General features: G+C 43.0%; 3 protein-coding genes across 6 annotated transcripts in view; 1 reads left to right on the plus strand and 2 right to left on the minus strand.

Annotated features, from left to right (window-relative positions):
- The first annotated feature begins 8,275 nt into the window (after positions 1-8,275).
- Positions 8,276-17,068, plus strand: Gmnn (geminin DNA replication inhibitor). The gene is made up of 7 exons (XM_028776334.1): positions 8,276-8,398; positions 9,756-9,813; positions 12,542-12,619; positions 13,336-13,471; positions 15,322-15,404; positions 15,607-15,717; positions 16,677-17,068. The coding sequence occupies exons 2-7, from the start codon at positions 9,763-9,765 to the stop codon at positions 16,836-16,838; spliced, it is 621 nt and encodes a 206-aa protein (XP_028632167.1). The 5' UTR covers positions 8,276-8,398; positions 9,756-9,762; the 3' UTR covers positions 16,839-17,068.
- Positions 17,069-25,575: 8,507 nt separating this feature from the next.
- On the minus strand, positions 25,576-31,323 carry Armh2 (armadillo like helical domain containing 2). The gene is made up of 2 exons (XM_028776337.1): positions 31,038-31,323; positions 25,576-26,123 (listed from the first exon to the last, which is right to left on the minus strand). Exons 1-2 carry the CDS (start codon positions 31,321-31,323, stop codon positions 25,693-25,695), a joined length of 717 nt encoding a protein of 238 aa, XP_028632170.1. The 3' UTR covers positions 25,576-25,692.
- Positions 31,324-42,180: 10,857 nt separating this feature from the next.
- Positions 42,181-71,400, minus strand: part of Ripor2 (RHO family interacting cell polarization regulator 2) — a 111,905-nt gene continuing 82,685 nt past the window's right edge. For 3 of the 4 annotated variants that reach the window (XM_028776295.1, XM_028776298.1, XM_028776296.1), the window contains 10 exons: positions 68,202-68,870; positions 64,055-64,239; positions 60,415-60,583; positions 58,356-58,491; positions 56,686-56,847; positions 54,434-54,592; positions 51,152-51,354; positions 49,411-49,494; positions 47,791-47,881; positions 42,181-43,685 (listed from right to left, as the gene is read on the minus strand). In XM_028776295.1, the coding sequence (XP_028632128.1) occupies positions 43,585-43,685; positions 47,791-47,881; positions 49,411-49,494; positions 51,152-51,354; positions 54,434-54,592; positions 56,686-56,847; positions 58,356-58,491; positions 60,415-60,583; positions 64,055-64,239; positions 68,202-68,870 (1,959 nt within the window). In that variant the 3' untranslated portion in view covers positions 42,181-43,584. Of the gene's footprint in view, positions 43,686-47,790; positions 47,882-49,410; positions 49,495-51,151; positions 51,355-54,433; positions 54,593-56,685; positions 56,848-58,355; positions 58,492-60,414; positions 60,584-64,054; positions 64,240-64,327; positions 65,531-68,201; positions 68,871-71,400 lie in introns of those variants that run through there. The other variant, XM_028776297.1, reaches the window with a different exon arrangement.

Genomic DNA, 71,400 nt, shown 5'->3' on the forward strand with positions numbered 1-71,400 from the left:
ACAGAGTGTTGGATACTGTGGTAGTTGATAGTGATTGTTAACCTGAAGGGATTTATAAGCACTCTGGAAACTGGTCTGTGAGGGATATCCAGAGGCATAGGATTTCCTGGAGCTGGAGTTGGAAGTGGCTGTATGTATCTGATGGAGTGTGGGAGTTGAACTGGATCCTCTGCAAGATCAGTGCACACTCTAAACTGCTCTTCATCCTCTGTGCACCTGGATTGTTCTCTATACATCAATCCTTCTCTGTTTTTCAGTGTTGATGCTCAAACTCAGCCCTCCTCTTTCCTTTGCTCTTCTCTTTTCTCTCCTCTCTCTTCTCCTCATCACCCCTGTTGTCTTTGTCCTATGGAGTTTCTGCTGCCTCATATTTTGGATCTCCTTTCATCACAGTCTCTGTGGTGGGCATTATGCCTGCTTCTCTTGCCTTTTGACTCCTACCTGGTCATTTATTTGTTGGAGGACCAAGTTATTTGTCCTATACAATCCTTACATTTTGATTTTTGACATAATTCCCATAGCTCTACAGTTTGTCACTAACATTTCCTTAGATTGGCAGTAAACATCCAAGTCAGATATAGATTTGAGAGGTGGGGTCAGAATTCTCCATAGTTGCACTTTTCTTTAAGAGACCTCTAGATGATACCCGAAGTTTTCCTCTGTCCTCTATGCATGCACACACATGTGAACTTGGAACGTGGGCGCAAGCGCGTACAGACACACACACACACACACACACACACACACAATTTCCAGGTAGAAGTCAGTGAATCTTTGTTTCTATGTATAACCTTGGTGGTCCTGAGAACCAGCCCTGAAGTCTGACATTCTCTCTCTCTCTCTTTTTTTTTTTTTGGTTTTTCGAGACAGGGTTTCTCTGTGTAGTCCTGGCTATCCTGGAACTCACTCTGTAGACCAGGCTGGCCTCGAACTCAGAAATCCAAAGTCTGACATTCTCACGTAGGAAGAGTAAAGAGAGCCAGACTCTCCAGAGCTCTCACTCATGAAGCAGCTCCACAGATGGCAGCCCTGTGGGAATGGTGGGCCTTCTTGGCACTTACCTTGCCTAAACAGTCCCTTCTCATTTCCACACTTATGGCTTAAACACAATTTGAAAATGAGTGATTTGTAATTTCAGCACAAATTGGATCATCTCTTGAATATAAAATAATGAATTTTATCATAAGAGGACAAAAAAGAATGTAAAGAAAGGTGTTACTTGGCATATGGTCTAGGACTCAGGAGGCTGAGGTAGAAGGACTGCCTTAAGTTCAAGGTTACCCTGAGCTACATAGTGAGTAGAAGGCCAGCTAGACAATAAGGCACATTCATATAATACCACAATTTGGGTGGTAGAGACAGGAGAGTCAGGAGTTCAAGGTCATCTTAAGCTACATGGGACTCCATCACAAACACAAAACAACAAAAGAAATGTGTCTTTCTGTGAGATAGAGACCTGTACATCCAGTCATTTTCTGGTTTCTGCTGATGGAGATTTAACCTAAGTCGTGACATTTTCTTTTTTAAAAAATTTTATTTATTTAATGTGCTCTGCTGTATGTACATCCGCCTGCCTGAAGAGGGCATCAGATCCCCCTACAGATGGTTTCGAGCCACCATGTGGTTGCTAGGAATTAACTCATGCCAGTGCTCTTAACTGCTGGGCCATCTCACCAGCCCAAGTTGTGACATTTTCCATACCAAGATCTTCTCACAAAGTTTATATTTAACATAGGCATAATTTTAGCCAAGAGAGACAAAGCTTTGGTCCTCTTATTATTTAATTCATGTGCCTGTGTGTGTCTGTGTGTGTCTATGTGTGCGGGCACCTGAGGAGTCCAGAAGATGGAATTGGATCTCTTGGAGCTGGAGTCATATGTGCCTGTGAGCTGTGCAATGTGGGTGCTGGAAATTAAACACCTGTCCCCCAGAAGTAAACACTCTTAAATGCTGACCCACCTCTCTAGTTGGCTGGACTTCTTTTGTGATAAAATTCAAACCATAGATCTGTGCTTCAAAGCAGGTATTTATGACAAAGGCAGAAATGAGAAGATCTGACATTTAAACACTCAGCCCCTAAGTCAACAGCAGTTGAAGGGCATCCGGGGAGTCAGGCATTTCTCACAGGAAAACCAGAACCAGCAAGAAACCACTGGAAACAGAGTAGGCCCAGACTCTTCTTCTCACTTTACAAATATGTAAAAGTAATTTATTTGCCTGATACAATTGCAGTCTTCGAGGCTTACTGCCTCTGCAAAGGCCTAGTCCTGGAAGCCTCTAGCCTCCATACAATGTAATCTAGGCCTAGAATGTTTTCAGCCTCTCAGACTTGGTGATGAATAACTTCATAGTTCGCAGTTTGTTCTGAGCTCTAGCTGGTTGATTCAACTCAGCTGTACTGGCTCAAACTCCTCTCCCAGCTGGCAGATTCAATATGGTTTCTCTGGGCCTCTCACTGAATTGTCCTGCTTGGCCTCTAACTAACTCTAGCAATTTGTTCTAATCCTGTGGCTCCTTCTTCTTCTCTGGCTCTTTCTATTTTTACCTGTGTCTAGCTTGTTCTTTCTTCAACCTGACTGTGTAAATCTCTCCTGGCAAAATTTCCTCCTTCCTTCTGTGCACTGTCCCTCAAGTAGCTTCCATTTCGTCTCTGTTTTCCTGAGAGGTGGGCATATCCTACTCTGTCAAATCTTTCTCTGATTCATCTCTTTGTCTGCCACTCAATTAGACATCACTTTCAAACATGAATGTTTTCCTCTGCACACTAAGGTTACCTTCATTGTTTTGAATTAAAGGTGTGTGCTAAGAGTGTGTCTGTATTCCAGTCAGATGGATTAAAGGTGTATGGTGTGCTCTGGGCTGAGCCACGCCACAACTAGAAACAGATTTTTCAGTAAATAACACAATCTTCAGGTTTGCAGTGTGACCAAATAACCTGCAACACAGATCTGTTAACTTAGGGCTGTGGCACCACAACTAAAATAGTTCAACACTGGGAGGGTGGGTAAGAAGGGAGGTCAAGGGCCAGCCTGGGCTTTGCAGTGAGACCTCTTCTCAAAAACCCCACAAAAACGGGTCAGGCTTGTTATCCCAGCATTCAGAAGGCCAAAGCAGGAGGAGTTGGAGGCCAGCCTGAGCTATTACAATCCTCCTGACTCAGCTTTCTGAGTGTTGGGATTACAGGTGGGGGCCATCACAGATGGATGATGTAATGTTTTATTATTTTTAAGATTTATTTCTAATTATGCATATTGCATGTGTGTATATAATTTATGTGCACATAAATTCAGGTGCCCTCGGAGGCTAGAGGTGTCAGATCCACTTGGAACTGGAGCTACATGCAGTTGTGAGCTACCCAGTGTGGTTTCTGGGAATTAAAGCCAGGTTATCTGCTAGAGTAGTGTACGCTCTTAACCCCTGAGCCATCTCTAGATCTTCATTTGCTTGTTTCTTTCTCTGATTTTTGAGACAGGGTCTTTCTATGTAGTCCTGGCTGTTCTGTATTTCACTATGCAGAACAGGCTGACCTTTAACTCACCTCCCTCTGCCTCCCAGACCCTCAGATCAAAGGTGTGTGACACCATGCCCAAGTCCTAATTTTCTTAAGTGAAGTTAGATACTATTTCCTAGGCTTAAAGGAATTTGCACTTTTAGTTTAATTTTTTGAGATTTTATTCATTTCCATTTTATGTGTATGGGTGATTTGCCTTCATGCATGCCTCTGGCCCGTGGAAGGCCAGAAGAGGGTGTCATTTCCTCTGGGGATAGAGTGACAGTTGTGAGCAGGATATAGAACCTAAGTCATCTGAAAGTCTTAAACCCTGAGTCATCTCTCTGGTCCCCATTTACATCTTTAAAAACTATATATTTTGTTCATTTTAATTTTGAAGAGAAAATGGAAATGAAGTGATTGACAAACTTGTGCAAGAAAACTTAAATAATTCCAACCTGAACTTGGCCAGACATGCAGGAGAGTGAGGAGAGCTCTGTAACTCCAGTGACACACACTGTCGAATTGAGAGTTTGAGGTCAACATGGGGCCCTATCTCAAAAAAAGAAATTAAAAAGGAAAGGGGGAAAAATCTGAACCTTGGGTCTCTCACCACTTGAGGCTGATTTGTGATATCACCATGTAGAAGGGAAAGGACAGGCTCCTATGGGTTGTCCTCTGACCCTCCTCCTTGCACACAGAAGCTAATAAATTTACACAGACACATACACACACAGACAGACACAGACACAGACACACACAGACACACACACAGACACACACACACACACGGACACACACACGCAGCATGCAAATACATTTTTAAAAAGGGACATGGCTTAGTACTCTTTATTTTTCCCTTTGCTGCTAGTGCTGTATTTTACCAGTAGAGGGCGCAGGTGAGCCACTACAGGTGCACATGGCTTCCTTCTGCTCAACTTCTGAAATGCACCAGGCTTCCACAGTTGAGACAGATGACAGAGACTTGCCTCTTCCTCGGCTTGGGGTAGGTGGTGATGCCTACTTGTAATGGTAGCACTCAGGGAGCTAAGTAGGAAGATCTTAAGGAACACACAAACACCAGTGGGCTGGCTATGCAGCTCACTGATAGAACACTTGCCTGGAGTTCTAGTAACTCACCCATCACCAAATTTGTTAAAATCACCGATAGTGGTCATGATGGTTCCTTAAGTTCTTACTATACACATTCCTCATGTTCATGTATTTGTAAATAATCAAAAATGTTGGGGGGCAAAACAACTCAATTCCCTAACTAACAGCTACTAATGTCTCCCTTGCGCCCTGGCCAGCTGTAGCTGTCACTTAAACAGCCGGTGCTCTTATTCCAGGACAAGCTGTCCCAAACACTCCACTGAAGCCTGGAGACAGCAGCATGACAATCTTCACAGTCTACAACAGCCTTGGCACCTCAACCAGTTTTGGTTTGTGTTTTTGAGACAGGGTCTTTCTACACAGCCCTCTCTGTACTAGAAGGATGTAGCCCCAACTGTCCTGGAAGTATGTAGACCAGGCTGGCCAGGAACTCACAGTGATCCATTTGTCTTTGCCTCCTGCATGCTGAGATTAAAGGTGTGCATGAACACACTTGGGTATGGAGGTCATTTCTGCTGTTTTGTTTTTTTGAGGCAGGTTTTTCCCTGTAGCTTAGGCTCATTTGTAATTCACCATGTAGCCAGTGCTGGCCTTAAATTTGTAATGATCCTCCTGTCTCTGTCTTTCTTGAGTTCTGGGATTACAGGCATGAGCTACCCTGTCTGACTTGTTTGCTTGTTTCTGAGATCAGGTCTGGCCCAAAACTTTTTATATGCACAAACAGGACTTGAAATTGCAGTGATTCTCCTGCTTCAGATCCTGGCCTAACAGCTGTTAACGCTGGCCAGTGGTGAGGACTAAACACTCCCTAGACATGAGGCTAACTGGAAGCTGTTAATGCCAGCCACTGCTGAGAGCTTCCTAGGTCCACAGTGCTGTACTGTTAAGGCTGTGGATACTGAGGTCTGTGCAGGAACTCCCGCTTTACAGGACATCACTTGCTGCTGTCCGCACCTGCTTACTGCGGCAACACAACTGTTGCTAAGCTCTAAGGGAAGCAAGCTGCTAGAGATTGGAACTCAGAGCTTCTTGTCCACCCAAGATTTCTGTCCTGGTAGAGCACAAGGATTATAACTAATATATACAGCAATATAACACTATAATATATCAGTTATACAGCTGGCAGCAGTCAGCAGCTCCCCACCATTCCACCCTTGGGCAAGTCTTTAGGAGAATGTGTCTTGTGAGATCCTCCCCATGAAGAGCTTTCTCTGGCACTCTGAAAGCTTATTGTCAAGTTCTAGAGAGAGTATATACTTACAGAAAGTCTCACAGGTCGAGTCCCATAGGGTATGCCGTTTCTCCAAGGTCTGCATCTCATCTTTAGGTGGAAAGGGTAGCTGTCCTTCCTTATGTCACTTTTTCTTTTCTTTACATTTACCTATTGTTTAGTGTGTGCATGCGCATGCATGTAGGTCAGAGGACAACTTTCTTTTTTGTTTGTTTGTTTGTTTTTCGAGACAGGGTTTCTCTGTATAGCCCTGGCTGTCCTGGGACACATTTTGTAGACCAGACTGCCCTTGAACTCAGAAATCTGCCTGCCTCTGCCTCCCAAGTGCTGGGATCAAAGGCATGTGCCACCACTGCCTGGCAGAAGACAACTTTCAAGAGCCAGTGCTCTCCTACCATGTGGTTCCTGGGAATGGAACTCACATGGTCGGTATCTGCTGAAAGCACTCTATCTGCTTAGCCATTTCCTTAGTCCACTTCACCTTTCTGTCTCTGTCTCTATCTCTCTGGCATTTTGCAAGAGGTTCTCCCTACATAGCTCAGGATGACTGCAAACTCAAGATCTTCCTGCCTCAGCCTCTCCCAGTGTTTGGATTAAAGGTATAAGCTATCACACCCAGCTTCACATTGTATTCTTTAGGAAAAGAAAATTCTTTTAAAACTTTGAGTAACAGCCTCAGTGTGGTAGTGGTGGTGTATACCTATAATCCCAGCACTCAGGATACAGAAGCAAGCAGATCTCTATGAGTTCTAGGCTAGCCTGTTCTACAGAGTGAGTTCTAGGACAGCCAAGGCTACACAGAGAAGCCCTGTCTGAGAAGCAAGCAAACAAACAGAATAAACCACAAAAGTATGAGTAGGGAGACCGATTAATCTCAATTTTCCCACCAAGAACTTTTCTCCTCACCCAGACATGAAGTCCAGGTCTCACTAGAGAGCATGAGAGACTGGAGAAGTCACCAGTACTCTGAGGGCAAAACATGTGCAGTTCCTCTGGAACTTGCCAGGGGACTTGAGGCTGAGAGGTGATAGCATGGTAACTGGCCAGACCATAGAACCCAGGTTCTTTGCCTGTGGAAACGAATAGAACATTTTCCCATTGAGCAGGATTTAGTGCTGGCTAAGGTGGAACATTTTGTATGTGTATGAATGCTTGTCCCACATATGGGACCTGCTGCCTCCCACACATTCTCTCTGCCACACCTTCCCCACTCAGGACTGTGCCCTTAAACTGTGAGCCCTGACAAACCCTTCCTTAAGTCACTCTGGTCAGGTATTTGTCACAGCAACAAGGTAACAAATACATTGACTTTTCCTAGCCTCTGCCATTGAGGTGCCCTCGGCCCCAAGTTCTGTTTCCTTCTGAGTTGTTATTGACTGATAAGGCAGGCCCTGTTGTTACCAACCCTACCACATTCTGTCTATGTAACCTGGCTGGCTTTAAACTTAGGAAAAAAAAAAAAAATATATATATATATATATATCAATCAATCTAGGAAGTCCTTTCTAGAGATTTCCTGTATTGCAGTCTTCCTTTGTTGTCTAGATTTATTGAGATTTTTCAAAGTTTATGCTTATGTGTTGTCTGTGTGATACATGTTAACCTTGGTGTTCATTGGTGTTCATGGAGGGCATCAGATCCCCTGGAACTAGGGCTGTAGATGGTTGTGAGCCACCATGTGGGTGCTTGGAACCCAACCCAGGTCCCATGCAAGAACAAGGGCTCTTAACCAATGAGCCATCTTGCCAGTCAGTTGAGGTCTAGTTCAAATACAGTAAAATTCATCTGTCTTAAGTATAGAGTTAAAATTTCCTCAGCTTCAACTGTTTTTGTTAGCTTGAGGTGGGCCCTTGAGGTTTCTAGTACTGACACAGTGTGACTTTCTAGTCTTCACGTTTTGTCTGTTTATTTACTTCCTTTGGTGTGTGCGCACCTGTACGTGGGTCTAAGTATGCATGCTTGCATGTATGTATATTAAAAACTAAACATGCCGGGCAGTGGTGGCGCACTCCTTTAATCCCAGCACTTGGGTGGCAGTGGCAGGTGGATTTCTGAGTTCGAGGCCAGCCTGGTCTACAGAGTGAGTTCCAGGACAGCCAGGGCTACACAGAGAAACCCTGTCTCAAAAAAACAAAGGGGGGAAAAACTAAACATACAAAAATATAAAATACCTTGGGAAGGATATATGTATATTCTCGAGTTTGCCGCTAGTGGGGGTAAGTCTCTTTAGTCCTTGCCGGCCGACTACAGAAACTTTGAGCCGGAAGCAGAGGGTCAAAGGCAAGGTCAGAGGGCACCCACCTGTAAGACAAGAAGAACCCTAGTGACCTCTGCCAGAGACTACACGCACCGTTGCCAACTGCGCAGGCGCACGGAAGCCAAGGGCGCGGTGGGCGGTGGCGAAAGGCAATTGGCTGAATGCCGAGGCTCCGCCTCCCAGTGCGTCAGCGACCGGGTCGGCGGGTTAGTCTGCAGGTTCGGGTCGTTCTGGCGCCGTTGGGTCCGGTGTGGTGCCAGCGGCTTGTCCGGCTCTCACGCTCGCTGGGAACGGAGGATTGTTGTCTGTGAGTCCGAGGGCGTGGGGGGCCTGGAGGCGAGTGCAACTCTGGCAGCGGTATCGTCAGGCTGGCCAGAAGCCAGGCCTGTTTCGCAGCCACGGGAGCCGGCCCGTGGAGGCGACGATTTGAAGGGACCCGAGTCTCCGCTCAACAGCAGGGCAAAGCTGGGCGAGCTGAGAGGAGAGGCTGCGCCATTGGCGGGGTCGGTTTTGGCGCGCTCTGGTGTTTGCTCTTACTATTGGCTGGAGCACGCCGCCTTGGGCGGGGCTGGCGCGCCAGCGTTAGTTTGCAGTCGGTGAGTCCGGGAAGGCGTGTGTAGGGATTGCACTGGGTATAGAACCTCCGGCCGGCTCCCCAACAGCAGCAAACGCTGCTCCTGAGAAAAGGGCATTGAGTCCTGCGTCTGCCATCTCAATGGTGCCGCTGTAGGTGGTACTAGGTTCTCCGACACTGTCTTTATGTTCATGACTCACTAATGATACCAGGACCTTGGACCCACTGCATTATCCAAGTCTGGGCCTGGTGGTAGTGCTCAATCTCCTGCACTCAGGAGGTCGAAGCAAGAGGTACAGGAGTTCAAGGTTAGCTTCTTTCAAAAGAAAGGAAGAAACACATCTAGGTTCCTGCGAATAGGTTTGCGATCAGGTTTTATCAACGTGAAATAGAATAGGAAATAGCAGAACACCACTCTGGCCGGGCTATAAGTTGTTTTTATTTGCATACATGTGTGAATGGTAGGGCACAATGTAAAATACTAATTACATGCTAGTAAGAGGCAGGGAGTACAGTTTAAGCACCGTTTCCCTGTAGCCTCCTTTTAAATACAGCTTGGTCTTAAGTTTGCTGCGTAGCTGACTATAACCTTGAATTCTGTTTCTGCTGCTTCCCAGCTGGTGGTATTACAGACTTGTGCCACTAGGTCTGGTTATACAGTATCAGGAACTGAGCTGAGCCTTTGTGCATTCGAGTTATGCATTGTACTCAGGAGGCTACATCTTGGTCGGAGCCAAAAGATCTTTTTTTTTTTTTTGAGACAGGATCTTGGCTATGCAGCCTAGGCTGATAGGCTCCTCTCTCCACCACATTCTAGGATTGCAGTCACATGCATGACAAGCAGGATGCTATTCTTTAGGGTCGAACTAAATGTGCCTAAGTGTCTGTTTTGCTTTTCCTAGTGCCTCTTTCTCAGATCTTTTTGAGATCTCTGTAGTTACAGGACACCATGCCATTGTAATAGTGGTTCTACCATAAAATAGTAAGATTTTGTTGGTATAAATAATTTTTTTTAAAAAAAATCTAGATTTCACTTTCAGATATAAATCAAATTTAAATCACCTTGTGCTTTTTTCTTGTGCTTTGCCAGCTGAAAAATGAATCTCAGTATGAAGCAGAAGCAGGAAGGAGCCCAAGAGAATGTGAAGGTATGGAATGGAGCCACTTAAATGTGCTTGAATTTGCTTTGATTAAGATTCGAAGTTCTGTTGTGTTGCTCAGGCTGGCCCTAAATGCCTAGGGCTCAAATGATTTCCTCAAGTGCCAGAGGGGACTGAGTATACCCCTGTATATACTTTTAGGAAGAGGGTTTGAAGAATATCGGATTGTTTTCTGAAAAGGTTAAGATTTAAATATATGGCCGGGCTGTGGTGGCGCACGCCTTTAATCCCAGCACTTGGGAGGCAGGGGCAGGCGGATTTCTGAGTTCAAGGCCAGCCTGGTCTATAGAGTGAGTTCCAGGACAGCCCGGACTATAAAGAGAAACCCTGTCTTGAAAAACCAAAAAAAAAAAAGAAAGAAAGATTTAAATATATGAGTGAAACTTGGAGTCTAGAAGTCGGCTATTCTAAAGCACTACCTGTTTAGAGAAAAGAATATTATAGTATACATTCTGTGGGCTATCTTTTAGAAAGCTGACATCAATAAAGTGGAAATCTTGGAAGTGGTGTGTGCAGATATATGACAGAAACTGAGTTGCCTCCTGTTTGGAGACTTGATTAATCTGTAATCTACATTATATCTGAAATGTTGTTATAATATTTGTTCTCTTGGTAGCTGGCATTTGTCCTTGAGTTACATAGTGAGATAATAATCAACAATAGAAACTTTACCGTGGGAAAGGTGAACTTTGTCATGTGAAGTACAGTAACTTTCTCACGATGGTGTGGTGTCATGTTCTTGTTAACCTTGTTTGAGTATTTACCATTGTTTGCTATCCCATGGTGGTAGCATAACTAATTTTTTTTTCCCCAAATAAAACTTTCAAATCAGGAACTATATAGGGGTATTTACATATTATACAGAAGGCAACTTTTTGTTTTTTAAAATAATAGCTTAGGCATTTTAGAGGATTATTATGGAGGGACTTATTTTGAGGCAAGGTCTTACTAATAGTCTTGGCTCTCCTGAAATTCATAGAAATTAGCCTACCTCTGCCTTCTAAGTGCGAGGATTAAAGGTGTATGCCACCAAGTATGACTTGTTTTTATTATTGTTTATTTTTTCATACAGGTTCTCAGTAAGTGCCCCTGGTTAGTGTGGCACTCGCAAAGTAGACTATACTGCCTGGCCTTGAACTCAAAGAGTGTCCACCTGTCTCTCAGCCTACCAAGTCCTGGGATTACAGGTTTGTGCTACCTGTCTGGACCAGAATATTTTAATTTGCCTAAAGCACAGACATTTTATCAATGTCCTAATGAATGGGCTTGAAGCCAAACTGCTTCTACTGTCAGGGCCTACCACTATCCACACATGCATTTCCTCCCACCTATAATTCCACCTACAGTGTGTTACTAAAAGTCACATTCCTGGTGTCAGGCACGGTGGGTGGTACACAACTTTAGTCCCAGCACTCAGAAGGTAGAAGCAGTGGATCTCTGTGAGTTCAAGGCCACCCTGGTCTACATAGTGAGTTCCTGGACAGGTAGATCTAGGTAGAAAGACCTTGTCTCCAATAAATGAATGAATGTATGAATTTGGGTCACTGGAATATACATGGTGAAAAGGGGGGACTGACTTTTACAAGTTGCTCTCTGATCTCTACATGTATGTATGTGCATACACACAAATTTAATAAAATATCTTGAATTTTATTTCTGTATTAGTGTTTCTATTGCTGTGATAAGGCACCATGACCTGATGGTGATGGTACATGCCTGTAATTGCAGTAGTTGTGAGGCAGATATAGCTGGATCTCTGAGTCGAAGACCAGCCTGGTCTACAGAGTGAGTTCCAGGATAGCCCCAGCTACACAGAGAAACCCTGTCTCAGAAAAACCAAAACAACACCAATAAATACACCATGAGCAAAAACAAACAGGAGGAAAGGATTTATTTCAGTTTTTACATCTCGAGTCACAGTCGAACACTTGAGAGAGGGCCGAACAGGAACTCAAGGCAGGAATCATAGGCCACGCAAGACCTGGCTTCTTCTCTAATTCCTCACCTCTAGTCCCTAACCCCAGAGATAGAATTGGCAACAGCAGAGCCTTCACATCGACAATCAAGAAAATGTCCTCTCTGGCCTACCCTATAGACCACCATGATGAGAGCATTTCATCAGCTGAGATTCCCTCTTCCCAGATCTGTTTTTTTGTTTGTTTGTTTTCACAAACATTAACCAGCAGCCTTTTTCACAAATGTCCGTTACTGTTTGGGAATATTTAGAGTTCTGAGATGAATCTTTTTTTATTAGGGAAAATATTTTGTGGTTTAACTTACCTTTTCTCTCAGTGTTTACCTCTTGTAAGTATAGTCTTTTTTAGTGTGTGAATTTGTCATATAGTGTTTGAACTCTCAATGCCACGATAGAAAGTATGTTCTGTGTGTTTTAACTAAGATGAGTTGACTGTGATTACAGTAAGAATATGTATCAGAATGAGATAAGTTATATGTGTATCTGGTTTGGATCTTAAGGCCCAAAGAAATTAAGGATTTCTTCAAACTTTATTATAATCTTGGGAGATAAGTCTGCTGGTTGATTAAGCCAATATCTTGCTTGGATACAGCATTGTAAGATTATATGTAGCAGGCCAAATCTTGTGTTCTTAGTGATTTTTTTTCCTTTCAAATTCTAGTAAGATTACGTCTAACTATATAATAACTCAGAAAGTAATCGTACAGCAGTAACCAGATAATGAATCATCTTGACTTTTAGAATAGTCCTGTCCCAAGGAGAACGCTGAAGATGATCCAGCCTTCTGCGGATGGATCTCTTGTTGGTAGAGAAAATGAGGTATGTGTACAGGTCTAGGGTGGATGGGTGGGCAGCAGATGGCCAATCAGCCTTCGACATTTCCCAGACGTTCTTAAAACCTAGTCTTTGCTTTATGGTAGCTAAACTGTAGTTCAATTCTAATCAAAATAGTTGTTGTAAATAAAATTTCTACAATAATATTATACATTCTGGTAATGTTTTAAGGAGTTACATTTATGGATTGAAGTGGTAGCTGTGTAGGAGCATCCTATTCTTTCAGAAGACTTGAGTTCAGCTCCCAGTGGGCAACGCACAACTGCCTGTGACTCTTTCTTAAAGGGATGGGACACCCTCTTCTGGCCAGGAACAGTATGCAAATGTATAAACACACTCACAGATATAAAAACGTAATATAAAATCTAAACAAATTACAGCTCTTTTGTATCTGCACATACCCATGTGAGTATGCATGTGTATGCATGGACTTGAAAGCACATAAGTGCCACAGTCCACAACTGGAGTCAGAGGAGCTTTCAGGACTCTGCTTCTATCACTGTGTGGGTCTCCTCGATGGAATGCAGGTTGTTAGTCTTGGTGGCAAGTGCCATCTGTTACCTGATGACTTAACTCAACAGCCCTATGTTGGTAGTTTTGAATTGTATATCTTAAAAAAAAAAATGGTTTCTTAAGTACCTAAATAAATAATATAGCTTTTTTGTTCATCAAATCTAAGTAAATATGTGTTTTTCTCACAGTTGCCAAAAGGTTTGTCCAAAAGGAAGCTTTGGGATGACCAGTTAACACCAAAGACTCCAAGCTGTGGTCCAGAAGCTAATGAAAATAACGATGTTGGAGGCCTTGCCCAGGAAGCACTTGATCTTATGATTAAAGGTATGCAGGAAGAACATAGCTATGTCTTGAGAGGCTAAATGATGATGAAGAGTCTACTATTTGGTGGGGTTATTATTTGATAATTTAAAAATTTGTGTTGTGAATATGAAAATAAGGCAGGCAGTCGTGGCACACGCCTTTAATCCCAGCGCTTGGGAGGCAGAGGCAGGTGGATTTCTGAGTTCGAGGCCAGCCTGGCCTACAGAGTGAGTTCTAGGACAGCAGGGCTACAAAGAGAAACCCTGTCTCAAAACAACAAACAAACAAAAAAGTACATATGAAAATACTCTAAATTTGGATACATGGGACCATTTGTTGGGCAAGATCCCAATGTGGGTGAAGTATTAAAGTGCCTGAGTTGGCATGTCAGAGTAAATTGCATTGGAATCTTCAAGACCCAGAAATTGGCTTTTCAGGAAAGTGTTAACGGAGAATGAATTTGAACATTCCAAGAAAACACTAAGTAATGGGACCAGTGGGTACATCACTGGGAAAAGGGAGTGAAGGAACGTGAGAAATACACCTCTCTCTCTCTCTGTCTTCTCTCTCTCTCTCTCTCTCTCTCTCTCTTGTTCTCTTCTTTCCTTTCTTCCTTCTTTTTGATTTTTTCTTATATTTTTCTTGAGACAGAGTTTCTCTGTGTAGCCCTGGGTGTCCTGGAACTCACTCTGTAGACCAGTCTGGCCTCCAACTCAGAAATCTGCCTGCCTCTGCCTCCCAAGTGCTGGGATTGAAGGTGTGTGCCACCACTGCCTGGCAATCCCTAAGTTTCTAGATCAGAAAATAAGGGAAAATGGTGGACCTGTTTAAGAAACAGACTACTTGAAGAGATTCACATTGATTAAATGTGTGAAAATTTCACCATCCAAATGAGTGGTGGTGTCACTCACTTGTTCTTCCAGAGTGAAGGTAGGGTCACCTCACGGCCATTCTCAGCTGTTTTTGAAGTTCAAGGCCAGCCTGGGATACATGTCTCAAAGTACAGACAGACAGAACTACTCTTAGTACATTGAATGGGAAGGAACATGGAATCTGTAATGATAATAAGAGAAAACTGAATGGGGAGAATTCATTTCAAAGTCAACTTCTGTGCTGGGTTACACGAGATTTAGGCCTATATCTCTTACTAATTGCCAAGGAAAACAATCTTGACGAGGTAGACATTTGGTATTTGGCATCTTAATCAACTTGATGAAATTTTATATTGTTTTGTGACAGTGCTGAATACTTCCTGGTGATTCACTCCTCTGATCTTATGTGCATTATTGCCACAGAGGTTAAGTTTGAACACATTCAAAATTAAGACCTCTATGCACATTAACTGGTCTAGACTTTTCAAACATATTTGGACTGTGTGTAGCCCAGTAGTGGCAGAGTCTCCATGAAGGGTAAATAAAAATGCATAAGCACAAAACAAATCTTGTAAAATATTAAGCAATGTAGGTAATATATCTGTACCTATTTTTTTTTTCTGTTGCAGTTCAAGGATTGGAAGCTTTGATTACATTGTGAGAAAATAAAAATTAGATTGGGATTTTCCAATAGAAATGAAATTACTGCTTTTGTTTTTAATGGCATTAGGTTTTTATTGTTTGGAGACAGTGTTTCTCCATTATGACCTGGCTGTCCTGGACCTCTGTAGACCAAGCTGGCCTCAAACTCACAGAGATCCATCTGCCTCTGCCTCCCAAGTACTGGAATTAAAGGTGTGTGTTACCACACCCACCAAGTTTTTGTTTTGTTTTTGTTGTTGTTGTAAACAAGGCCTTATTTTCAGTCTAGGTATACTCCCCCACAACCAGGCTTATAGCACTGATTTTTACATACAACACTACTTTTTTTTCCCCCAGAAAACCCATCTTCTCAGTATTGGAAAGAAGTGGCAGAACAACGGAGGAGCGCTCTGTATGAAGCACTTAAAGAGAATGAGAAGGTAAGCACTGTTCCCCACTGTTGAAGGCTCTGCTGGTGGTCTTTCTCATCAGCAGAGTGACGCTACCATAGACTAGCTTGAATGGTGGTCTAAGGGAAGTTTGGCTGTGTAGGAAACTGAGTCTTGCTGTGTTACTGTGTGGGAGGGTGCTCCAGATGAGAGCAGTTGTATGGAAGACTGAAATTCTGTTCTTCTTCTGCAGCTTCATAAGGAAATTGAACAAAAGGACAGTGAAATTGCCCGGCTGAAGAAGGAGAATAAAGATTTGGCAGAAGTAGCTGAACATGTACAGTACATGGCAGAGGTAATCGAGGTAGGTCATCCCATATTCACGGGTTCAGTCACTGGCCATGTTGTGATCAGTGAGTGTTCAGCCCTGTGAGGGGATTCCCAGGCACCACTGAGGTTTGCATCGAGCGGTTATTTATCCTGTCAGGGTTTCCTTTTCCTTACCTGTAAACTGGGAGTGAAATGCCCACATGTGGAAAAGATAGAAAAAGTTACTCTACTGCACCATTGACATGTTTCTAGGTTTTATTCTTTTTATAAGCACGATATCAGCTATCACTTATAACATAAACAGGCTTTGTGGCTTTATCTGACTTTTTAAATTTGGGAAGTAGCTAATTCTGGCTAATTCTCAAACTCAGCCAGATTTCTGTGACGTTACCAGGCTTGTCTGATCCACGTTTTCAGTCGTTTTGTATGTGCAGAGCACATTCATGTTACCAATGGGAATAAAGGGTTCCAAGTCAAACCTTCTGACATTCAATTATTTCCTTAATATTTTAGAATCATGACAGTATTTGTTTGTTTATAAACATTTTTAATTATGTGTCGGTGTGTGTGCAGAGTCTATCCTGGAGCTAGAGTTACAGACACCTGCCATGGTTGCTGGGAAAACTAGTCCCTGGATGTTACCCTGCATGCTCTAACCACTGAGTCATCTCTCCAGCCCTCCCATGACAGTCTTTGAAGTACTGAGCTAGCCCTCTGTGGCTTTAAAAGTATGGTTCCCCAGCTAGCATGGAATTAAGAACACACAGTTCAGTGGGTTCCCAGAGAAGTATGATTTTAAGTTGTGCATTGGGAGGAGCTCAGTCAGGGCTTTCAAAGAACCAGCAAATTACTGTGAATTTTGCTGAAATATGATACAGCACTGTATAGACTTCCATGTGCTGTAAGTGAATAACATAGGTATAAGTCTGATGAGCAGTAATAGATTTCAGTTTTGAGGTCTTGACAATAAATTATTGGTTTATTCCTTAAAAGAGGCTGAGTAATGAACCTCTGGGTAACTTTGAATCACCGGATAGTCAAGAATTTGATTCTGAAGAAGAAACTGTTGAGTATTCAGAACTGGAAGACTCAGGAACTGGGACATGTGCTGAAGAGACCGTGTCTTCCTCCACGGATGCCAAGCCATGTACATGAGGCGAGAGGCACACTGCCAGTGTTGCCCTTTGGTATAGCTCTTGGTAAATTAACTACAGGATGGATGGAAGTGCTGGGATCCAGGTTTGCATCCTGGGGCTATTACTACATTAAAATACAGATCATATGTATTTTTAACCTCTTTTATGTAAATAGCATTTTCATTTTTGTCAGTGTCAGACGTGAATTGTGTATATTGAATAAACTTCAATTTCCTATTGAACATTGTATGTCTTGGAGAATTAAAGGCGTCTGTTTCTATAGTAGTTTAGTATTTTTAGTATAGTTTTGCTGTCATAGAGATGAGAAATGAACTTACTGCTCTGGTCTGGGCTGAGATGGCTGAGTATCCGTTGATCTAACCTCAGGATCTCTGAGCACTGTTGATTTTCATGCTAGCAGATTTTTACTCTGTACTATGAAGCACCTACTTTTCTAAAGCTTCTCCCACGTGACTTTGATTAGCGATGTAGAGGCTTGCCTAACCGATATGATCATAATAGTTTTGAATGTTCAAATGATCAGGTAGTGGGTGAGAGGGATAGTTTTCAGAAGCAAGGTGGTGAGCAGTAGAAGCACAGTGAGAAACACCAGGGAGCTGGAAGTTTGGAAATAGACAGTCATGTGACTCAGGGTGTGAGGCGCGCGTGTAGTGTCTCGCGCGTGTAGTGTCTCGCCGGCGGGAACACACACACACACACACACACACACACACACACCAGAATCCTTCCGTAGAAACACGTTTATTCCCATAAACCAAAATGGTGGTAGAAGACGAAAAAGATGGAGAAAGGCACTGTTTTATACCCTAGAGCGGTGTAATCACCTCTCATTGGCTGCTTACTCGTAGCGCGCCAAATGCCGTGGGATGGGCTTAGCTTTGGCGGGCTTTTACCATGGCACATGCGCACTTTATTTGTTTACTAGGAAGAATTAAGGCTGACAGCGCCACCTAGCGATGGCGGACTTTGCCAGCACCTGCCGCGGCTCCCAACATCAGGGGAGTAAGGAAGAGAAGAGGACACTGTTAGTACAGCGTGCAGCAGTGGGGGTGGCATATGCTCTGATGCGAATGGAGGGATGGTTCTGGGAATTGAGGACAGCACTGTCCACCTTTCTTTACCTTTATTATCTCTAGTGTGTGTGTGTGTGTGTAGGTCAGAGGACAACGTGTGGAGTCGGTTGGTCCACCTTCTGGGTCCCAGAGAAGGGTTGTCAGGCTTAGCAGCAAGAGTCTACCTATTGAGCAATGTTGCCAGTCCTAATATTGACTGTTAAAGGATGACTTTTGTTGTGTTTCCTTATAGAAGTTTAATATTCCTACTCCCAATATTGAGGTAAAGCCTGTCTTAGTATTACTGTGAGGAAAAAAGACTACTGCGTGTGAAGTAAGTGCTTAAGAAATGAAGCTCTTCTTGGCCTGGGGATGTAAAGCAGCCAAGTGCCTGTTTGCATGCACAGAGCACAGATTTAACCCCACCTATGGAACCCGCAAGGGAGCATGCTCACCCATTCATGCAGTTTGAATCATTCGTTTGGCTTGTGGCAGTATATCGCCCAGAGAACCTCCAACTCCACCTACTACATGTGACTCATGGGAATGATACCAGCTAAGGATAGAAGCAAGGTTGAATGTGTACTAGCTATAGCATGGGGCAGAGGAGTCAGCAGGTAGCATGGTTGTTATGGTGATGGGATTTGTGCTAGCTGAGACTAGAGAGAAGCCAGGTGAGCTCGGTGCCGCTGCAAGAGTTTGTAGCAGTAGAAACATTGTTGAAAAAAAATTATTTATTTATGTATTTATTTTGATTTTGAGCTGGAGAGAGTATCCTGTGCTTAAGAGTACTTGCTGCTTTTACAGAGGACCTGGATTGAGTTCCCAGGCATCTACCTAGTGGCTCATAAATGCCTGTAACTCTAGTTGCAGGGATCCACTGTCTTCCAAAGCCTCCAGACTGTCATGCACAAACATACATACAAGCAAGAGGAATTTTTTATTTTTGGTCATTTGTGTATGGGTCACACACATGTGCGCTTAGACACGTGTGTAGGTCAGAGGAAAATTCATGGGAGTTGGTTCTCTTCAACTATATGATTCCAGAGATGGAACTCCGCTCAGAGATTTGCGGGCAGGTACCTTTACCTGCTGAGCCATTATTGCACCTGTGCTGAAAGCATTCATTTATTTTTATTGCAACTAGATTCTTCCCTCATACAATACATCCCAACTAATTTCCCCTCCCTCCACTCCTAGCTCTTCTCCCACCTTCCTTCCCCACCAGATCCACTCCCCTCTGTTTTCTTTTCAGGCAAGAGCAAGCCTCCAAAAGAAAATCTCCAAACAGAACAAAGAAGATATAAGACGAGGTGAACGACCTCATTTTGAGGCTGGACAAGGCCCGATAGGAAAACAATGAGAGACATACCCACTCCTGTTATTAGGACTCTCATAAAATACCAACGTGAAGTGGAAATTTCTAGTTTCTTTGGAGACTTGGTGGTGTCATGTGATACTTTTCTGGAAACTGTCTTGTGAAGAAGAGCTGTCACATGGTGTTTTCTGGAAGCAGCCTGGAATCAGGGGCTGTGATGTTCTGCTAGAGCAGATGCTTGAGAGAACACCTGCTGTTTGGAAAGGGTATGCATATAACCCAGCAGACAGTGGCCAGTGTTTGCCTTGCTGCTCTTTGCTGGTCCTCATTTTGTGTGACTTCCTAGAAATGCCACCAAAGAACTTCTGGTGGTGTTCCAGCAGCTTCTTTCTGCTTCTGCAGACTCAGGTTGATCGGCAGAGCCTAGCAGTCCCTTCTTCTGCATCAAATTGCCGCTGCTGATTCATTGCTGGTGTTTTTGGGCGGATCCAGCTGCTGCTGTTGACTTGTGTGGACTCAGTGCTGATATCCTGACAATGCAGATTGGATTTGCTCCAGAGAACTATTTCTAAAGTCCACATCCTCCTTTGCCCTATTAACCTTCCCTTTCCACTACCTCGGGGTGGGTGATGGGTAGAAGGGAGGTTAAAGCATTTAAGAACCCTTATTAACAGTAGGTTTTTAAAATTGTAAGCCTAGAGCAACCTGATAGTTACATGTATATGCAGAAGACCTGGTGCACACCCATGCAGGCCCCATGCTTGCCACTTCAGTCTCTGATTGCACATGAGCCCTGCTTAGTTGATTTGGTGGGCCATGTTTTCCTGGTGGCCCTCATGGCCTCTGACTCCTAGAATCTTTCCTCTGCCTCTTCCACAGTGTTCTCATGATCTCTGAGGGGAGGGATTCAATGGAGACCTCCACATTTAAACTCTTTCCACATAATGAATACTTAGACATGGGTTTCTGTACCTGCTCCTGTTACCAGAGGAAGCCTCTGATGACAACTGGACAAGGCACTGATCTATGAATAGAGTATCATTAGGAATCTTGTTTTTGGTACTTCCCTAGGTCTTTGAGCTATCCAGCCTTCTGATTCTAGCTATTCAAGCAGTGTCAGGCAAGGACACTCTTGTAGAGTGGGCCTCAAGCTAAGTCAGACATTGGCCACTTCAAGTTTTGAACCACCACTGCCCAGCACATGTTTTGAGCCTGATAGATTGTAGGTAGAGAGATGTGTGGCTGTCCTGGTGTACAGGTTCCTATTTCCCTTGCCTGCAGAATATACCAGAGACTAGAATATAGGTGTGAAGGCTCCAAACCTGCACCAGTTAGACCTCTCTACATTCAATAAGCTGAATAGAAGTTGTCCTCAGAGAATGATTTTCTATCATAGCATCAGTCTGAGTTGTTTAGGGATCTCCACAGGACCTCCTCGACCAACAACTCAAATGAATCAAACCCAGAGACAAACACACACACACACACACACACACACACACACACACACACATTTATATATCCAGTTCAGCCTCCATATCCTTTACTACTAGGAATCCTTGCTAGACTCACTAGAATCAACAGATTCCAGGTTTCCACTGCACTAGGTTTCTATACCACAATCCGGAATGCCCCAGTGTCAGCAGTCTCTCCCAGCACACTCTACCTCCACCCCACCTCTACCTGATTGATCCCTCTTGCTCCCATTCCCACCTGTCTCCAGCCCACCTGCAGAATCTATTTCTCCTTCCAAGAGAGATCTCTACCTTTAATTATTTTAAACCACATCTTTAGTAATGGTTCTTCTTTAAACGTTTTTTTTTTTTTAATTCCATCACCCACCAGAGGTTGTGGAAAAGAAAGGATATGGGGCAGTGGGTGTGCTTAAAAGCTTTTTGGAGTAACTCCAGTCTGTGTTGTCTGGAAATTGGCAGTTGAGTTTATAGGTTAACAGTGTCAGCTCAATCTACTTGTAAACACTTTTCAGATACATCTGTACTCTAGTTTGTGAGAGTCAGGATAGCAGCAGCAGTGGTGTGATCTAGCTGAGACAGTGAGGTCTCACCCTTGGCTCTAGTAAAGAGGAGGGAGCAGGTTCAACAGTAATGCCAGGAAAAGTTCTTGGCCGTGCCTGTCAGCAAAGTGAAGATGAAGAAGATGTGAGGCCCATAGATAGGTGTTGAATAGCTAGCTCTACAAGCAAGCCAACTTCAGCCCCAACCACTGTCTGTCACGTCCTATTTATATCCCTCTGTGAAGGTTTGTATATCCTTGGCCCAGGGAGTGGGATTTTTTTTATTATTATTATGTTTGGTTTTTCGAGACAGGGTTTCTCTGTGTAGCCCTGGCTGTCCTGGAACTCACTCTGTAGACCAGGCTGGCCTCAAACTCAGAAATCCACCTGCCTCTGCCTCCCAAGTGCTGGGAGTAAAGGCGTGCACCACCACTGCCCGGCAGGAGTGGCATTTTTAGAAGGTGTGGCCCTGTTGGAGTAGGTGTGTCACTATGGGTGTGGGCTATAAGATTCTCATTCTCATTGCCTGGAAGTCAGTCTTCTACTATCAGCCTGCAGATGAAGATGTAGAACTCTCAGCTCTGCCTTCACCATGCCTACCTAGATGCTGCCATTCTCCCACCTTGATGATAATGGACTGAATCTCTTTGAACCTGTAAGTCAGCTTCAATTAAGTGTTGTTCTCTGTAAGATTTTCCTTGGTCATAGTGTCTGCTTACAGCAGTAAATCCCTAACTTAGACACCCTTTAAACATCATGTGTCCTCTCTGGGTCTTGTCTCAGTACATGTGTCTGTCTTAGGCAACATCACTGTGTCAATCATCCCAAGTCTGCAGAAATGGCAAAGAAGCTTCCACACACCACCAGAAGATTTTGGTGCATTTCTCTCTATGGAGTCTCGACAAATGGCTCACAACTATGCAACGTGAGTCTGACTAATACATGTGTGTCATTAGGGAAGACCCTTTCATCACATTCCTTTCATATGTTTGCTTTAGCACAACCTCTTTTCTCTGTGTCTGCTTTAGTGAAACGTTCCTTCATGAGTCTGCCTAAATCTTTCATCTCTGTTCACTTCAGGAAAGCACTCCTTCATGTGTTTGCCCCAGCAAAACACCATCCAACACAACTGACTCTCCAAAGAGTTTCCACTTCAGAGGTCCATTGAAAGCACATTTTAAAACTCCATATCCCTCCTGTCCATGCAAGTCCCAGGAATTAGCTCCTAAATATGGTCCTAGTGCTCAGATCCATGAGTTGCTTCTGGGAAAACCCAACTTCTGGAGAGATTATTTAAGAAGGAATAACAAGGGAAAACAAGGACTTGAAAACTGGCCCTCCAGTTTGACCTTGAAGACTTAGCATGGCAGTGTGGCAAGATGTCACCTTGTGTTTTAGCTCCTTCAACTTGAGAGGCACCTTTTGGAACTTAAGTTGACCATGGTTCCTTACAGTCCATTTGTAGAGAAAATGTTAGCCAGAGCGTCCCTGAGCACAGCCAGAAGAGGTCTCTGAAGTCTCTGATTAAATATGTGAATTTGAACATGGCTATCTACCGGTTTCATCCCCTAAGTCCCTGAGAAACTTACGTCAATTCTACACCAAGAAAGCTAGATAGAGTCTGTGGGAAGCAGCTCCACTGGTGCCATTACAAGATGGCGCTTGGCAAAAGGCCAGCCAGGATGACTGGGCAGTGCTTGAGAGAAAAACAACTCCATATATGGATAGCTTGCGCTAAGAGGTCTGGTTGCCAGGTCATCCAGCCTCTCGTCATAAGGAGTGACCAATTACCAGTGTTCTTGTGGCAGTTACTGATAGGAGTGAGGCAAAGCTTTAAAGGGCTGAAGGTGGTGGTGTGGTGGATGCTGGCAGCACAAAAGAAGCTTACAATGCAAGGGTTGCTGAATAAACTGCTCGAAGAAGAACACTATTGTCTTTGCCTTATTCCGCTGGTCAGATGCTGGCGAGCAGCAAGTGGTGGTCCATATGGGGAGCCTAATTTGCCTCTCAGGACGTGTTCAGAACTTCTTGCGTATTCAGGGCAGTCGACTGGCTAAGTTCCCAGGTAGGTGGGACAGAGAAAGGTTCTCGGTTTAGAGACTATAAAGCTCCCAAGTAAATGGGACAAGTTAGGTTCTTGGAAGAGACGATAAAGTGCTAAAGTGAAGGTAGCTGATAAATTTCCGAGTTTTTCGGACAGAGTTAGCACTGTTATGGGAAGTACACAGAGTCACCCAATTTTTGTTGCCCTAAAAGAGCTGTTAAAGGCAAAAGGGCTGGAGATTCAATTCTCTATATTAGAAAGATTTTTTACAGGAAATAGACAAAGTAGCCCCATGGTTTGCCGTGTCGGGTCACCTGACACAAGTTGGGATAGACTTAGAAAAGACCTTGATTTTGCATGGGAACAAGGAGAACTGAGAGGAGGCATCCGTCCGTTGTGGAGATTGATGCGTAGTTGCATCCAAAACAAGGAAGGGAAGTGCCAGAGGGAACTTAGAAAAGGAGCAAAGGCGTTAGCACAGCTAAAACAGGAGAGGGTTAATGAGGTCCGAGAAACTAGAGGAGATAGACGAGGAGATACTGAGAAGGAGTTAGATAAGTTGGTAAAAGGACTAGAGAAGGCGGAAATTAATGTGGAACCTTCCGCTCCAGGGCTGCCGAGTGTACCGCAGCCATCAACCTATGTGCCTGAGACGCAAGCGTCTCACGGCCGGAGCTTTTGCCCGGAAGCCTGGAAAGAAGCAAGAGCACAACAGTGCTTTCCCGTGTTTCAGGATGGGGGGGGGGGAACAGGGTATATGAGCCCTTGGAGTTTAAAATAATCCAACGGCTCGAAGGGGTCTGTGCTTACGGTACTAGGGCGGCCTTTGTCGGGGCGCAATTAGAATCTCTTCACAGATATTGCAGGACTCCAAGTGACTGGATGAGTTTGGCCAAAGCCTGCCTGACTCCCGGCCAATATCTTGATTGGAAAGCATTTTTTATAGAATTCTCAGCTGAGCAAGCCACTGCTAATGCAGCTGCAGGGCAACCAGCCTGGAATCAGGATATGTTATTAGGACAAGGGAGATTTGCCAATCAACAAATCAATTATCCAATGCAGGTGTACCCAAAGACAGATTAATTCCCAATTGAACAAGTGGATGTGCTTATGGAAGTGGCACAGCTGGGATGTCAGTGGAAATACACCGGCTTGTGCGTTACCTCAGTGAAATTTGAAAATTCGAGTCATGCAGCTGTGTTGTCTAAAAATTTGTCTCAGTATCTTATAGGAAAGTGGATGGATAACTTTGACTATGGCTTGCCATAGTCCATGTGAACTCCACCCGAGTTGATCTGTCCTTGACTGAAGGGTTGTCATCCTGGATCCGATCTGCAATGAATCATCTGAAGGAGTGGGTGGGAATTGGGGATTTAGCCATTTGCCTTGTTTTTATCAGCTGCCTAGCACTGTGGTGCATTTTGAAGCTAAGCAGTCAACAGCGCAAAGGCAATGCCATGGTTGTTCAAGCAGTTGCCGCCCTTGAAGGGGTCCAGTCTCTGAAAATCTGGCTAAGCTATTTGAAAACCTCAGAATTGTGATTCACAAAGCAGGATGTAGGGCATGGCACTGCAGAGGACGCTATGCATCCTCGGACATATGTCTGACTGCATATAGGTTTTGCCCTAGGTCCTGTCCTCTGGAAAACGGCACCAGGTTGGGTCGCCCGTGGTAACCATACTGTAAACGGCAGGTGGTGAAGTGGGGTTGACAATCTCCCTCTACTACAGAGGGTCAGACCTCTGTGTTCTCCTGCTTGCATATAACAAAAAAGGGGGAGCTGTGGGAAGCAGCTCCACTGGTGCCATTACAAGATGACGCTTGGCAAAAGGCCAGCCAGGATGACTGGGCAGTGCTTGAGAGAAAAACAACTCCATATATGGAAAGCTTGCGCTAAGAGGTGTGGTTGCCCGATCATCCCGCCTCACGTCATACGGAGTGACCAATTACCAGTGTTCTCATGGCAGTTACTGATAGGAGGGAGGCAAAACTTTAAGGGGCTGCAGGTGGTGGTGTGGTGGATTCTGGAGCACAAGAGCTTACAATACAAGGGTTGCTGAATAAACCACTCAAAGAACACTATTGTCGTTGCCTTATTCCGCTGGTTGGACGCTGGGGAGCGACAAGAGTCCACTCATGAAGAGGTGACAGTGAAGGGACAAGACACTGTTTGTTGCTAGTCAATTTTATTTTTGAAATATCTTTGATATACTTGTGTGAAATATATGGTATTCATTACAGTAGCTGACTTTTGCTACTTTGTGTGTGTGTGGGTGCTGTTCTTTTTCCCACAATTTATTTCCCCTGATTTCAGTGTTAACTGCAAAAGACAACACTGTAGAATAATCTATGGACTTTATTTCAGGTTTCTCGGGTAATGCATGGCACCAGGATAGTTGAATCATGTAATTGGACAAAAAAAATTTAATTTCTGTGAAAACCTACTAGGTAATATAAGACCTGGGCAAAATTTTCAGACCACCCAGACCAGTTCTCCATAGCCAAGATCTGTAGGTGGAATTTCAGAGATCTGTAAGATCTCAGCTCCTTTATGATAGGTAAGTTGTTAGTAGTCATGACTGTGAGGGCATAGCAGATCCAAAACAGGAGGAGGCGGTGGGTCTTTATTTCTTGTTTGTTGGTAGATTCAAAAGGAGTCTCCAAGATATTGACAAAAATAGGAATAAAATCCAGTTGTTTGGCCATCCTCTGGCTTTCAGGGTTTAAGTAGCACCAACATGCCACACTCTGGATCAGCAGGATCTTTGTCTTCAATGACATCAACTTTTCTTTCTGCAGCATGAAAGCAACATCTTCCATGTACTCACTGGCAAACTGTGCAGCACCCCTGCCTCCTGTAAGACAAACATTTGTGTTTTCAGAAGTATGTGGTCAATGTAGCTGATAACAGTTCAGAGGCCCTGTGCATTCTTATCCTGTGTGTGTGTATGTGTGTGCATGTGTGTGTGTGTATGTGTGTGTGTGTGTATGTGTGTGCATGTGTGCCTCTGTACATATGGGGATACCTACTATACGTGTGTGCATTCTTGAGGTTAGGACACAGCCTCAGACATCATCCACATTTAAATTATTGTTATTATAATTATTATCATTGTCATCTTGGTTTTCTGAGACATGGTTTCTCTGGCTGTCTTGGAACTCACTTTGTAGACTAAACTAGCTTCCATCTCAAAGATCCAGCTGCTACTGCCTGCTTAGTGCTGGGATTAAAGGTGCGCATCACCACACTGGGTTCTACATATCTTTAAAATTTTTGCAATCAGATGTCTCTCTGGCCAGAACTCCACAAATTGACTAGCCTGACTGGCTGGCAACCCACCTGTCTTCACTTGTCCAGTACAAAGATTACATCCAGCTTTTATGTGGGTTCTAGTGCTCACCTTCCTGTTCTCATGTTTACAAAGTAAGCACTTTACTGAATGAGCTCTCTCTCTAGCCTCCATTTTCTCTGTTGTTTTGGGATTGAATTCAAGGCTTCACCACACCCCCAGACCCAGATTCATATTCTGGCAACCATAGGTGACACTTTGCACAAGTTAAATTTTCCTGTGTGGCTGTGGACATTGGGAACTTGATCAGAGTCATGTGGGAAGCATGGGACTGTCATTGTCTGCAGAGGCTCCTGTCTCCCTTGGCTCTGTTCTGGGGACTGAGGTGGGAATATACCCAGGTGGTATAATCTGGCTGTGTTTGCTCAGCAACATTCTGTCTTTGTACTGGAAGAAACTCTGGACCTGAGACTGTCAGAGCACAGAGGAGATGCAAAGGCTGAGCAAAGATACCTCAGTTGCCCTGTGGTAGAAAAGTGTTTGAGAGTCACTAATGGCTGAGCGCTTCTTGCACATTTCTTACTTTCAACTATTTCAACTACTGGTCAGAACCAAGACCAATAATTCCATATAAGATTTTTCTTCCTTTGACCATTGACCCAGCCTAATCCTAGATTCTCTCTGTCTCTCTGTCTCTGTCTGTCTCTGTCTCTGTCTGTCTCTGTCTCTGTCTCTCTCTCTCTCTCTCTCTGTGCTTGCTTTGGTTTTGTTTTGTTTCTGAGACATGGTTTCTCTGTGTAGCCCTGACTATCCTGGAACTCACTCTGTAGACCAGGCTGGCCTTCAATTCAGAGATCTACCTGCCTTTGCCACCAGAGTGGCAAAGTGTACACTACCACTGCCTGGCAGATTTTGCCCAAGATCTTTCTAGTTCAGTTTCAAATTCCAACAAGATACTAACTGAAACACACATGGGATAGAGTACTTTGGAGTCGAGTCTAGCGATTAGAGCTCTGTCCTCAGATTTTTCTAACTTGTGTTACCCTGATCCCATAATGCTAAGAGTATTCCATTTGATGTTTAAGCTTTAGTGGAAGCTGGGTGTAAGTCCTTGCTTCCCACCAGCATAGCTAAGACTAATATCAAGCTAAAGCATTCTGGTCCTTTTCCCTCAGAACTCGAACATAGCTATCCAGGGAGCTGAGCTTTGTTCATGTGATGCACAGCAGAAGCCACTCCTTTACAAGGCTGGGAATGATTTTTGAGGTTCCTGACTCTCTAGTTTTGACCACTCAATATCTATGGAGGAGGATGAGGATAGGGAGTTCTACATTTCTCCTCATGGATATCATTCTTTGGAGATTTGGCCCCTCAAGCTACATCTAAGTAATTCATTTTCTCACTTAAACAAAACAAAATGAAAACACCTAGACCTTCTAGCTAGAAAGATTTCTTGTAAAGGAAGGGTGTCATGTAGTCTAGGTGGGCCTCTAAATCTATGGTTGTTGGAGATTGGTTGTAAGGCTTTAAATCAATCGGGAGTCTGGGTGTCCAAATGCTAAAGGTCCTTGTCTTCAATTAGTTTTTGACTGATTAATAAAGATACCTTCGGCCAATTGCTGGACAAAGGGAGACTGGATGGGATCCTTAGAGTTTTTAGGGCCAGGACACATGGGGAAGGAGAAAGAATACACCATGACTGGGGAAGAAGGATTAGATGAAGGAGCTACAGGAGAGAAAGCCAACCAGCTGTGTGAGAATTCGGGTGGATTGACACTGGCCACTTCTCCAATTGGGCCTAGGATAGTAAGGGCCCAATTTCTAGTTCAGTTTCAAATTCCAACAAGATACAAACTGAAACACACATGGGATAGAGTACTTTGGAGTCGAGTCTAGCGATTAGAGCTCTGTCCTCAGATTTTTCTAACTTGTGTAGTGCCCAGACTTTGAGGTAGCCAAGGCATTTAAAAATTAGCTGTTCTGGGTGTGTCTGTGTGTATACATGTCAGTCTTTCATTTGCAAATCCAACGAGTTCGTGGGTCTGTGGCTGGAATCACAGGGCCTGGTGGGAGCACAAAGCTGTGTAGCACAACTTCAGTGCTACATATGTTGTCCAGGATATCCTAAAACTTCAGCTCTTTCTGCCTCTATTGAGATTAGAGCTGGTCCTGGGGATTAAATCTAAGCTCTCATGCATGCTAGGCAAGCATTCTGACAACTGAGTGATATTCCCAGGCTCAGATCATATCATTGTTGGCTCTTTATGCCAACTCCAGCAGCAGAGAAGGTTTTGTAAGCAGGAAAGTGGCCAGGCCCTTGACCAAGGAGCTCCAGCAGCCAGGTCCTGCCCCCCAGATGTCCCTAAAGGCCCTACTGGTCATTTTCTTATGGGTGTAAGTATCATTTCCAGTCCCAAGGTGAGAGAGTGCCTAGTTTTCAATACCTTATAAGAAAAAAAAATCCCATTAATCCTTGATTAGGAAATCCCCTCAATCCTTGAGGCCCCCCAAGCTCAGGACTTGAAATCTACCAATCCTCATCCTGGAAATCTCCCCCTGGAAAGCTCTGGCTTCTGGGAAATCCTGTATAAGCCCTGCCTATAGTTTGGTTTCCTGCTATCTTCTCCCAGTAGCAGGTGTTCTCCCAAGAAATCTCTTTCATTTGTTCCCTAATGTGAGCCATCTGAAGAAGCCAAGAAACAAAGAATTGGAGCTGGAATGAGGCTCTTGAGCTCCTGAGCTCAGCTGGGAATACCCTCCCCTGGGGGCTGTAAAGCAGAGCAGTGAAACAGAGTTGTTACACTGCTCTTACACAGTAGCATTCCAGCTTTTTTGGGATAGCCTTAGGGTTGCAAAGCTGGTGCTGAGGGGACTCCAAAGCTGGGGCTGATGAGGCTTCCTTTCAGAGCTGGGTGGTTCCTGGGCTCTCCTGTCTCTGGATACCTTTCCATTGGGATATTGTCCCACCTCAGAGTTATTTGGTTTTTTTTTTCAGGGGTCTGGGTCTCCTGTGTCCCAGGATATCTTTCCATTCTAGCAGTATGCTAATAATTATTTTATTAAAAGATGATCATAAAGATTAAATAAAAGTTTAAATATTAAAATTCATGAGGGACAAGTACATGAGTTGGGCCTGGTAATTATTAAGACTATGTGACCTTGCCTTTTACTGGTATACTTATCAGCTTTCTTAGTAACTGTTTGTTTGTTTTGTTTTGTTTTTTCTTGGGACAAGGTTCCTCTGTTGTGTTTGTCCAGAAACATGAATGTAGACCAGGCTGGCCTTGAACTCATAGAGATTCATCTGTTTCTGCCTCCTGCCTATATGCTGAAATTCTATTTTAGGAGTATGTGGGAAAACTACTAATTAAGGTAGAAGTCCACCATGAAAGGATAACCTCTGGGCTTGGGGTAATATGGTAGACTCCTGTTAGTAGAACTTCTCCTTCTCTGACTTTGTCTGGGAAGCCTACACATATGCTTCTACCTGAAGAATATCACATAACCTCAATTTACGTGAACAATTTGCTTTCTCATGACAAAACCTATTCAGGCAGCCCCTGAGATTCCTGAAATTCTTCCCCATGCTAATGAGACATTTCAGGTACCCTAAAACCCCAGGCTTTGCCCAATCTGGATGTTTCTACCCTTGGGACCCCTCCTACCTCCCCCTAAAAAGAAAAAAACATTATAAGCCTTGAATAACCCTAAGTAAAGTTGATATGCCTATTGACCTCTGGCCCCACTGTGGTCTTTCACCTCAGGTCCTCATGGGGCTTCCAAACACCCATTTGATGTCTCTACTCCCTTTGCCTTAAGGATTGTGTAGAATGGCGGGAGATCAAAGACCCTTTTTCTATGTAATGCTTTGTCTTCTTTGAGGAAAGGATGACAAGAGTCTGTTTTTGTAGCTTTGGCTGGCCTGGAATCATTGTGTAGACTAGGTTATCCTCAGACCTGCAGAAACTTTTCTGCTTCTCCCTCCCAAGCTGGGAATTACAGATATGTCATACCACACCTGGCTTTGTGAATATCTGTGTATAGCACCATGCCTGGCTGTGTGACTACAGATGTGTAACAGCACTCCTGGCTTTGTGATTATTGATGTGTACTACCATGCCTGTCTGTATGTAATATACTTTACAAACTATAAAAATAAAATATTTGGCACTCATATACTTCATCAAAATTCTATCACAAAGTTAGGCATGGTAGCGAATGCCTTTTGTCTCAGCTTGTGGGAAGCAGAGGCAGGCAGATCTCTGAGTTCAAGGCCAGCCTAGTCTAAAGCAGGAGGTACAGGACAACCAGGGTCACACAGAGAAACCCTGACTTGAAAAACAAAGAAAACAGAACAAAACAATTGCAGCTTAATAATACTGATGATAAACAATGCTAATAATCCCACTGAACTGCAGTGCTCTAACAAGCAGAAGGACATGAAGCAGCTATGTTGTTATCTCAGCGGTGAAGCAGCACCTGTGAAAGACAGTAGTCCGATTTTCTGGGCAGCTTGAGCTCTCTTGTCAAGCGACTGTCCTGTATTCTTCAGGAGGTTGCCGAGTTCCACAATTTTTTCTTTGTGGAAAATGCTCTCAGTTGTAGACTTTGGCTTCTCTTCCTCTGGTGTGGTAGGAAAAAAATGGCCCTTCACATTATCATCCCAGAAACTTTGGAGGCACTCACACAGAGTTCTGAAGAACTGACATATCGGTCTGCAAGTATTGCCAATTTGTTGACAAATAGTCGAGTGTTCAGAGTCCATGGCTGCTCCTGTGCGTATGTGGGGCTGGAGTTTAGTCAGTAGAGCTGGAGCTCACTGCCCCACAAAGAGATAGAATGGAATTTAAGGCACTGCCTGGCAACAGGGGAGAACTCAAAAGAACATAGGAACCAGAAGCAATAAACACTGAGGTTCTTAGCCTGGCATTTCAGGCCCTTTAGGACTAGAACAGAAGGAAGTTGAGCTTCTCTTGGGCCACAAACTTTCAAGTTCAGATATTTCCCCCAACACATATTTCAATGCTGTCTTGTCTTGTGCTGGGCTTACTGGGGAAGCTCTTCTACTTGGACACTCACTAGCTTCTGAGTGGCTTTTCCTGGAACTTGCATAGGGTATTGCAAAGCTGTTATGCTTGTTTCTGTTTACATCATTGATTTTTCCTGTTTTGATGACAGAGCTCAAGCCATCAAAGAACCATCTGTCTACCCACCTGTCTCTGCACATGTCTTCTTTCTTCCTGTGCCTGTGGGTGTCCTGTTTGTATATCTTTCAGCTAACTTCTCCCAATCCCCTAAATGACACTACTCCTCAATTCTTCCCTTAGTACATTTCCAACTGGATCCCTAAAGGAGTGTATACAAGTACCTGGGCTCTACTTAAAAATAAGTAAACAAAAGTCTTTCTTCTGAGTGTGGAGACATCCACCTATCAATCCAGCATTTGGGAAACTGAGGCAAGAGGCCTTTTCGTATGAAGATAACCTGGGCTATATAGCAAGATCCTGTCCCAAAAAGCCAACACAACTCTTGATTCTGTATACTCCATATTTTCTCTGTATAGATCAGCTGAGCCCACATCACAGCTTTAAATAACATCTATGTCCTGAACACTCAATTTCTTGTGCTTAGATTGTTTTCAGACTAGAGATTACCATTTTGCCTAGAATGATCTTAAATTCCTGAGCTCAAGTGATTTCCCCAGTAGCAACCTCCCAGTTAGCTGGGACCATAAGTGTACACAGCACTGCATCAGAGTCACACAAGGACATATTCCTTCAGCCCCTGTGAACACACACACACACACATACACACACACACACACACACACACACACACACACACACATTTTGAGACAAGGTCTCTACATGTGTGGCTTTGAGTTGGGGTTACGTGCATGTATATTCAGGTCCCTGCAGTTGGTTTCAGAGGCTCTGGCCAGAGGTAGATTTGGAATTTTTCTGCAGTCAATTTCCATCTATTTTTTTTTAAACTAAAAGATTTGTCTCTTTTTTTTCCCTTTTTATGTGTGTATGAGTTTTGCCAGTCTATATTCCTGTATACCTCATGCGTGGCTTCTGACTTGGAATTTGAAAGAGGACATTGGATTCCCTGGAGTTATGGATTGATTGTGTATTGCCATGTAGGTCTATGAATTTAACCAGGGTCCTCTCCAAGAACATGTTTTCTTAAGCACTGAGTAATTGCTCCAGCCCCTAAAGATTTTTGACCCACAGGTACATTCATATAAACCTCACCCCATACCTACACCACATACTGCAAAAGTAGTGAGTAAGAGGCAGACTGAACTAAATGAAACCTTGCCTCAACACAAACACACACACACACACACACACACACACACACACACACACACCAAACAAAAAAACAAACTCCAAATTCCAAACCCCAATATATACAAATACTTGGAGGCAAGGTATATGTCCTTGTGTAATAGATTCTGATGCAGTGGATGTGTGTGTGTTTGTGTGTATATGTGTGTGTATGTGTGTGTGTATATGTGTGTGTATGTGTGTGTGTATGTGTGTGTCCATACATGAGTACAAGTGCTTTTAAAGGCAAAAGAGGATACTGAATTCTCGTTGTGAGCTGTCTGACTTGGGTACTGGGAACTGAACTGGAGTCCTTTGGAAGGCAGTATGTTCTCTTAACTGTTGAGCTATCTCTCCAGCTTAACCCCTGAGACCTTGATTTCACTGTCTTAGTCAACCAAGCACTGTTATTATGCTCTGATGCTCAGTTGTGTTTGTGTGTGTTGTTTTGTTTGTTTGTTGAGACAGAGTCTCACTCTGTAGCCTTGGGTGGTCTGGGAGTTGCTATGTAGACCACCTTGCAAGCCTTGAATGCATACAGATCTGCTTGTCCACTTGCCTTAGCCTCTATTTTAATCTATCTATCTATCTATCTATCTATCTATCTATCTATCTATCTATCTATCTATCATCTATCTATCTTATCTTCGAAATCACTCTGTAGACCAGGGTTGAACTCACAAAGATTCATCTGCCTCTGTCTTGCAAGTGCTGGGACTAAAGATAAAAGACACCACACTCTGCCCCAATTTTATACTTTTAATATGACTTCTCACCTGAATTCCAGACTCATATTCAATTGTCAACTTTATCTTTTGATATAAACTTTATCATGTTTAAAATAGTTCCTGGGCTTCTTCCCTCTTGCTGCAGGGTTTCTGTAGCTTTTCCATCTTTTCTGTTTCTTGTTCAGGCTAAATCTGAACTCATCCTTAGCCTGTTTTCTATTCTATTTCCAACTTGCTAACAGATTCTTTTGGCTCTATTTTCAAAACTTATCTCATAAATCAGAAAATGCCCTTGACTATGTACTTCTGTTACTTGAACTTGTAAAAGTATAAGGATATAAAGAGTATAGAAAATTTAAAACATCAACCATGGTACTTTTTCAAAGCTTTTGTATTTCTTGCCCCTGGAATATTTTTTTTTAACATTTATTTTTATTTTATGTGTATGGGTGTTTTTCCTGCATGTATGTCTGTATACCGTATGTATTCCTAGTACCCACAAAGGGCAGAAGAGGGCATGAGATAGTTCTGAGCTGCCTTGTGGGTGCTAGAAATTGAATCAGTACTCTGGAAGAACAGCAGTGCTCTTAACTATTGAACCATCTTTCCAGCCCCCCAGGAATATTCTTTCTGGAGATAATCTGCATGCTTTTTCTGTTCAGTTTTCAATGACACTTTTTTTTTGTGGGCCTTTTCTGGTCTTTGAATTTATGATCTTTGACCTTGCCTCTCCCTACCCAACCTCCTTTCCTCCAACCCCACTTTGGAGCAGGAGTTCACACTCAGAGCTCAAGCATGCTAAACATTTATTCTAACACTGGGTTATAGCCTTGTGGTGGTATGCTTGGCCCATCGCAAGTGGCACTATCAGAAGGTGTAGCCTTTTTAGAGGAAGTATGTCACTGTTTAGGAAGGCTTTGTGGTCTCCTAGTGTTCAGACTCTGCCCAGTGTAGAGAGATCTTCCTCCTAGCTGCCTCCAAAAGAGAGTCTCCTCCTGGCTGTCTTCAGGTCAAGATGTAGAAATCTCATTTCCTTTTAGAGCACCATGTGTGTCTGGGTGGTGCCATGCTTCCAGTCATGACAATAATGGACTGAAATGTCATTCTTTATAAGAGTTGCCTTGGTCATGGTGCTTTTTCACAACAATAAAACCCTAAGACAATTTCCCATTTTCAACCTAATGTTTTACAATCATTGTTTTTTTCCTTCTTGGTTTTATTATCTCTTCTTTACCAGACAATGTGGCTTGAAAGGGCAGCTCTTGTTCTGTCTTTTGTCCTCATGGCCGCACATCTGGTGCCAAGTCTTTCGTCCCAGTCATAGCAATGATGTAGCAAGTGCTGTTGAGTAAGTGAGAAGTTAGAGGATCTGGTTGTTAAGCTCTTTGTGTGACAAAATATCTGAGATGAACAATTAACAAGGCAGAAATGCTCATTCACAGTTTGCGAGGCTAAGTCTACAGTCAGCTGAGTCAGCTGGCTTCAGTGCCTGTTTGTTTGACACAGGGTCTCTCTACATAGCCCTGGCTGGCCTGAAAGTCACTATGTAACTTTGTAGATCAGGCTAGCTTCAAACTCATAGAGATATGCTTGGCTCTTTTTCTTGAATACTTGGATTAAAAGTGTGGGCCATCAGGCCTAGCCCCTTGCTTTTGATGCTATAGAAAGGTAGACTATAGAAGGGAGTATAGAATGAAGCTGTTTATTTTTTGGTGGCCAGGAGACAAAGAGACACAGGAAGGCGTCAGGTCCCAGTACCTTCTTCACAGTATGCCCCACTCAATGACCTAACCATGGAGATGTTGAAAACCAATTCTTGTACTAGCTCTCCTCTTTCTCCCTTATGCTCTCTTTAAACATCCCTGGAAAAGCAACATTCTTCTTTAAGGGCTGTACACAGTCTAGAGCTATACACAGTCTTTTCTATTGTAAAATCAAGTCCAATAAAGTCCTTTGTAATTTTTGGAGGACCATTTCAGACAGTGAAAAAAGGGATTTCTTCAGATTAGTGATGTCAATCTCTAGCTGTAGATGTCCTTGTCAATGCCTATCAAAGGTCTGAATAGTGTAAGTCTGGAGGCCAGCATCAGGCTTCGAACCTCCAACAGCAAACACCACGGGTGATTCATTTTTACTTGGAAAAGAAAAAGAAGGGAATTCTCAGGGAGATTTCTCTTCCCTGCATGTCAGTTGTTATTCATCTTATTTATTATTGGGCCTGGCTTTGTGGGGGTATCTATTTATTTCATTAATCTTTTTGGCAGCCATTTAGCTATACCTTCTTTGGTATCAAACAGGCATATCGATCCTTGGCCCCATATGAAAACTGGGTCTGTGCCATTCCATTTAAAAGTAAGAGGGTCCTTCCACATAACTGTGGCATAATTTTTACTGGTCTCAGGATGCCAGAGGCAATCAGCTGCAGATTTGTCATGAGCTTTAAGATTTAAAAAATTAAAAATGAACAAGGCATGATGGAGAGTATTTCTGGAGACTCTTTCTGGGGGTTTATTTCTCCCTTTTGTTTTAAAAGCCAATTTTTTAGTTTTCTTTTAAAACCAGGGCAGAAGCACCAGTAGCTGTTTTTCTTATACTCAGAGAGTTATGAAGATATTATTTTAAAGTTTTATAATATCTGTTTTATAATATCTTGTCCTTGAGGATTATAAGGATTTTTAGTAATATGGGTAATATTAAATTGTCAACAAAACATCTCAAATTTTTGACTGTAACAGTCAGTTTTATCTATCTTAATCTGATACGGAACACCAAGCATAAAAAGATAGTATAGGCAATAATTGTATTTTTTTCTTTTCTTTTTTTCTTCTTTTTTCTGAGACAGGGTTTCTCTGTATAGTCCTGGTTATCCTGGAACTCACTCTGTAGATCAGCTGGCCTTGAGCTCAGAAATCTGCCTGCCTCTGCCTCCCAAGTGCTGGGATTAAAGGCGTGTGCCACCACTGCCTGGCAATAATTGTATTTTTAATTGTTTCTCTTCTTAAAGTAATTGTAACTAGAAAGTCTAAAAAGGTGTCAAATCACATATACATATTTCAATTTTTTAAAATCAGAAATGAGTAACATTCACTTATCATAATTGATTATATATAAGTCTTCAAGTATTAACACTATTATGAAAAAATTGAGGACACTAAAAACATTTTGTAATTTGACTTAACGAAACTGTTACTAGGCCTTTTTCTGATAGTAAAAACTGTAATAAGAATTCTGTCAGTCTCTCAGATAACATTAGAAGAGAGGAAACATGTAATCTAATTATATATATTGTCTTTCCATTAAATGGGCTGTCTATTAATACAGTAAACACACCTTTTATGGGCTATACGTATAAATTCATAAGAAATACAAGAGCATGTATAGAGAAAAACTGTAACAAATTGATCATGTAATAGACCAAATATCAGTATTTTTTAATAACCAATTTTATTATTATTTGGAATAAGAAATATTTCATTAAGTTCTTCCTTAAAATACCTTTGTGATCTTGACTTATAATTTTGTATTAACACAGCAACAGCTTCAAAAATAGGATGTTAAAACTTCTTTTGGAAATAAAGAAATATAAAACTATATTAATAATCTCTTTTATCAAAGGGCTGTTATAAAACAGCCAACAACTAATCAGTCTATATAATATATCTATTAATAATAGCTTCTACTTTTTGTAAAATTACTCCTCTTTTGTCAATTAATTGTTGAGGGAAATTAGGATTTGTATCTCTCTTGAGAATATTAAACAGAGGCTTAAATTCTTTTGTGGAGAGCTTAAAATAAGATCTTAGCCAATTAGCATCTCCTAGAAACTTTTGAAAATAATTTAAAATAAGTAAACTATCTTTTTTATTTAGATTTTTTTGTGTCACAATTTATTTAGAAATATAGCTGATGTCTCAAATATTGAAAAGATATTGTCTTTGAATGTTTTCTGGAGCAACAATCACTCTCTAAAATTTTAAAGCTCATTATATGAGAGCAAAGGCTTGTTTTAAAACTCCTTTAGAAGGAACAACTAATGAGCCAATTATGTAACAAAAGAAAGTGTTCACCTGGGCCTTGTTTGATCCCAGATAAAACTCTTACTGAGGTCTCTTTTATACATCTGGTTTTTGAATGACTCTAACTCCGAATTACCAGTTTTAATCCAGCTTTCTTTTACCAGAATTATAAATTTTTAATCATTCCCAATAACTTATAGGCTAATAATGTATAACCAAAACATATAGAACATATTTATATTTTTAAAACTAGTCAAGAACAAAATAAGTGTACTTCTTATAGATTTTATCCAAACAAATTTTTCTTACCTTTTTTAGTAATTTTAAGAGAAAAGCACCCTTTCACTTTGTCAAAACAGAAAAATCACTATTAATTCCTTTATTGTAGAAGCCAAAAAACTGTTGGCCCCCTTCCAAGAGCCACATTTGAAAACAATTAATTCTTGCCAAGGCTCTTTCTGTGGTATCTTACTTCCAGCCACAGAGCAGGGTAATTTGTCAGCTGCTGTTGTATAAATTGAAACTGTTTCTTCCAAGCAAGTTTTAACTAAATTGAGGGGTGGATAGCAAGCAGTTTTTAACCATTTTTTTGAACATGAAGCATAGAACAACAATTATTCAAACACTGAGACAAAGACAGACAATTGACACACATGGACAGATTGGCACGCCAAGGACACACAATAGACAGGGAAAGCAGAATTGAGAATCTCTCCAGTAGGAACAGTAGGAATTCTATCTTGTTCCCAGGAGGGCTCTGAAACAGCCTTTTTCTTTTCTTTTGCTAACACGGCGGGAGAGCAGACAATTGTTTTAGCCCATTCTCTCTCTCATTTTCAAGGTTTAACTTTTTATCTCCTCCTTAGGAGGAACAGAATTTTTTTTTTTATTTATTTATTTGTTTTATCAATAGTCCCCTTTTGGGAAAACAACACTAATGAAAGCAAAGAATTTTTTTTTGTTTTGTTTTGAAAGCAAAGAATTTTTAAAGATTCTTTTTCTTAACCCTAGTTCCTTGCATCCTGAGTGACTCCACTTCTTGAGTCCATCACTAATAGTGATTGTTTAGAAAATGCCTGTCACAGTGCCTTTTACCTTAAGGCCTCACTGCTCTGATCGTCCACAGGATCATCTCATGGGCGGGTGGACTGTGGTGTCCTTCCAAGTCAAAGTGCTCTCAAGTACTCCAGGAGTCATCTCTCTTGGGTGCCCCTGAAAAATGCAGAGTTGCTCACAGCACCTCTGGGAACCACTCTAAAAAGTGCTCCATGATCAGAGTGCCCTCAGGCACTCTGGGCAGTCACCCTCAATGCTCCTGAAAAACTGGTAGGCCTACCTTCCTCTGAAAAGCTGGTATTCTCTTCTCTGTGATCTCCTGGAGCCCCAGAATGTTGGGCACCAGACTGCCCCATCCAGCAGGGCAGTGAATAGGGTCCAGGGGACCACCTGAAAGAGAGAATGGGGGAACAGGAGAATGCAAAGCACCACTGCTTGTCTATAGTCTGATCAAACCACTATTTTAATTTTTTCACTCAGGGGTTATATACACATAGAGGCAGGATGTGGGGAAGGGGATGATGCAGGAGTGTAGGTGTTCTCAGGGGGAGTACAGATATTTTTCAGAACAGAGTTTTGGCTGGGTGAAGAAGCAGGGAATAGGTCACAATGACTCTGTCTAGATTCATTTGTTTTTATCTAAGCTGGTACCCTCCACCAAGGCTACCTATCCACAAGACCTATGACTACTTGTTCTTATCCAGGCTGGTAGTTTTCCACCAAGCCTGCCTGTCTACAAGATCTATAGCTATCTGTTCTAGGGCCAGTGTTTTCTCACAGAGACCAAGAGTTTGTGTTAGCAGGCATGTATGGCTGACTCAGGCCTATGGCTGATTTAAGCCTTCAGTGTATAAGCAAGGCTGCTCCTGACAATATATCAACATGCTTTCTAAATAACTTGGTTGGAACATCATGGTGGGTGGGTTATGGTCCCTCTGTGTATCCTCAGGCATCTCTGATGACATCCTTAGTTTTGGGGTTGGTGGAAGCTAGGGATTTGTTCATACATCCCCAAAAGACTTATCTACTAGTCACAAAGATGTTAGATCAAACATAGAGCTAACAATAAATGGCTATCAAAGGAGGCTAAAGCTAGCACTTGATAATTGGTAATTAAGTTCTAGACCTATAGTTTTCCAGCCTCCCCACTGTTATGGTCTGACACACATCCCCAGAATAGCTGTAGCCATTTTGTTCCATGCCTGCCAGCTATTTCATATTGTTGCTGTAACATGCCTGCTAGTCACTGACACAGAGAAGTGACTTGGCTCAAGGGCATGCTGACCACATACCCTGTTTTGTTCTGTATGTTCTGAATGTTCTGTATGAGGTTCGCTAATCTTAAAAAATTCCACAAAGCTTTACATAGAACCCATCAAGTCAAATGTCAATATGAACTGTTATGTCTAAAATATTTTGAATCATAGCTGACCACCAGGCAGCCTTTCCTACACCTATGTATGAGCTCACTGTGGTTCATGTGGCTGACACTGAACAATGCTACTAACAAGCCAAAAAGTTATGATTATAATACTCATGCCCTGTTATCTCAATGTTATGAAATTCTTCTGCTCACCATCCATCCACCAAACCCCCTTACCTTACTTAGGACCAATCGGTTTAAAGGTTAGCTGACAATACTTTGCCTAGTAAGCCAACTGCTCCCCTCCTTGCCCTCTAAACCCTTGAACCTGGTTGTTCCTATAAAAAGCCTACCCTGAGAGCAGACTGTACTGCAATTAGGATCCCGAGTCCTTTTTGTGATATTGGATGTCCAGTATTATGGTGAGCATTCAATAAGTTATTCTTGCTTAACTGAGATTTATGAATGCATGGTTAGCAGGGCAATTTCCTGAACCTCAACACCCACGATCATTAAAGTTCTACTTAGTTGGTCAGCCTTTGATGGATGTTTGACGTACAGTGCAGCTTCTTTCTGGGAGCCTCCATTCTCACTCTCCTCATAAAACAGACATCCAGTCATCCCCAAGAGTCCCCAGAGCCTTTAGCAGTTCTTCTACTGCTCAAATGTCCAAGTTAAAAATCTGAGACCCCAGCCAAACTTCATTGCAAATCTAAATTACAATGGTCCAGGATATACATTCCCATTCAGGACTCTGGTACCAAAAAGGGAAGGATCAAAGGTGAAGGTAAAACCCCAGCAGAGAAAACATGAAGTCTTCCAACTTCATGGCCAGCATACAGAGCACAGCGATGTGAGCTCCAATAGCCTTGCCAACCTGGTGGCTACTCCCTCAGCCCTGCTTTGTCCACTGGTTGCATCTTCTTGGGCAGGCATTCCACATTCAGGCTATAACATTTTCCTCTGCAGACTTTGGGTTCACTCAGTGCAACTTCATGAGTTGTCCTCCCGGGGTAGGGTGGGGGTGGGTGGGTGACACTTGCAGGACTCCTACACTTCCACACATGCCTGCTCTAGGTTTTCCTTCTGAAATCTCAATGGAAGCTCCTGCTGAGGTCATTCTCTGCTGCATGATGAGTTCAAGGGCAGCCTCATCTATAAATACCTTGTCTCAAAGCAAGGTGGGGTGGGCAGGGAACAGCCTGGAGAGACGGCTCAGCTATTAAGAGCTCTTGCTTTGGATCCCAGGCGAGGATTGTATATTTGCCTATAACCCTAACTCTAAGGAGGGGTGGGGTGATGGGGATTGCTGGGCCTTGCTGAATCCTAGCTTAGACATACGAACACAAACCCTGGATTCAGAAAGACTCTCAAAGGAATAGGTAGTGAGGGACAGAGGACATTTGACTTCTCCTAGCTTTCATGTTGTGTACAAGCGTAAAGCCCAACATACACATGTGCATATATTTACACACATATACAAATAAATTGAGAAATCTTTTTAAAAATTGGGAGAAGAAACTCCAAGTATATTCAGTGAACCTATATTGGGTATAAATGAGAGGTGCAGAACAATACAAAGTGGGCAAAGGCCAAGCTAGAATGTTCACTAAGTAAAGACCTTGATACTTACTGGAAGGCTGGTTTTAAGAACAGAAACAGTATGGCTTTGGTGGAATAGCATCATTCAGGAAAGGGAGGAAGGTTGTTGGTTCATTCTGAAGATGTTTTAAATGGTTGCTTTCCTCCTGTGTACTCGAGTGTACTACTTACATTGGGATACAAAATGCCCTTAATGACTTTCACTTCAAGAAAATAAGCTCAGGTAGACAATGAGGAGTAGTGTGTTGTATAAATACTAATTCAGAAAGAGACTATAGAAAACAGATAAGGCTCATGAGGTGGCTCAGTGAGTGGAGGCCCTTGCTGTGTAAACCTGAAAAAAAAGTCTGAGCTTGATTCTGGGAACCCGTGTAAAGGTGGAAGGAGAGAATGGACATCACAGGGTAGTCCCCTGACCTCCACAGGTGCAGTGTGGCATGCATACCCCTCCCCCCACCACATAATGCACACACATAATAACAGATAAAAATTAAAAATATATATATATCAGATTCTACACTCGACTAGTAGTTAAAAATAATTTTTATTTTGACTTACATGATTGAAAGAGGGATGAATACAAATACCACAAACCTAAAAGCACTCCCCAACTGAAAGCAAAACACAGAGGTGAATACAAAAGATATGAAATTAATTATCCATGCAATAGTCAAAAATGTTTCAAATCCACAAATAAACCAAACAAAAGCCCTGTGATAGCTGTGATTTCACTTTCTACAAAAGAGATATTTCATCCATTTAACAAAGACTCTGGCCTATACATACTATAACTGTACAACATACCTTTAAAATGAAGACTATATGCATATATATAATATTTACAAATATACAATTATGTACAGTGGAGTGTCACAGTTGAGAGGATGTGTTGCCAGAAGCCTGGCAAGCAATTTTCACTTTAAAATGAAAGGAAACTTTTTAAAAGTCTTGCTAAAATGTTAAGTATTGAAACTAATACCTAATTGGTTACAAATACATCCAGAATACAGTTCAAATTGCACTCACACGTATTGTTGTAATGCCTTGGCGTCCCCATCCCTTGCACACTTTCTAAGAGACTGACTCTCTACCCTGGGACTGAGTTGCTGTGGAAACTACGGGGCAGCATCCTTCTGTTTATCTCTTAAATCACATGGATAAACCATATGGACAGTCTCAGGATGGAAATAGAAACGAATAGTAGGAACTATAAAATACTATGATATAAAACTTAGGTTCTACTCCCCTCCCCCATAGCCTCATGTATCCCAGGTCGCCCTGGGAACTCCCTAGGTTGCTGAAGCTGACCTTGAACTTCTGATCCGACTTCCTTCTGCTTCTGAGCACTGAGTTTATAAGGGCAGTAAACCCAGTTTGTGCAGTGCTGGAGATGAACCCAAGCTTGGTTAGCGTTAGGCAAGCACTCTACCACGGGAGCCATCACATCCTCAGCTCCAAAACCTATTGTCTTACAATTGATCATTTTGCCAGGTTCTGTAAGAAAACTTTTATTTGCAGTTCGTTCTTTTTGTGCTTTGTCTTTAAAATAAAATTTGGTAACTAAGGGGCCACTCAACCCTGAGAACACAGCAGAAAGATGGCAAGGCATACAACACATATCCAAATAGCACATGAAGAGGTCAAGCTTACAGATGAATTTCCAAACAGGCATAAAGTTGGCTATTTTCAAATTCTACAGTAAGATAAGATGGACTTTGAAGTGCTGTCAGTCCCAACTGCAATGGAGTCCAGTGAATTATACACAGCCCTGTTCTGTGGGCTAAGGAAAAGTAGACAGTCCAGTGCAATTGGATTTTCAGATCTCCATATTGGCAGCAGCAGCAGCTCTCTGCTGTCTGGACACATCAGAGCACCCTCTTGAGGACAAGGGCCAGGTATCATCGGGATAGCAGTCAGGTAGCATGAAATTTAAAAGGCTGTGGCAACTTCGGTTCCATGACGACCTCCCACTTTAACGCAATCTCGAGGGAATTTGTCTAATTGTTCGTATGCCAGTCGCCCGTCTTCTCCTGGATAGGGAACATTAAACATGAATACATCTCATATGCATCACACAGAATAATATGGTGGAGCTGTGTTATGGTGACTTTTTTCACAGTTCCTGGGAATTGAACCCAGGCTGTCATATATATTAGACCAAACACTTCCCCACTGAGCTACCCCTTCAGCCTCATCTTAGCTAGTTACTATGTTAAGGAAAAGTGATTTTCTATTATGCTTAATTAGATTATGGGTTTGTAGGCAATGTTTAGAATAACCAAGAACCTTTGAGTTAACATTAGAGACCAGATGTAAGGCAAGGCACAAAATAAAGTGCAAGTCTGCTACCAATTGCACATGGCAGATTAATTTTTATTTAGTGTCTTAAGGACTTCAGTAAGGCTTATCCTTGACCTCAGTGTGTGGAATCTCTATGTAACTTGAATACATTCTATATTGGTTTAGTTACATGATCTCATATACACACATCATCATACATGATACATTATATCATTATGCACATCTATGTGACTAATGGTAAAAGTTAATTTCTACTAATGGTAAAAGTTAGGCTTTCAAGCTTTGGCTAATAGTTAGTCTTTACCCCCTAAACACACAATGATCTTCCAGGCAATGGATTATTCAGTCTTGTTTATAGTCACCTCTTTTGTTTATTTACTTATTGTACATGTGAGTGCATGTGTGCATGTAAGTACATGTGTGTATGTGTGCCATTGCATGCATGTGGAGGTCAGGGACAACATGCTGGCATCAGGTCTCTCCTTCCACACTGAGGCAGGGTTCCTCCAAGCACAGGCTAAGCACCTGTAACCCCCAAATCCCAAGTCCAAAATGCTTGAGCATTCAAATCCGTGAGCACTTTTAAGACTCCACAAGTGAGAGCCTTTACTTCCCTTGTTCTGAAGCTCTTCCCCAATAGCATGGCTGTAGCCATTTTGTCCCCTGTCCACCAACTACTTCAAATTGTTACTGTAATATCGCTGCCAGTCATTGACACAGAAAAGTCACTTGACTCAGAACAGGATCATGTTGACCACATCCCCTGTTATGTTCTGTAGGCCATGAGGTTTGTTAATCTTAAGAAATTCCACAGTGATAATCTTCATATAGGACCCATCAAATTAAAGACCAGTATGAACTGTTATGTCTAAAATAGCTTGAGTCTGGGCCAACCACTTCCAGTGCCTGTGTATGTGCTCACTGTGGTTTTCACATAAGCTGGCCCTGAGACATGTCCAGTGATCATCTTTGAGCTCCAGAGCCTTAGCTGTTGGCCTGATGGATCAGTCCTTAGATGTGTGTTCAATAAGCCATCCCTGTCTAACTGAGACCAGTGTTTGTGTGGTAACTCCTGGACCCCAATAGCTTGGAAATGATAGGCTGTAGTTAAGTGTATATAAATGTAAAATGTTACATGAAAATGCCTTCAAGGTAGGAATAAACACTTATGTGTAACACATAATTTTTATCTTTAAACTTGAGTTTTATGTCTAAGATATCTCATGTATATATGAATATTCCAAACCTTAAAAAAAAAAGCAACACAATCTGAAGTTCTTTTGATGGAACTCATTTGGGATGAGGGATACTCAGCCTTTACTGTAACAGCAACACAACCAGAGCTGTCCCCCAGGACATCTTGCTAGCTCTTCTGCCATAGCCAAGGCTATGGGTGAAGATGTTTGCCACCAAGCTTGATGACTTGAGTTCAATTCCTTGGATTTATATACTTGAAGGACCTTCTCATAGATGTCCTGGCAGGCACACCCCCAACACATACAGACTCTCATATATATATATATATATATATATATATATATATATATATATAAAATTAATATTTAAAAAATGGAAATAGAATTAATAAAGTAAAAATTTGGAGGCAATAGGGTGCTGGGATCAAAGATAGGACCCTGCCTATGGTGACAGGTGCTCCACTACTGAGATATGTCTGCCAGCCAAAAGTTGGCATTTGACTTTCTCACTGAGCTGAGCAAGCGCTAGGTGCTGCTATTAGGTGTTCTATTGGATGGTAGATATTAAGGGCACTCCCACTGCACAGAGGATCTCTCAGACATCAAAGGTTATAAGGTTGAAGCAAACATGCACTAGTTGGTGAGGAGCTGCTGCTTGACTCAGTGCTTGTCACGGACTCCAGCCCTTTGTCATAGGGTGTCCTATCTGTTGCCATTGAGAATACTCGAGTGCATGAATTCAGGCTTCTGTGGAAAAAGTGTATCAGTATTCCTGCATCAGGGTGAAGAAAGAGTCACAACATTGATTTGGGGGTGGGGAGAGTCTTCCAACTCTACTACATATTAGAAGGTTTTAAAATCCCCATGCAGGGGTGCCCTGGAGACCTCAGGGAGCAGCCTCATTGGGTGGAGCAGAGGCACAGGGACATTAGACTTCCCTGGAGACTTGGACATGCAGCATGTGGAGAAGCCTGAAGAGGGCGGGGAGGCCTGGGTGGTGTGAGCATTGTAGAAAGGTTGGTGGTGAAGCAGATGTGCTGGTCATTCCTGGAGTGCAACTTGGAGCAGCTAAGTGAGTTTGGGGCTGTAGCGCACGGGGTACCCTTCCTCAGTTTACCATGGAAAGAGAGATGCTGGCTTTATACACATCTAGCTATTGTTTATTGTTTTTAAATCTTCACTGTTATTTCAGAACCTGGAGGGATAAAAGACTTTATGCCACTAATACCCTGGGTACATTTTAGAGAACAAAATAACTTCTATATCTAAAACAGTCATAGAGAATAACTATTTTATCCTTTAAACAAATATGGGCTGGCTAAGCTTCCTCTACAAATAATGGTGTATTCAACAGCAGCACCAAGTCTTATTAATTCCATACCAGTAAGAGAGAAGGGTTCTAAATAAATGGGATTTTCAAGGTGGTTATAATAACCATAAATCTTCTTCACATGGTTAAGATGTATTGTCAAACTAGAGCGGCTTTTTTCCCTGGTGACATTGGCAGGGTTAGGTTTAAAGACTTTTAGAGGAAACTTCTTGAATTTAGAGCATATGACTATAGTAATGTTTGCTATAACTTTCTCCTCCCTTCCTCTTCTTCTCTCTTTTCCTCTTCTTCCCTCCCTTGCCATTCCTCTCTCTATGTGTATATGTGAGGATAGGGACTTTGTAGCCCACATTGGCTTGAAACACAATATGTAGCCCAGGCTAGCCCTGAACTTGTGGCAAGCCTCCTGTCTCTATATATGCTTGGATTACAGGTGTGAGCTACTGGCAACAATTGTCTATTTGATGGAGAGTTAAGAGAGGTTATCCTGATGCCTGGGAATGGGGCTTGGTTGATGGCATACTGGCCTAACATGCACAAAATCCTGGATTTGATCATTACCACTAAATAAATCAGAGGCGGTGTTACACACTTATAAGGCTGGCTCTTGGGGAGTGGAGGCAGGAGGATCAGAAGTTCAAGCCTATTTTTTTAGGGTACATAGTGAGTTCAAGGCTAATCAGTGATACATGAGACCCTGCCTTTAAAAAAAGGAAAAAGGAAAGCAAGTCTTTGATATCCTCATCCCCAAAGTCTATCCAGAAGGAACACAACAACTAAAGACTTGAACCTTCACAAAGTGAAGGGGAGGGTTATCTGGATATTCCAGAATGAAATGATAGCAGGCAACAAGAGGTGACAGTGAGGCCGAGGCACTCAGGGTACACAGCAGTCACTGCAGAGATCAGATGCATTGACTTTGCTGTACCATCTCCACACTGGCAGCCATGCTGGGCTCTTTACGCTCGTCTTTGTCTTCTGTGCTCCAGGTCCTAACACTTTTGCTTTCATGAACTGGTCTCACTGTGCAGCTTAGACTGAACTTGAACTTGAGGTGATTCTCCTGCCTCCTTGTCTTCAGTGCTGGGATTACAGATATAGGATTTATGAAGCCTTGGAGATAACGAGGGTGAAAGGCCCCCTACCTATTCATGTGCAGAGAGAACAATTGGACACGATTGATTTCTCCTATTCTAGGAACAGGGAGTACACAGGCAAGGAAGAAACGATTAAAGCAGAAGACACAAACCTTCCCTTAGGTTCCCAGGAGAATATCAGAAGAAAATGAACACACAAAACCAAACTCACCAAGAGACAGGAGGGTTTCCGAGGCCACGGTTCTGATTTCTTCGGTGTCAGACTGACACAATGTCACTAGCATTTTAATGCTTTCGGTGGCCTGCCAAGGAAAATAGATCAGTGCCTGACACTTAGACCTTCAGTCTTCTAGGAGACTAAGCAGCTAATTCTTAAAGCTCTATCCCATTGATTCCAAAATAACCCTCACTTTAGGACTCATGTGCTTGCATTTAAGCAACATGTATGGAATGTTTTTCAAGCTGAGGGTAGGATGGGGGAGAAATTGGTTCTCAAAGAGGGCTTCTATTTCCAGAAGGGACTGTATCTTTTGGAAGAAAAGGAATAGAGTAGGGTCAAGGTGCTCTCAGCTGGAGATATGCTGGGGTTAAAACCAGGGTTCCTGTCTCATCCTTCACAGTACCTAAGTCTATTAGAACCCAGATAGGCTGCTGCATGCTGTGTGTCTATCTGTGTGAAGTCTGTAGCAGAGACACTGAGACACTCAGCAGCAATGAGTCACAACATACCAGGAAAGTGCCCAAATAAAATACTTAACCAATGGGAACTTTCTTTTTTTTTTTTTTTTTTTTGCAGGGGTGGGTGGTGGTAGTGTCACTGGTAGATACTTTTTTGACCAAGTAACAAGGAAGGCAAAATTTCCCAGGGTTGTTTTCCTTCACAGATCATTAGCTTTTTCTTTTACGACACCAGTCCCTTGTTTTCAAGTCCTCTCAAGCCCTGCTCCTTGCCCCATGTGCCCTTCGAAGGCTTTAGTAAGCACTAGGGGTGGCTCTCTCATTATTCATCCTGGCACCTCTCCTAGTGTTTCTGTGGTAAAGACGAGTCACACATGAGATCTCGTGAAAAGCCACACTTCCGTTGGAGATCTGTAGCCTTTGCTTCCTTGTGTTTGCAGGTAGCTCTCTCCCTGCTCCTCTAGCACAGTGACCATTGCATAGCAACCAGGTGAATCCACTGTGGAGTCTGAGTGTGGCTGAGGCTATCAGTGTAGCCTAAATCATACAGAATCATGAACTTAAAACAGTACGATTGTTTTTTTTTTTTTTTTTTTTGTAACGTCATTGTGAGCTTTGAGGATGATGACTCATGTCATGATGTCAAAGGCTGGACACACCTGCAAACTAATTCCAAGAGAAAGGATCTGGAACTCAGTGACACACTGAGTTAGATACTTCAGGGCAGGCTTTATTTTTCTATGCTAATTTATACACAGTACACATGGGAAACATCACTGTATCATCTCTTTCTGAGGTAAGATACTTTCCTAAAATTGACCTAAAGTCACACTGGTTATGTGAGCAATGCTAAACATTAATTATTCCCTACTTGGTGGATTTAACAAAGTCATATGTAGTCCATGTTCAAGGGGGAAAGGCCCCCTGACTGTGTGGCTCCAGGGAGAAGAAACACTGCTACACTACAACAGAATATGAATATGGCTTTGAATACGGAAAACACTGGATATGTCCACATAGCATGGCCTCTAACCTTAACAGACATGTGCTGCTTTAGGATTGACCAGGGATGGGGGCTCTGAGTCTGGACAGGGGTGAGGGACTTTGAGTCTGGTCAGGTGTGGGATTGTAGGGGTTTGGGGCTGGGCTTTACCTCCAGGCTTTTTAGGGCCAGGCATGCTGCCTTCTGTAGCTGGAGATTGGTCTTTGTCAGTGCTTCACAGTAATAGAGCAAGGCCTGAAGGGGAAGGAGAGATGTTGTAAGACATCTTGAACTGTTTGTCACTAATACAGTATGTAAGAACAAAGGAGGGTAATTGGTATAGGGAGTTATGGAATATCTTCTTCCATATGTGATATATAAATTTTTAATTAAAAAAAACCCTTTTGTTTTATTTTATGGGCATAGTGTTCTGCCTGTGTATATGTCTGTGCATTATGTACATGCAGAGAAAGAAGATTGCTGCAAATTTGAGGACAACCTAATCTGCATGGCGAGTTCCAAGCCAGCATGGTCTCTATCAGAAGTTCCAAGCCAGGCAGGGTTATACAGTGGGAGATGTCCCAGAAGAACACTGGTTGCTCTTCCAGGAAACCCAGGTTTGGTTCTCACCACCAACATAACAGTTAACAATCATCTGTAACTTCAGTCTCAAGGAAGCTAATGTCCCCCACCCAAGGACCAGGAAATGCCATGACAAGGCAGGCAGAAAAGAATGTAAGCGTTGGGAGTTAGGGAGAAGGCTATCTTCAGGGCATCACCCAGCTATTGCAAACATGATCTTGCAGCAGCTGGGTGGTAGGCCTGCACAAGACTGGGCCTGCCAGGTTTAGATCAGGGAGGGGCTCATGGGAGATTATAGCTCCTGACTATTGGTTACTGATGGATTCTGGGGAGAGTTATTATCTTCAACTGTATTCTGCATGCTGTATTCATCCAGTAGGTTGCAGTTCCAACCTGATGGACACATATACAACCGTGGTTAAACTCAACGGGTCAAAGAAAAAAACCGTGGAGGAAGTGACCAGTGGGTGGAGGTGGATATGACAGAGGTGGGAGGAGACAAGAGAAAGCGGAGGCAAGTATGCACTGCACATGTGCACTAAATTACCAAAGAACAAATTTAGCAATAAAAGTAACAAAAGTTACCCCTGAGGTAAACTGTAGCATGGCCTTTCACACAATTTTCAGGGCAGGAAAAAAAAATCACAAAACTTCACAAGTTTATTCAAAGAGTTAATTGGTGTATTTTACTAGATTGTAGACGCAGACTTGGAAGATATAAAGTTATGATTATAGAATTTATTTTAATGATCAATTTTCTCCTTTGCTAGATTTTATTTTAAAAACCACACTACTTTTGCTTTTTCTTTTCTTTTTTTTTTTTTTTTTTAGGTTTTTCGAGACAGGGTTTCTCTGTGTCCTGAACTCACTCTGTAGACCAGGCTGGCCTCAAACTCAGAAATCCGCCTGCCTCTGCCTCCCGAGTGCTGGGATTAAAGGTGTGCACCACCACAGCCCGGCACTACTTTTGCTTTTTTTTTTTTTTAATTACTTTTGCTTTTAATGGACAGAGTTATGTCGATTTTTGGGATACAATAACTGAAGACAAGGTACACGCCTACATCTCCCCCTAGCGTTCCGGCTCCTCACACGCTCATCATATCTGTGGGTTGGAAAGCTTTGAATTCTTCCTTTCTAGTCACTTTGAAATATACTTTAAACAATTATGTGATGCTGGTAACCCCACCCCAGTAATGTAGTTTGGTAGCTCAATTCTAAGTCCACCTTGAATTCTCAGCAATCCTCCTGTCTTACTCAGGATTAGAGCCCAGCTGCATACTAATGGTAAATGACAGGCAGTTAAGCCTTGATATCCAGTTTAGCATCCTACCTTTTCTCTGAAGTGCTCATTTTTGGAAGCTGCTGCCAAGTAGAGTGTCACAGCCTCGCTGACCTCATTGTCATCCTTGGTGAGCAGCAGAGCCAGCGTCCTGAGGACCTCTTGTTGAGCAGGGAGGTTACTGGGTGGAAGGTCACTCATAGTCTGCAGCAGTTTCTCATCTCTCAGCGACTGCAGAGTTTGAACCATGGCAACTGGAAGGTGAGGAGCCATATGTCACAGTCTGATAGCACAGTGTCGCGTTCATTGAGAACACAAGTATTTCATGTATGTTTTCAGTAAAAGCATATCCATCGCAGACCCAAGTGTATGTAAAAACTTAGTCTAGGATGAAGGCAGTATTTTAAATTAGTGTGAAAAAGTCAATAATTTAAAGAATTATAAGGATGGCAAATTGTAAGAAAAATGTAAAGTTGATTTTCTACTTTGAAATGGTGGCAAAAATAGTTAAAAAACAAAAAAACAAAAAAACTAAGATAGGATCTCATAATAGCCTAGGCGAGCCATGAACTTTCCATGAAGCAAAAGATGACCTGAAACTATTGATCCTGCTCCCCCTCGCTCGCGGTTATAGGCATTCACCATCGAGTGTCATACAAATGAATTAAACAGTCAAATGTAAATATACTATGAAGAAATATAAAGCAATATTACCTGCCATCTCATTAATATCATATAAACACAATTGTCTCTATGCCAAAATCCTAATCCTAGGTGAAGGGTCAGGCCTGGAGGGGGGATGTCAAGTAGTCGATTAGAATCTGGAGACAATATGATGAACTATGGGATTTTTGAGTTCCACTGGGACAAACTGACCATAGTCTGTGAGTAAGGAGAGGAGGCGTCTAATCCCTAACTAGATCTCTTGGTCTCTAAGATGAGATTGTGTCTATTCAGGGACACGGGAAGTAGACGGGAAAGGAAAAGGCCACAGCACCTCTCACAGCAGAGCCATGCCTGTCCCGTAGGGAATACAGGTGACAGTCATCGAGATATTTTTACTTTAATTTCCTGTTTTCTTTGCTGTGGATGTCTGTTGGCTCCACTGCTTTGTAAGTAAGTACACCAATAAAAATCCCCAAGGGAGTATTAAATAACAGTTAAACAAACAAATCACAGAAAAGATTTCATACTATAAAAACACAGGATTCAAATATAAGGACAATAAAAAACTAATAAAATGCTTTAGATAGTTAATATTTAACAACATGAAGCATATTAAGTTAAAAAACAGGATATAATCATAAGGCATAATCACACTGGGCACACTGGCTGTGAGTACAGTGTTGTCTACTATGGGAGATGCTGGGCTTAAGACCCTAGTAGTGCAAAAACAGACAGACAGACAGACAGACAGACAGACAAATAAACCAACTAATTCCAGCCTAAACAAGATACAGTTTTGAAATCTAAAACAATGCATGTTCAAATGAATAATTAAAAGTTTACAAATGGGGGAAAGAGATTTGAACTTATGTTTTTCTGTTTCCCAAACTTTTTGTAATGTAAAACTATCCATTTTATAATGAAACAAAGAAACAAAAAGACACTTAAAGATAAGGGAAGGGCTGGGGATGCAGCTCAGTTTGTAGAGTCCAGCACACACAAAGTAAGTGTGTTCAATCACCAACATCACATAAACTGGGCATGGCTGCATACACACGTGTAGTGGGAGTGTTTGCTGCACTGCTTTGAGCTCCCAGACCTGCCCAGGAGCTAGCTTGGATCCATGGATCAAAGAACCACACATATTAGCTTATTTTTAACCTATTTTATTGGCTCAGTCGTTGGGCTCTTCTAAGTCTCCATGGCTAGTGTGCCCTTTTCTTTACACATAGCTCAAAATCTCTAAATCTGTCCTCAGCTTAGTTGCCTGGTTACCGTAGTTACCTTTACTCCTAGCTCAACACCTCTAAATCTGTCCTCAGCTTAGTTGCCCGGTTACCTTCTGAAAAGATCATTTTTGGCTACATAGTAAGGTTGAGGCCAGTCTGGGCTACAGACCCTGTCTCAAAACAAAAACAAAACTGAGGAGCCAGAGAGATGACTCAGAACTTAAGAATACATACTGCTCTTGCATAGGACCAGAGTCTGGTTCCCAGCACCCAAGTGGAATGGCTTGTAACCCTTTCTAACACCAGCTCCTGGTGTCTGAGGGGACTACACTCACATGCACAAATCCACACTTAGATATACAGAAATATAATGTAAGATGAAAATAAAGGTTTAAACAAACCAAACCAAAGACAAGACTGAGAAAACAAACACAAAGGTTAAAAGGTATTTTTCCCACCGCCATTCCATACTCCTACTGCTGAGTGAGTAAGTTTTGTCAAGACTTATCACTAAGAAACTTAGGAACATGACCTGCCATACTAAACTCTGAAGAATTCAGATGTCTGCCTGGAGAGCTGATCCACACTCGGCAAGCTTAGTGTCACATGGATGCCATGAGGCTTTGCATCTGTAAGTCAGAGTCTCCCTGTCCTGGTCCTTCTGTGCCAGGCATGCCAGCTTCATGGCTTTCTCCAGAGCTCCTATGTCCCATGCTAGACAGAAATGTTACCCTCTTATGATGCCAAACAAAAACCATATTGCAGCAGGATTTAATGCTTGGGGAAGAACAGAGCAAACTTGGATCTGAGCCAGACAGGTTGCTGCTCTGTGGTACTATACCAGATGCCCTGGTTTCAGAAAGCACACCCCATCCCCTCTGTTCCTTCAGCTCCTGGCCAATACCTGCTGTATTCCTAAAGAATACTCAGATAATACACACACACACACACACACACACACACACACACACACACACACACACTGTTTGAAGGGCCGTGTTAAAAGGTGAACTGAGCTATACCCCAACAACCTCTGCCTTTCTTGACTGGGTAACTTCAGACTTTCTTTTCTCATTTCCCTTCCCGCAGTCTCACACCAGCCCTCATTTGAAGACCATTTCTGTCTATTCTGAATGAGAATTCTACCAAAAAATACAATATAAATAAAATAGCATTGCAAATAGACTGGAGAAAGGAAGGAAAGCAGTGAGATTTCTGTTCGCTTGCCAGTTTCCTGTTCATGGTGAGGACCAGTGTGCTTAGTGAGAACTTGCTCCAACACCAGGAAGTGTACTGAAGTTAAAAGCCCAAAAGTCATTGAAAAAGCAAGCCCCAGCTCAACCATGAAGGGCGACCTTCACTAACAATCCTGACAAGGAAGACCCAGGCTGACCCAGACTGAGACACTACTGTGACATGACAGGAGACCACAGCCTACCTTGCCTAGCTAGCTGGCCCAGGTAAGTCTCCAGGTCACTCACACCATGGCTGGTAAAGAAGTTGTCATACTGGAAGACAGTGATGACTTCCGAGGAGAGACTTGAGGAAAGGAGTGGTTCAGCTCGGTCCAGGATTTGGGACACCAGGGTTCTGAACACTGGGAAGGAAGAGACAAAGTAGCTTAAGAAACATGACCGTTCATTCACTCATTCATTAATTCATCCATTCATTCATTCATCCATTCATTCATCTTTTAGCATGCTATTTCATGATGAATGTGATAACCACAACACTGTGGAAACAGATGTGAATATCATAGAACTTATATATTCATTTGTTTATCACCATACTAATAATACTCACTTGCCTTTTATTATGGCACTTATATACATTCATACTTAAAATAGTACTTGTATTCATGCATTCATTAAACTATTCATTATTTATTCATTTTCATGTGTAGGGTGTCTCACCTGCATGTATGTATATCAATGTAACATGTGTGCATGATGCCCAAGAAGGTCATGAGAGGGAATTAGATCCCCTGGGACTGGAGTTACAGACAGTTGTGAGCTGTCATGTGAGTACTGGGAACCGAACTCTGGAAGAGCAGCCAGTGATTTTAACTGCTGAGGCATCACTGCAGCTCCTCATTCACCTTTTATTTTGGTACTTATACTCATTCATTCATTCATTCATTCACTCATCTTTGATCACATTTGTGATACATTCATTAATTCATTTTTATCACAGCAGTATAAGGCTTAAAGTGAGCTAACCTGTAGTGTGCAGCTAGATATTGTCACTGTTTGCCACACTTACATGATAGCATCCAAGTCAGGATGTGAAAGAAGACCAGCATCTTTCTAGGCATTCTTGAGGTCCTTCCTGTTAGTAGACACTCAGCCTCCCCAACAGTGAACAAATAACCTCAACTCCATTTTTGTGTTTGTTTTTGAGGCAGAGCATCATGTAGCCCAGGTGGATATCCAGTTGCCACGCATCCAAGGCTGGCCTTAGACTCCTGATTGACAGGTCTCCATCATCATGTCCCCCTTCATAACCCAAGCTTTATTTACATAAGCTAGCTTTTCCTGTTCTTGAACTTTCATGTCAACAGAATGCACAGTATGTGCTTCCCACGTCTGGTTTATTTTACACAACATAGTCTCTGTGGAGTTGCCCTTTTCCCATGGCGTTTCAATTGTCACTGAATTTTGTCTGTTGTGACTCAGGCTGTGAATCTTCTTATGCATGTCTTAGACAGACAGGAGTACACTTTTTCTTCATGTATTTAAGAGTAGAATTGCTGGCTCATGTTGTAGGCAGACTAGGATTCCATTCTTCAAAAGTCATTTGTACTGTCCGACATCCTCTCATTGGAGGCACGTTCAAGAAAAAGCCTACTGTTAGTCCTCTGTATCCATGGGTCCCCACATCTCTGAATCTAAGCAACCGTAGGCCAAGAGCCCAGGGAAAAGCACATCTATACTGAACATGTAGACTTCTAAATGCTGACACTCCCCAGGCAATGAAATGTAGCAAGCGTTTACTTGGTGTTTGCCTAGCCAAGCATTATAAGTCATCTGGGGTATAGAGGAGGAAGTGTGGAGGTTGTATATAAACCCATACTGGTGTAAGCAAGGGATGTAAGCAAACATAGATTCAGCCATGCATGGCAGGCTCCAGCACCAAGGGACAACTATACAAACATGCACAGCAATACAGACATGAAGTACTTGTAGACTGACTGGGAAATTTCTCTCACAGGCTCGGGTGTTACCTAGTCCTCAGCCAGTGGTCCTGTTTGGGAGGCTGTGGACACATGGGAACTTAGGGGTTAACTGTCTGACATAGACCATGGGGTGAGCAATTGGGGTTAAAACTTGGCTCACTTCTGTTTTCTATGAGTTATCGCTGATGTGACCAGCCCCATGCTCTGAGCGCCTTGTACCAACCTGCTTAAGTTGCCATGCCTTCCCTGCTAGGATGGACAGTACCTCCTGAAATGTGAACCAAAATCTACCTCTCTTAGAAGCGGTTTCTGTCAGGCAGTTTGTCACAGCTGAGTGTGTGTGGGGTTGATGAATATAGTACTTTAAAAGACATCATGGCTGGTGTTCTGCATGCTCAGCACCTTTTTGCATCTGGCTGGCTAGCCCACCTTTCCCCTGGAGAGCATGTACTTCTCTTTTTGTGTGCCTCCATCCCCCAGGCTGCAGGAAGAGACCCTCTCACAGCTGTTTGTACCTGGCTCTGCCAGTCCTGGATAGTCTTTGTTGATGCTTCTGGCGAAGCTGGCCTCCAGTTGCTTGATCAGGCAGGCGGCAGAGCTGTGGTAGACCCCCGTGGGGCTGCAGCACTTGGTCCAGAAGGACAGCAAGGACAGCCTTTTGTGGAATTCTGGTATGGCTGGAAGAGAAGAGGGATGTTAATGGAGAGAGGATGATGGTGATCTGGGTCGGGTGGCAAGGTGTCCCAGGGACATTATGGCTTTTCTTTTGTGTTTTTAAAAACCTGTCCTTTGTTTTAGTTTAAAAGATATATTCATTCATTCATTCATTCATTCATTCATTCATTATCTAAGACTAGGTCTCATGTAACCCAGTTTGTCCTCAAGAATAACCTTGAATTCCCAATCTTCTTGTCTATTCCCAGGTAACTTTTCTTTTTCTTGTGTGTGTGTGTGTGCGTGTGTGTTGTGTTACTGAGAATTGATCCTAGGATCTCATGCATGCTCTACCACTGAGTTATATCTCTAGCAATCTTTTTACTATTGATTTTGAAATGTCTTACCCAGGCTAACCTATATAGCACAGTCTAATCTAGAAGTGGTTATCCTTCTGTCTCAAGGTCCTGAGTAGATGAGATTAGATATATCCCCACAGCCACTAGAACTGTGGCTTTCTGTTGGAACTACTACAAGAGTCTGTGAATTAGTAGGTAGTCCAAAGAAAAACTGCCTCCTCCCTGTCAAGCAAAGAACACAGTGAATAGAAAGCATGGGTGTTCTGCCTTGGTGAGACCATACTTAACTCCTGTGACTATATAGCAAAAAACCATACAGGATCAGCAATGCAGACTTCAGGAGAAGCCCTTGGAGAGGCTGGAACGTGGTAGGGTTTGCTGAAGAAGCCTTTTCCCTGCCCTGTGCTCCCACGTCAGTCTAAGCAAACAGCATGGGTAGGTGGCACATGCTCACAATCACACTTGTGGGTGGCTATGATCAAAACGAGGCTGTAGTTGAGCATGGGACACAAGTCATTTTCTGCCCGAATATCTGCCATTATTATACCTTTTAGACACCTGCCAAGGTCACCTGCTTTTAGCAGGAATAGACAATAAAGGCAGAAATGCATAGGGAGAACCTTAGGGTGGGTTTAGGCTCAGTTACAGATTACCCAGAAGTCTCTGTTTCCATTCATATCTGATGTGAAAAAAGATAAGCCCTTGCCTTATGAAAGAGTCCAGTGGCCAGATCACAAAATGTGTCAAGGGAATCGGCTCCACGTCATGTTCTGCTTGTGAAGCTGAAGAATAGCTCAAATGGTAAAATGTTTGCCTTGAAAGCACAAGGATCCTAGTTTGAGCCCCAGTTAAAAAGCTGGTTAATAGTGCTTGTAACCTCAGTGCTCGGGAGGGCGAGACAAGAGGATCCCAGCGGCTTGCTAGCCAGCTAGCATAGTGAGTTTCAGGCTAGTGAGAAATTCTGTTACAAAAACCAAGGTTGATGGCTCCTAAAGAATGATTGATGTCTGACCGTCGCACACATTGAACTGACCCCCAAAGTTCTGCTTCAGACACATGCTCAGAGCCAGACTGAGGCTGGAGCATACTCAGCTGCTTCTCTTGAGTTCCAGTGAACATGCGTGGTTTGGCGTGCTTTGGTTCCAGGGATGGCCTGCAGGTGGCAGGCTTACCTTCTACCACAGAGGCGATGTTCCCGAGGTTCTCGTCGCTCACTGCTGCCAGCTTCTGCATCACTAGGACCTGCCTGGACAGCTTCTCCAAGAGACTTCTTGCCACAAAGGGGGTTTTGCTAGAGAAGACGATTTGCTGACAAGACAAATAAAAGTCCTTTCAATGATGTCGAAGGCAGTGACCTTGCCCTCTGCGCCCTTCCTGAAGAGGGTTTGTAATTCTCATGTCTTCAGGCTATGTCGTTTTCTCCATAAAATTACACACAAAATTGCTTTTCTAGTACAGATCTGCTCCACAACAGAATCGGACTGTCCCCCATGGCCCTGGTAGAGATGAACAGCACCCTTACCACTGCATGCAGATCAACCTTACCCCCTCACGGAAGAGACCTCTTGTAGGTTTCACAAAAAAGCTGTTTACCTCTCAAAGGCTGGCTGGTGGTTTGCCTAGCACATCAGAGTCAGAGAAGATAATTATAGGCCTAAAAGTATCTTACTCAGGTGGCTGTAAGCAGTGAGTAGCTAGAAGAAAACAAAAGTCCTTTCTTTTCTTTGCTTGATACAGGATCTGACTCTGTAGCCCAGGCTGGCCTCAAACGTGTAGCAATCCTCCTATCTCAGCCTCGAAAGTGCTGGGACTGTAGGCATGAGCACCACATCTGGTTCTATTTGCTCATCAGGGAACACTGCCTGTGTGAGGCTGCTAGAGAATGTTCTGGCTATAGCGTAAACACTCAGCAGCTCTGCAAACAGGGCTCAGGTCTGCCCAAAGGCAAGGGTTTTGACAGCCAGCCCATTTCCCACAGCACATGAACACAGCACCTCCATGCCTTAGTTTCCCCATCAGGTGCTTCCTTTCTTTGAGGCAATGTCTTGCTATGTAGCCCAGGCTTGTCTTGAACTCTGGATCCTCCTATGTCTATCTGCCCAGAGCTGGGATTATACGTGTGTTCCACTATGCCCAGAAAGCTTGTTTATTTGTTGGAGAAAATCATGTTCTTCCATATTTGCCATAAATGTGTGACTAATGCTGCCCAGCTCCTGGGAAGCCCAGCCCCTGGTCTTCCCTCTGTCCTCTCCCTGCCTCCTGGTTTTTGGCTGGCATAGGGACACCCTTCCTCTTCTTACTGCAGCCTGTTTGAGAGGCCGATTTCTGTAAAGCTGTGATTACAATTGCTTCTGTGTTCCTTCCTGCTTCACATACACCCAAGCAATCTGGGAACAGATCACAGCAGCAAGAAGACAAGCAGCCGACAAGGAGGAAGCATTTAAATCCAGGCCTCTGGAAAAGTGCCCTGCTTGGGACAGCTGAAAGCTTTCTTGAGGCAAAAGGCCTTCAAAGCAGTTGTTTCCGGACTGTAACACCTCAGGTGGTAAAACAGCTTGCAATGGAAAATGAGAAGGAAGATTTACCCCCATGATGTTCCAGTGTGAGAGCTAAGTGATGAGTGGTAACCTGGAGGAATGCTCCTTCCCATTGCTCATAAAAATTACTAGTCCAAGCCAGCCTGCAACCCCAGAACGTAGAAGCAGGAGGATCAAGAGTTCAAGACTAGCCTCAGCTATACAGTGGGTTCTAGGAACAGCCTGGCTTGCATAAGACCCTGTTTGATATAGAAAGAAACTTTCTCATTCACTATTTGGGGAACCAGGACCTGCTTCTGTACTAGACTGTTCTTAGTGCAACATGTGGTGGGAAGCGAACTAGACAAACCCATCAATATTTAGTTAACACTGTTCTCCAACTCTGCCTATGGATGGCACCTTCGTCTTCCTTTGTTGACTGCCTCTCCTTTACTATCTGATGCTCTGGATGTGAGCACTGACTGGTACTCTGCCTAGTACCTACTATAGTCTGTAGATCTAGCTTTAACTTAAAAGTGAAAACCCAGGCTTAAGAAAAGGTGGATGTGTCCATCCAGTTTTTTACTTGGTTCAGATGAAACCAGCCACATTCTCTTACCTGTGAACTCTCATTTCCTTGGTAAAGCTGAAGTACATACTATGCACACCTTTCTGGCGTGTAAGCGCCCCACCACCCACACATCACACATCCTACCTGAACGAGCTGGGTGCAGTATTGTAGATGTTTGACAATGGTGATATCCAGGCTCTCATTCCCTGTGGTGAGTGGGAGCGGGCTTCCTGCCACACTGGTCCCTACGCCTGTGTCTTCAGTCAGAGCTTCGCTAAGGTGGCCCCTGGCTTCTGGGTGAACTGACCTGTAACTGAAACAGGAAGGTAGGTGAAACGTGATCTGTTTCTTTCTGTGCACAAACCACAGGCCAAGTTTACGTGGTCCCCACTGAAACCAGTCCTTCCCTGGTTTGCTCTCAAAAGCAGAGATACCTTTCTAAAATAACTTATTTCAGCTAGGTTGCCAATTTGCTTAAGTATCGAAAGACCATGCAAACAAAGGCTGCTGTTTGCTTTCTGAGCACAACAAGCTCTTTGTGAAGTAGCTTCCCTGAGAAGTCTTTGAACTATGCCCTCATTCTGCACTGGCTTCGCTTGTCCACCCTGTGGACAGAGATTCTGCCAGCTTCCCTGGGATTCCACAGTCCTGTTAGTTTTCTATGAGTGATCCCATTAAAGAGTGATCACGCAGCCCTTTCCATGGCCTTAGACCAACTGCCACTTTAAGACAAGAGAAGAAAAAAAGCTGCTGAGGCCTGCAGTATTGTGGCAGTTCTGTGAACAGGCAGATGCTGGAAGGGGAGTCTGGCTGTGTAAATCTCTCTCAGCTTTGTCCTGATTCTCCTGTTCTCTTTAAACCCACTGTCATACTGTCTGAAGTTATAGCATCAATGACACTCACATTACAAAGTTTGATATGTTATCTAATTTTCTTTCTCCCCTTCTCTTTCTGAGGCATGGCCCTGAGTTGCCTTGGCTTCCTGATTTCCTGTCACCACCTTCTAAGTGCTGGGATTACAGGTGGATTGCACTATGGCCAGTTTATTCTTTTTCCAATGGACATATATTTTGTTATATCTTACGGTTTCAAGTTTACAAATAAGCCTTATATTTATTTGGGTTATTTGATCATTGTATTATCTGAGTATATAGAATTTTCTTTTAAAAATGAATTTCTATTTTTTCTTTCTTTTTTATTTTTATTTATTTTTAAGACAGAGTTTCTTTACATAGCTCTGGCTGTCCTGGAACTTGCACCATAGACCAGTCTGGCCTTGACCTCACAGAAATCATCACTTTTGAGTGATGGCAGAGTGTGCTTCCACCTCCCAGTGAATTCCTTTCTTTTTGAATATAAATTTTATTATAAGAATCCTTATAAATTAAAACCATTATCCAACAAAATTAACCAGACTTAAAGTCTACATATCTCTATGAAATAGTTAGAATAGGAAGTTTGATGCTGTGACACTTTACACGTGTTTACAATTGGAAACAGCTGCATGCACCTATCCACCACCCATGCTTAAAAATCCATAAGAGAGTTAGGACTACAAACCCCTGGTGCTTTATCTGTTATAGCAGAGAACTGGAAGAAAACTAGTCGTCCATCAGTAGATGAGTGGGTAATAAAAATAGTGTATATACATATTTAATCTCTAAAGAAAGACATAATCACAAAATTTGCAGGAAAATTGATGGACGTAGACAATGAATACATAGTACTAAGCAACTTCACACAGTCTTAAGAAGAAAAAAAAACCTCACATGTTCTTCATATGCCAAACCTAGCCAATAATATATATGTAGATATAAACAAATATACACATGAGACACATATAACATGCAGAAAGAAACGAAGGAAGGCTACATATTAGGAGACGAGGAAGGGGTGAGTGCAGGTGACAGACACAGCTATGAAAGAAGACACAAAGCTAATGGCTTTTCTAGTTCCTGAAAGTAATGTTCTTGAATGCCATTGAAATAATCCATCATGATTAAAGGGATGAAACTACCACACCGTATCTGTCTTTTCAATGTATATTCAGTGTTACATGAAAAATATCATGATGTTGTAGTCATTATAATTTATAATATGTTCTAATATTCAAAAGGGTAGAATACTCTCCATTCAAGAAAAATAGGAAAAACAGAATTTGGGGGAAAAGAAATTTTTTGTTTGTTTTTTGAGACAGGTTCTCTCTGTGTTCCCCTGACTATCCTGGAAAGCATTCTATAGGCTAGGTTGGCTTTGAACTCACTGAGATCTGCTGCTTCTGCCTCCTGAGTGCTGGGATTGAAGGCGTGTGCCACCATTGCCTGGCTGGAACTTATTTTTATACTTTAGAATTATTTGGTATGCCTCTTCTATACATTAGTTCTGCTGAAATAAAAACCATACTTCTTAACATTTTGTGTTTGTGAGAGAGAGGCGCATGTGCTATGGTGTGCATCTGGAGATCAGAGGACAACTCTGTCCAGTGGGATCTCTCCTTCCACATTCGGGTGCCAAGGATCCAACTTAGGCTGCCATACATAGAATGTATAAAAGAAGTGATATTTTACAGCAAAAGCTAACAAGTGTATGGAAAAATCTAAGAAATATTTTGCAAATTCAGTCAAGCCAAAAAAATCTCAATATAGCATGCAGAACTATACATTAAATATTATATTTTCTACATTTCATTTATTTTTATTCTGCTTGCTCAAGGAGTAAATTTTTGTTCTCATGCTTTTGTTTACATGCATGCAGGTACGTGCACACACACACACACACACACATACACACAGTGCGTGCGTGTGCAAATATGTACATATATAACTTAAACTTGGTCTTAATTTGGAAAAGAAACCCTCTCCAGCAACAACAGTAATAGCCAAATCAAAAATACTAGCACTTCACTGGTGGCTCTATAAGGTTGGACAGGCAAGTTTGCTGTAATTTGAAAGCCTACATGTGTCACTTCTGTTGTACCAAAGGTAAAAGGCAGAAGATTCTTTCCTAGAAGGTGGGCACTGGTCATCAGGCTTCTCCTGTTTCACCTGGAATCACAAAGTGGGCCCAGGACCTGGCTCTAAGAACATTGGCTTGGTTGCAGGAGGACATCTTAAGGAGAAGGTGACACATTTCCTACCTGGAGGGACATAGATTAAATGGAGTGCCAAGCCTCCATCTTTACCTTAAAGGGAAACTTAAGCCTGGCTTTGGGATGCACACCAATGGTTCCAGTCTCATGCCAAGATGAGCTGAAATGCAAGAGGAAGGGTGCTGGGAAAACACAGCTCAGCAAACTGAGGACTTTGGAAGTACAGGAAGTACATAGCAGGGACAGGGTGTCCAAGTCCGGTGCCACCTGCAGTATAGACCCTTCATCCACACTACACATGCCTACGTACATGAATCACACTGATGCTGCTAAGAAACAAAAGAGATTTGTGTTTCCTATGCAACCTCTAATCGGTCAGCGATAATTACAAGCTGTACTTAACCATTAAAAGGAACTGCGTATCAAGTTATCCTGCAGGTGTGCCCAACCTTTTGACATTTTTGGCTCAATATCACCCCCTACAAAGTCCAGGCTCAAGAACCATGCAATCTTGATACCAACAAAAACTACAAAGCACGCTGTAGTGTCTTAAGTAAGTTTAGTGTTGGGCAGCACTCATGGCTGTTGTGGGCCACATGTGGTTGGACATGACATCAGGGATTGTGCTATCTTGCACCAGGCTACCCCTGCCAGTAGCAAAGGGGAAACACAAACATATGTTGTCTTCACACTTACCCACTCTTCTCTGTCTCAGTATCTGAAAACACAGAGTCTGCTCCTCCTCCAATGTGGCAGACTTCATCACCATCCTCTTCCTCTTCATCAAAGTCAGAGGTGTTGAGGAAATCAAAGCTTTCTAAAGCGCTCTCTACCGTCAGACTTAGGCTGGAGGACCTGCTGCGGCTGCCAGCCGGCTTGCACTGCAAAGGCAGAAGGTACCAAGGAGACCATCAACACACCAGGGGGACCGGTAGGACTCATGGCGCCGGTGGGAAATGTGACACTCTCTTACAGTTTTCCAAGCCTTTATTTTTGGTTGGCATTTAAAGTCTTCAAAGAAGTACAACCACAGAAACAATGGCACAACATTTGTGAATTGTTCTAACAGAATCCAGAAAGAAGGATAGAAGAAACAGGACTGGAGGTAAGTTGGTCACTGGGTATCATTGAGAGTCACTGGGTATCACTGGGAGTTACCGGGGTTTTTGGCAGATTGGCAGATCTATCTTTGTTTGAAGTTGCATTACTATTAAAACAACTTAAAAAAAAATGACACCCTGAAAGTCTTGGGAAACAGAAGTGACATGTTCCTTTGGTGTAGTGCTCACCACCAAATCAAACAGAATGAGCAAGCCGGGTACCATAGCATGTAGCAGCTCCAGGCACTCAGGAAACTAAGCTGAGAGCTCTGTTTGATCTCATGCATTCAAGACCAGCCTAGGGAATAGAATGAGACTCTTAAAAAAAAATCTTTTTTAAACCAACCCAGCAGACAAATTTTAAAAGCCACCGAGTCACTGCTAACTGTTAATCAGAACCAGTGTCTGCTACCAAGTGACAAAGTACCGTGCCTGGAGCTCACTGTCTAATCTAAAGTATCCTGTAAAGAATTGACAAAAATGAATTCCAGGAAAGGAAACTGCTCAAATACACCTACCCTGGGCTGCCTAGGCGGGGAGCCCTGCATCACCATGTTCCATTCAAGGATGCTTTTCTGAGAACCAAGGGGCAAATGAGTGACTTGGGCATGATGGGACAATAATCCTGATTCCCCTGGAGGTCTGCCTTGAAAGGAACAAGTCCCATCACCCCTCTAAGCAGGCCCTGGAATTATGGGGTCAAGTTCCTTCTACAGCAGGTTGCAGGACATAAACAGAAGCACTGCAGCCTGCTATGCCAGTGGCTTTGGCCTGGAGAAAGAGAGGAGCATATTCACATATTCAAAAGGACGTGAGGTGAGTTGAACAGGACAAGTCTTGCAAAGAAGACACACTACATGTCCTCTGTCCGGCTAGGAGGATCCCCTTGCTGAGTCTTAGCACAAGGTAGGAAGGGCCTTGCAGGGATCTGTCCCAGATACTTGGGGTGGCACAGAAGCTCATGGGGAATTGTCTTTCGGTCTTTTAAATCACGGTTGTCTCATTCACCCTCTGTGATCTCCATCCGGGAAGCAGCATCATTGAGTCTCTGATCCTCAAGATGTTTAGCATCCTAGGAATGTGAAGGAGGAAGAAAAAGAGAGAGCTTTGTCTGGCGGAAGCCACTTGCCCCAGACCTATGCTCCCAATGATGCTGTTGATCATCATCAGGGAGAAAAGGGAGGCTGGTGTTTATTAGGCCTGTCTTTTGAGTCTCCTTTGTTTTCCTTTTAAAAAAATGATATTATTTATTTTATGTATATGAGTGCACTGTGGCTCTCCTCAGACACACCAGAAGAGGGTGTCTGATCCCATTACAGATGGTTGTGAGGCACCATGTGGTTGCTGGGAATTGAACTCAGAACCTCTGGAAGAGTAGTCAGTGCTCTTAACTGATGAGCCATCTTTCCATCCCTTGAGTCTCTTTTCTTAAGCCAGCCATCTGTGTAACAAGATCTTGTACACAACTCAGTGATGGCTTCAAACACTGGTTACAGCAAAAAGACAGGTAGATGAGGATTTCTCTAGGGTGGTATAGCGATAGTACTGGACAAGAGCAGGCTGAGCCAGAAAGGATTTTGAGACCACCAAGGTTTTATAAGATGGATGAATAGTGAGCTCAGAGTATCTTGATGAGCTGAGCTACTAATCAGTACTTTAGACTGGGGGCTGTGGAACCCTTACCCCTCTTAACAAAGATTAAGCCCAACCGCTACCTTTCCTCAAGGGCACCTTCTTTAGAAGGGTCCAGTGTGTGTTTCAGCTCTTTGAGATGAACATCTTTTGATTGACAGCAGGTCAATCATGCAGATGAGATGCACAATGGAATGCCATCCACTTGTCCTCCGTGCTTGGGCTCTATGTGCATATTTTTGGGCGGTGTTCTACAGAGAGCAGATTCTAAGCGCCCTTTCGGGCTTCTCAGAGGTTCTTTCTAGAACGGAACTATAGTGAAGCTGGAGGACCTAGAGTGTCAGAGGTGTCAATCATCATTGGCTCAGACACTAAACCTTGTCTGGAGCTAGGTCAGTATTAGAAAGTCTTAAAGTGTGTCTCCTGATGTCACTGCAAAGGCCACATAAAGCCATCTTACAAGGGGACAAGGGGGCTTCTTATGGTCTGGCTCTCAGCTTGCTGCAGGGAATTTTCAAGCTTATTTGTTCCTTGAGGAATCCTAAGTGACCAAATAGTGAGAGCAGGGAGGTGAAGGTCAGTGGCCTCATCATCTTGTCTCCCCATGCTGTATTTAAGAAGAGTTTCTATCTGTATGTCAGGTATAGACAGGAGCATTCTGATGTAGCCGTGATGACACCATCATTACGACATCTTCCTCCTCGACAGGGTTTCAACTCTCCCCACTGCCTTTACACCTGGACCCTATGTGACTACCAGGGACAGAGGAAACTGGCTTTGTTGGAATTTTTTGGTTCCCTGACTTCTAGTACATGAGCAAAGGTGAATGAATTCTTACTGATTCCTTTGAGGTTTTAGTTTGCTGATTTAGGTTAAATTCATGAGGAACTACCCTCAGCTGGTGGCACTGTAGAGGAAAGGATGGCTTCTCACCTTGGAGCTACCTTCCCCAGTTTTCCTGGTATCCACAGAAAGATCTTAACCAGTAGCATCTTTGAAACCATGATGAACAAACACCAGTATTTCACATTTAGACTTCATATGTGTGTGGAGATAGTGGGGGATATGTGTGTACATGAAGAAATGCATGCACATGGTGCACACGCACGTGCATATGTAGGGCAGAGATAACCCTCTAGTGTTGCTTTTTGAGATTCCATCTTGTTTTGAGTTAGGGCCTTTGTCTGGCATGGAACTCAAGACCAGGCTGGCTGGCTGGCAAAGTACAGGAGTCCATCTGCTTCTGGGATTTCTGGCATTTCAAGCCATGCCTGGGTTTTCCTATGTGGGTTCTGGAGGCTGAACTCAGGTCCTCCTGATTTCATGGTAAACTCTTCCCTATTGGGGCAGGGGTCACATTGATCCAATGTTTTCCTTGAGGCCTTGATGTATGGAGAAGGAATATAGTTCCACGTCTAAAACCAGGAAATACTTGGCCAGGCTAGTAATGGCCTGGCCCCTGGAGGAGTTGGAACTTCAGATCCCGAGAATTCAATGCTTACCTACTAAAGTGCTATGGTTATCAGCTGCTATGTGCTCAGCTTGTGACTCACTTGAGATATCCTGTGTTCCCTTCATGCAACATTGCTTGGTTAGCTTCCTGCTGACTTCGTCTCATTGTATTAGAATTTTCTGCTAACTCTGTCCTATTTTTTCACTGAAAACTGTATATGAGATATTGTACTTCTTAAAACATTTACATAAGACAAGTTACTTAAAACATTTGGCATAAGACATAGCTTGAGTAAGACCTCTTGCCCTCAACTTTACCTACCTTCTTTATCTTCTCATCCCCCAGGTCCTTCCTCTCAGAAACCTGTCACTAAAAGATGACTAAAGGTCCAGATCACTAGGCCACTGAGCCATCTCCCTATGCCTAGATCTTTTTTTTAGAGTTTATAAACCAATTCCTAATCCACTTAGCTAAGCTGATTTCTTGTCAGAAAAATAAAAATTGATAGATATAACTGGAATTAAAAAATTACATCCACTTATGTAGCAGGTACACATTAGTCCTGTCACAGGACAAGATTTGTTATCTTAAATACAATGTTGGCTTAGGATGAATTTTTCCAAACCAAATCAGATTTTTTTTTCAGAAAGGTACTTACTTTGAGAATATCATCCAAGTGTGTGACTTCTTGGTTCAGGTCCTGGAACTCTTTGTACTGCTCCTTGTGTGGATCTAATGCAAGGAAGAGTCCACTGAAGGCATCTTCCAGGCTGCCATCGAGAAAGGATCGGCCAGCCTCAGATTCACTACCAACAGAGCCTTCAAAGAAAAGCTTGTCGGTAGTGATGGGCCCCTCAGCTGAGGTAAGCCTCTTCACTAGTTGCTTTGTGATGTTTCCTTCAAAAGTGTCCAGCTCCACGGGCTTGAGCTCAGAGGCCTCATCTGATTCCTGCAGGAGAGCCTCAGCAACACTATTCTCCAGGAACAGGCTCTCAGTACCAGACCTTGTAGCCACACTGGGCTTCCTAGGCTCTACCATATCACTCTTCGGGTGGGACTTTGGCTCATGGTCCTCACCCAAGGAATTCCTGGAAGATTCTGAGCTGCTGTCCTCAGTGCCCTCATTTTGTGAGGACAGGCTGCTGTGGGTAAGCTCGGCAGGGGTGATGGTAATCTCTGGATGGGCTGAGTGTGAACTGGAGGGAGAGGTGGCTGAGCTGGAGGTGAAGACACAGTCTCCATCCTGCAGATCACTGAAGCTAAGGGACAGTGGCCTTTTCTCCTCTGCTGCCTTTCCACTCTCAAAGATGTCATCTGGCAGATTTGACTGTGGAGAAAGATATGACACAATACATTTGGCATGGTTCATCTCCAGACCAGAGGGGAGGCAATTAAGACGAAAATTCTTTAATGTTAGCAATTTAGTTGATATGTGTGTGTATGCAGGCAAAGAGAAAACAAGCTATTAAAAATGGTTTCCATTGTTGGATCTAGGTGAAAGGTCACAGTGCTATTCTTAGGTTTGACATTTTTCCCATGCACTTTGAGGGTGAGAAGGGATGCTGCTTGTTTTTATGAATTCCAGGATCTCACAGTACTTGGCAGCCATCATTACGGATAGCACTACTCATCTTTTTCCTTATTATTATTTTGTATGTGTGTGTGTGTGTGTGTGCTTGTATGCGCACGCGCATGCATGCGCTCATGTCTTAAAAGACTTTACAATTCCATGTTCTTTTGCTCCAAGGCTGAGCTATTTGTTCTGCTTCAGTTCTCAACAATTATCTTTTGAAAAATATCTACTGACAAAATTTGAACTTTTGAAATCCATTTGTTTTGCTTCTGTAGAAATAAAAGAAAGACACTGATGGGTGGGACATCTGTCTCATAAAAGGCAAGGCCTGGGGGAGGGGGAGGGAAGGAAGGGAAGGGGGTGGTATCTTAGAATCTCTGGAAATATAGTTCTCTGTCAAGCAAGTCCTGCCTCAGGTTGCCTTTGTGCTTCAAGAAGCTCTGAAGAGAGACAGTCAGGCAGCTGAGCTGGGATGATAGCTCAATGAGTAGACAGTCTGCCCAGCATGTGTGCACCCTGGGTTTGACGCTCACACAGGAAGAGATTTCCAGATAATTAAGACAACCAACTGGCTTGCTGTCAGGAGCAGAGCAATTTCAAAGTGAGCACCCTTGCACTCTCTTTCCTCAGGCTGGTATGTCCAGACTTTAGACACCATGGTATGTCATTGTCATCTACAAACTTTACAAAATTCATGTCAAGAACTCTACAGCTGAGTCTTTAAAATTGTAAAAATGGAAAAATCTGATGCTGTCTTATCTAAATTTATAGTTTTGTGTTGTGTTGTGTTGATAAGTGTGTTGCCTGGAGACAAGACTTTCTAGGTATTTGAAATTAGCCTCTTAGAAATTGTTCTTTTCTTTCTTCCTATATTCCAGGTTGAAATTTTAAGTTTTATTTTATTGTATTTTGTTTGTGTATGCATGGATGAGGATGAACGTGGGTGTGGAGGTCAGAGGACAACCCTGGGTACTGGTCTCCATCTTCTACTTTGTTTGAGATACGGTCTCTACATGGAAGAGTAGCTGCTGTGTGAGCTTCTCATAATTTTCCTGTCTTGGCCCCTCCATCTCACTACAGAAACACTGGGATTACAAACATGTGCACCACCATAACCAGCTTTCTGTGAGTTCTGGATATCCAAACTCAGTCCCTCACGCTTGCATGATAAGTGCTCTGTGTGTGCGTGCGCATGCTAACCTATCCATGTGGAGGTTAAGAGACACCAATGATTGACCTAAGGTTGTCAGGCTTGTGCTGGAAGCACTTTTACCTACTGAGCCATCTCACTGGTCCTCCATGTTGGGCTTTTGAAGAACAGCTATTCCTCGGTATCTATCGATTCTAAACATTGCAGAGTCAACCAACCACAGATGGGAAATACTTGACACATATACAGATTTTTTTCCTTGCCGTTATCCACTATTTCTCCATCAGTTACACTGTATTCAGACTCATACATTAGCTCATAAGGAGATGATTTGAAGTCCAGGGGACGTGGGGTGTACAGAGGGTTTATTTGATCATTGTGCCATTTGATGTAAGGGGCTTAAGCCTCTGGGGATTTGGGTATCTGGTTGGGTCCTGGCATCAATTTCCTGTAGACACTCAAGGATATGTGGTATGTGCTAAGCTAATGTCTGTTTTGATTTTATATAAACATCAAGAGTTTTCAGAAGCATGGTAGAAATGACCGCAGTGAACAATTACAGTGAGTGAACGGAAAGGAGCTGAAGGACAGAGGCTGCCTTCCTCTGAGCTCTGGGAGGCAGTGGGCTCCTGGGCACTTTCTCCTCCTCTCTGGTCTGAGTTCCTCCCTCAACTTTCACATTCTGTTATACCCTTACACCCCTAGTAAAGAAAAAAGGGAAAGTTTGGGGAACAGATGGTCGAAGGATCAGAGTTCTAACTGCTGGGCCGTCTCTGAAAACCCCTTAGGCCCTTTACTGAAGGCTGCACAGACCCTGAAGCAGGATCTGTGCAGCCTCACCTGAACTTCTGTGCACATGCTTCTTGGCTGTATCAGGGGTGGAGCTGCTGGCTGCAGCAGAGGGCTGGGTGGCCAGGGTCAATTTGCACTTACTTAAGTGGCAAATGCTGAGCTGTGCTAAGCTCAGATGCCCTGCTCACAGGTACCTATGGTTTATGAGAAATACACACCTACCAACAGGTACCCCATAAGAAGGAAGTCAAAGTGGACTAGTATGGCCTTAGGGCCCTAAAAGTAGCAGGGAGATTTGCATACAGCCAAACTTTCCAACAGAGCTGTGTATGCATATCTACC

The sequence above is a fragment of the Grammomys surdaster genome, unplaced genomic scaffold (genome assembly GCF_004785775.1).
Source record: "Grammomys surdaster isolate TR1022 unplaced genomic scaffold, NIH_TR_1.0 267, whole genome shotgun sequence".
In the NCBI taxonomy this organism is placed as follows: Eukaryota; Metazoa; Chordata; class Mammalia; order Rodentia; family Muridae; genus Grammomys; species Grammomys surdaster.

Bases quoted from the DNA above. Each gene is read 5' to 3' on its own strand.
- Armh2 (XM_028776337.1), bottom strand. From the start codon at position 31,323: ATGGACTCTGAACACTCGACTATTTGTCAACAAATTGGCAATACTTGC. The intron at 26,124-31,037 runs GTGCTGCTTCAC...TTTGTCTTACAG, and splicing joins CGGACTACTGTCTTTCACAG to GAGGCAGGGGTGCTGCACAG.
- Gmnn (XM_028776334.1), top strand. From the start codon at position 9,763: ATGAATCTCAGTATGAAGCAGAAGCAGGAAGGAGCCCAAGAGAATGTG. The intron at 15,405-15,606 runs GTAAGCACTGTT...CTTCTTCTGCAG, and splicing joins CACTTAAAGAGAATGAGAAG to CTTCATAAGGAAATTGAACA. The intron at 15,718-16,676 runs GTAGGTCATCCC...ATTCCTTAAAAG, and splicing joins ACATGGCAGAGGTAATCGAG to AGGCTGAGTAATGAACCTCT.